Raw genomic sequence first — 69733 nt, forward strand, 5'->3', positions numbered from 1 at the left:
GTCTCTCTAATTTGTTTCAGAAACAACTGAAGTCAACTCAAGGTAGAGGGAAAAACTATGGCAAATAGAAAAAGGCACGTGCTTCAGGACGGGAGACCTCCATGGGGTTTTGTCCCGACCTTCCTGCAGGGTGGGGTAAGGACTAAGTGCTAGTTGATACGATGCGCTCAGAGAACCCGTGGCATATTTCATGTCCATGTTGCTACTGTCGAGGGAGATCGTGCTACACAGTTTGAGTGAAAGTCCAAGAAAGGCTCTTCCTCAAAACCTGCGGAAGCCCGGCCAGAGTTACAGTAACTCCCCGAGCTCAGTGCATTGCCTGGCCTCCTGCAGGGGCTCCCCCCGCCATCCTCCCTCTTCTCCCAGCACTTCCAGGCGGGATACCGCGCATCCCTCTGCTCTTTGCGGAAATGCTTCCACCCTTCCAGCCCTGGCAAACCCGATCTCTCGGTACTTATACATGTATATACATCGATGCAACAAGTTGCTCCGGGGACTGTCGGGCATTGTGGGAGCTGTAGTTCGCCGCTCGCAGCACTACAAGTCCCAGCCTTCCGGCGGAGGAGAAGGAGGAGGAGGCGGAGGCGGAGGAGGAGAGGGAGCCGGCACGGCCCAGGCCTGCAGCCCGTGAGGAAAAGCCCCCCGGGGGCGGGCCGCGCCGGCATGCGGCTCCCCGGCCGGCTCGCCCTGCTCCGCAGCACGCCCCTGGCTGCCCGGCCGCCGGGGAGGGTCCGAACGGGGCGGGCGGCGGCGCGGCGCGGCTTCTCCCGCGGGCGGCTCGGCGGCACCATGGCAGAGGAGGCCAAGAAACGGGCCGCCTTCGCCGCCGTGGACAAGCACGTCCAGGTGAGGCAGCCCGGGGTGCTGCGGGGCGCGGGGGGCTCTGAGCCCAGGTGCGCGGAGCGGCCGCGGGGTGCGCGGAGCCTCCGGGAGCACGGACGGACCCGGAGTGCGCGGAGGGGCTCCGGGGTGCAGGGACGCCCCAAAGCGCAGAGAAGCTCCGGGTGCAGGGACGCCCCAAAGCACAGAGAAGCTCCGGGGTGCAGGGACCTCCCAAAGCGTAGAGCGGCTGCAGGGTGCTGGGGTCCCCCAATGCATGCAGTGGACATGGAGTGCACGGAGCATCCAAGTGCACGGAGCGGCTCCGGGGTGCCGGGACAGGCTCTGGGGTGCCGGGAAACCCCAGTACACGGGAGCGGCTCCGGGGTGCCGGGACAGGCTCTGGGGTGCCGGGAAACCCCAGTACACGGAAGCGGCTCCGGGGTGCCGGGACCCCCCAGTACACGGAGCGGCCATGGGGTGCACGGAGCTTCCCAGCGCATGGAGCGGCTCTGGAGTGCACGGAAGCTCCAGTACCCAGAGAGATCCCGGAGTGCAGGGACAGGCTCGTGGGGTGCCCGGACCCTCCAGTGCACGAGGGGCCACGGGGTGCGTGGAATTCCCCAGTGTACGGACGGAGCTCGGGGTGCAGAGACCCCCTAATCCCCGGACGGAACTTGGGGTGCACGGAGCAACTCTGGGGTGCAGAGACCCCCTAATGCACGGAGCAGACACACGGTGCGCGGAGTCTCCAGAGGCACGGACGGGTCCCGGGCTGCGTGGAGCGGCTCCGGGCGCACGGACGGGCTCTGGGGTGCTGGGACTCTGAGTGCACGAGGTAGCCGTGAGTTGCACGGAGTCCCCCGGTGCACGGACGACCCTGGTGTGCACGGAGCGACTCCGGGGTGTCGGGATTCCACAAAGCACAGAGCGACCTGGGGTTGCAGGGACGCCCTAATTTAGGGGAGCGGCCACGGTGTGCACGGAGCCTCCCGGGGCACGGACGGAGCTCGGGGTGCGCGGAGCGGCTCTGGGTGCAGGGACAGGCTCTGGGGTGCCGGGACCCCCCCAGTGCACAGAGCGGCCACAGGGTGCACGGATTTTTCCAGTTCATGGAGCGGCTTTGGATTGCAGGGACAGGCTCTGGGGTGCCGGGACCCCCCAGTACACGGAGTGGCAGTGAAGTACACGGAGCTTCCCAGGGCATGGACAGGATCCGGGAAGCACGGATCCTCCAGCACACAGAGTGGCTCTGGGGTGCCGGGACTCCCCAAAGCACGAAGCGGCCACGGGGTGTGCAGAGTCCCCCGGTGCATGGACGGACCCTGGGATGCACGGAGCGATTCTGGGGTGCAGCGACACCTTAAAGCACAGAGCGGCCGCGGACTCTCCCAGGGCACGGATGGACCCTGCGGTTCATAGAGCAGCTCCGGGTGCAGGGACAGGATTTGGGATGCTGGGAACCTGCAATGCACAGAGGGGCCATGGGATACACGGAATCCCGGGGTACATGGACGGACCCTGGGGTGCACGGAGCAACTCTAAAGTGCCGGGACCCCACAAAACACAGCGGCCAAGGGGTGCACGGAGCCTTCCAGTGCACAGACAGACCCAGGGGTGTGTGAGGCAGCTCCAGGTGCAGGGACAGGCTGTGGGGTGCCAGGACTCCCAAGTGCATGGAATGGCCATGGGTTGTATGGAACTTTCCAGGGCGTGATGGGCTTCAGGTGGCACAGACTTCTGCAGTGCATGGAGCAGCCCCGAGGTTCATGGCTGCAGTGGGGGGCACTGAGAATACACCCTCCACTCGGAGCACAGACAGTTCTGGGTGCAAAGAGGGACCCTGGGTGCACAGATGGGTCCTGCTGAGCCTCTTTCTCCTTCACTTTGGACTTCACTCCTTTAGCTGGGGAGAAGGAAGAAAACTGCTTTTCCTTCCCCAGTGTGTGCCTCCCTGGCAGCAGCTCCATGCCTCGTCCAGCTCAGCACTGTGTACGCCGAATCTGGGGTAATGTCTTGCACCTCCAAACTTCCACTGTGCACCCTGCTGTGAGCTGGGCTGTGGTGGGAGTTCAGGCTAATGCCATGTCTTGCTCCTTTCTCCAAGTCCGGGATGTGCTGCTGCTGCACCCTATTTCTGACCACCCAAGCAAGGAACAACAGCCCCTGACCAGGGGTTCTGTCTTGTCCTCTGCAGGGGGGGAAATGCAGCCAGGGGCTTGAATCAACCCTTTCAGTGTCAGATAGGGCTGGAGCTGCTTGAAGTTTGGCACAGCCTGATCACAAGCATTTGGAAGAGCAACGGTTACAGTCACGCAGGGGTTTATCGCAGTGTTTGCTGTGCCAGCCCTTTCGCAACAGCAGTGGTGAAATCGGGGTGAGAAGTTGCTGTTAAGAAAGTAGATATTAGCAGTTAGGGGAGAAAAAAAAATCCCTTTCCCTTCCTGCTCCCCCCTTGCTGGGTTAGTGTTTTGATGTTCGGTTGCTGATGGCTTCCCTTATGTCCCATGAAAGTTTGGCTTGTTTTGCAGCCCCTTTCCTAGCAGCAGTCTGTACCTGCCTGAGACCCACCCCCTGCCTGGCCACCACGACCAAAAGTCTGTGAGATGGGGGAGCCTGGGGGCTCTGGCAGTTCCATAAAAATCCCCTTTCTTACCCAAGGCAAGCCCAAAATTGTGCATTGAGGGTTTGTGGGAGGAAGGACTTGTCTCACAAGGTGTGGAGCCAAGACACCACTGTTGCTGTGAGTTACCATAACTGGCTGCTCCTTTGATTTGGGGTAAAATCAGTACTTTTGGACTTTTATAGTGAAATAGCTGGCTTTTATGCTATTTTGTGGCCAGGCAAACTTAGGATAATGTTTCTGGCTGTGTCCCAGCTGACTAAAGTTCAATGTCCAGCTTGTGATGCTGTTTAAATAAATTAGGCAGTGTCTGGGGTATTATGCTCGTGCAAGTTGGCTTCAAGGAACAAGAAGCAGCTCAGAGTCACTGCCCAAGAGCTGAATGGTCTCAGCTGTCAGTTTGTACTGTCGGAGGGCAGCTGCTGTTTGTAATGGATACGTTCTTGTTTGCTCGTTAGAGCTCTCAGGAGGAAGGAGGGTTATCTCTAAAAGCAAAGCTAAGGCTTCCCTTGCACAGCAGGGATGTGTGGGAGACACCGCTGGCTTCAGGGGTTGGTTCTGCTGGACAAATCGCTTTTGCTTAACTCTGCCATAAATCCATGGCACTGGGGGCTTGGGACTGGTACTGGGTGAGGCTCCTCGCTTGGCGTCCTCCTTCACACCCACCCCTGCCTGTGCCAGCACAGGAGCTCCTTGTGTGGCAGATGCACACCTACAGGTGGGAGGGGGGATTAGGAGAGGAGAACTTGTTTCTCCCTTTTTTTTTTTTCTTTTTTTTTTTTTTATTTAAAGCTAGATTGGTGTGTTTACCCACAGCACTTGTCCCCAGGCAGCTGCAGAAGCAGAGTTCCCCAGTCCTGGAGTGGACACTGAGGTGACCAACCTCAGAGGCCATGCACTGTGGGGCTGTGACAGCTTGGGGCAGCGGGGCTGGCACAGGGCTTGGGGTTTTAGAGCTGTAAGCTGCTTGGGAAGAGCTGGCTTTGCGTTTATACAACACCTCTGAAGGTGGGCCCTGTGAGTGTCTCTGTTAGCAATGAAAATACAGGTGGGAGCGCTATGTCCTGCTGCCCCAGAGAGGACTGAGCAAACTTTGGGCTTTGCTCTGTATTTATCTACTACTTTTAGCTGGAGCTCTTTGCTCTGTAACCTTGTAAACTTAGGTTGGACTGGCCAGTCGCTGTGTGCTGCTGATACTGCTCCATGTGTGCTGCCATGTTGGCTTCTGTAATGCTGGGCAGTGTCTTTAGGCCCTTGGGTTGGCTGAGAAAGTGCTGTGGTCACTGCCCACTTCACCCATACGTGGGTCCTCAGCTGTGCTGTTGCTCAGTGCCTTGGTTTTGTTTGGTGGGCTTTTGGTAAACAACCTGAAACGTAATTTTTTTTGTATGAGGTGCCGCTCCTCAGTGCTCTGCTTCTTACCAGTGTTCGCCCTGCCCCTGTTTTTAAAAGTGGATGTTTTATGGTTGGTTTTGCCCCTGGTCTGGCTGGGGTTGGAGCTGAGGAGGGAGAGGTGGGAGCCATGGTAAGGCAGGCGCTGTGACAACACCAGTTTAGACTGACTTAAAGTGCTACTTCACCTCTAATCACTGATAAATGGATGGGCTGGGACCCTTGTGAGCTCTTTCTGCTTCATTATAATGAAGTGGCTGATGCTGAGGCTTTCCCCATCCCTTTAGGGTACCCAACTGCTCCAAGAAAGTGTCCCACCCTACAGAAATGAGGGCAAAGAGATGAAACTGCCTCTTCCCGGGTTGAAACAAGTCTTTTGGGAACACTGGTACTGCCCATGTCCTGCCAGCCTCTGCACAGCTTTGCTTGCCCCTTCCTTGGCTGGCCTTGCCTGGCTCTGCCTGCTGGGTGGGTGACACTGAGAAACCTCAGGAGCTGTTGGGTTTCTGCTGGCCACGTTGCAGGTGTGCAGCAGTGACCTGTTGGTCTCCCCAGCTTTTGCAGAGTCACCGTGGTTAGTGAGGGCTGGGATGTAAGCTGAGCCTCTGGTTTTGGAGAACTTCTGTTTTCTTTAAGCTTTTAACCTGCAGAAGCAAGAGAAATGACTAATCCCAGCGGAGTGTGACATGTCTTCAGCTGCACCTTTCCAGGTGAACTTGCATGACAGCAAGATTTTAGCTGGTTGAAGTGCTGCAGGTGTGGCTTTTTCCACAGCTGCTGAACTCTGGATTTGCTGCACATGAGGAAAGAGCTCCAGATCTGTCTAATATCCAAGAGATAATGCACAAAAGCTCTGTGCCTGCATCTCTGGTTGTCTTCAAGTCTTCCTCATCTGAAGTCTCTGTGGTGATACTGGGCCTCTTTAAGTCAATTTAAGCTTTGGATCCCATCCAAAGAAAATGAAGTACACTGAAAATGGGGAGTGCAGAAGGCTGCAGGTCACTTACAGGGGGTGGGAAACTGAGTTGATGATAAACAGAGACTGACATGGCAGAGAAGATGTCTTGCAGAAGTAACACAAGTGCACCCATCCACCCCCAGCCTGCAGCACCTTTTAGGAGTGTATCTGTGTTATGGGTGACAGGGCAGTCATCCTTCTTAAGCCAGACAATATGCAAAGAAAGGTCAGGATGGAGCTGTGGTTAAAATTTCATCCTCTTCAGCACATGCTGTCAGGCTCACCCACCTTCCAAGTTTTGCTGGACTCTCCTATAGGCAGTTTTACACTCTGTTTTGGAAAACATTTTTTATTATTCACAGGAACAGCTGCTGTGCTCTCTGCTTTGGCTGCTGGTGCATCTGTGCTGTTTACTAACGATATGGTTGGCAGCAAACCCAGCCTTTTACTGTGTGGCTTCCTTGGGAGATTTTATCTTGAGGCTGTTTCCCCTTCTTCCTCTGTGGTATTGTCTGAAATTCACAGCTTTCCGGCAGGAGAGCTTTCATGGAATGCCAGCAACCACCAGTGAGTGTGTTTGGAACACCCTGAGATCGGACCGTGCTGGTAATTAGCAAGCACATGTCCCTTAATGAGAGGGAGAGTTGATTAAAATCCCTTGGCTGCACACCATGGCCATGCCCTCGCTGGCACAGTGTGTTCCCTTCCTTGCCTGTGGAGTGCTGAGATTTTGTGTCCACGTGCATCCCTGGACAAGGCTCCTCTTGCATGTGTTTATAATGCCAATTTTACTGGGGAAAGTGGACAATCTGGAGGCTCCAGTAACAGCATTGCTCTGTCTCTCTTTGATTTGCAGAACAATCAAGTTCTTGGGATCGGAAGCGGATCTACGATTGTACATGCGGTGCAACGATTAGGTACGGTCCTAATCCCCTTCCTGTCCCTTCCACCACAAAAAGTCCCTTTTTCCATCTGCCCCAACTACTTAAAAAGCACCCTACATCACCTGCATGCTGACTTAAAGCTGATGCCTCAGGTCTATTCACTGACTGCTATGTCCTGTTTGAAGCTGAAGGTTAAAACTGGGTGTTGGGCTCCAAACTTATTGCCTGAGAGTCCTGAGGAGGTAATGATTTGCCACCTGTTCTCCCCACACAGCCAGGAAAAGCACTCCACTGGCACCCACCACAAACTGGAGCTGAGCTCCTTGGTCTGGTTCCAGCTTTGCCCAGCTCTGCCCAGTGCTGACTTGCTGTGTGGCTCGGGGCCATGCAGCTGCTCTGCTTCCTTTAACCCGTTTGCCTGTGGCTCCTTTTGCTCCACACATCCACGTGATTCACACTGAGGGCCCTGCTGAGGTGTAATGAAAATGAGGAATGTGAAATCCTGCTGGATTTTATTTATGTACCCCACAGCCAGGTTTACCTGCTCGCTCCAGGTGCAGGGGTTTGCTCAGGGTGTGATTGAGAAAATTTCAGCAAAATATTCGAGTGAGGCAAATGCGGTCTTGCAAAGTGAGTGTGAGGGTAATTATTGTCACGCCTCATTACGGAGGGTGCAGAAGTTTAAAGTTCCTTTGCAGGGCACTCTCAGCTCTAGATCTGTGTGTGGAGGTGCTGAACTTTGAATGTCCTTGCATGCAGAGCAGAGCAGCTGTGGGGGCCATGGTAGGTTGGGAGTGCAGGATCAGCCCTGTTGTCCTTGGGGGCCTTGCTTGGATACAGAGGAGGAATCACAGAATCATTAAGGTTGGAAAAGACCTCCAGGATCCTCAAATCCGATGCAGCACCATCATGTTCACCACCAAACCACACCCCAAGTGCTACATCTGCACTTCCAGGTATGAAGATTCCACCACTTCCCTGGGCAGCACAGTTCAGTGTGTCCTGCCTGGGTGGCTCTGCCTGTCTGGGGAGTCCCCTGGTGACCTCTAGCTCCCTCAGGCAAAGCTGTCCTGCAGCCCAGAGCAGGCTGAGTTCTGATCACAGCCCAGCCCTTCACTGTGCAGGGACATGGCAGGGCTGGGGCTGCCCCTTGGCACCCATCTGGCCCCACACTGTGTGTGTGATGCACTTCATTGTCTGGGAGCTGCTGTTCAGCCTTCTGGGCTTGGCTCAGTACTGCAACCACTCCCTCCTTGAGCACAGAATCAGTCTCTAAATAAATGGCTATTGTATTTGAAGAGGAGTGGCTGTTCCAGGCTGCAAATTCTGGCTTTTCATGTCTCCTGACTGCTTTAGAACTGGGATGTGGCTTGTAACAACATCCAGCCTCATGGATTGCATGTTCCATCCTTCCAGCAGCAGCGCTACCTTGCAGCATGTAGCTCGTGTGCTTGCTCTGGTGCAGGAGCTCTTGCTGACTCTTGGGCTGTTGGCTTGTGCCTGAGTATTGTAATTACTAAAATAACATTTTGTCCATAATGATACCTTAGTAATAGATCTTAGTCATTTGAGGTTAGCCTGGGGGAGGAAATATTTCCTTCCATTTAATGGAATACTGTACTTTATTAGTCCTTTCCCTGCCATATATTTAAATGTTCTATAATAAATTAATGTGATGTCCCCAGGGCAACAAACCAGCAAACCTTTCAGACAGCTGCTGGAGCTCTGTGTTTACATGGAGAGCAGCAAAATCCTGTCTAATGGAGTGAGAGAGGGGATGGGGCCGATTTCCCAGGTGAGGATTTGCTGATGGGCTCCTCTGCTGCTGGAGACGTAAAGGTTAATGGCTCATGGTGGCTTGGGCTGGGCCAGAGTGGGTGTTTAAACATTTCTGACTGTTGAAACTGAGCCTCAGCCTATGGAGAGTGACACCTGTTTGCATTTCGAGCGTGACTGAGTTATTTGCAAGCCAAGCAAGTAATTGCAGTGAATCAGAGGGGCTGCTCTGAACTGAGGTTTTTTTAAAGTGAAAGTTGCTGTGTTTTTACCTTGTGCAATGAACAAACCACGGCTTCTGCTTTTTTCCTGCAGCTGAGCGAGTTAAGGAGGAGAACCTGGCAATTGTCTGCATCCCTACATCCTTTCAGGTAAGTGCTTTCCTCCTTTGCTTCCTGCCAGTCCAGACACTCCTGCAGGGGATCTTCCCTGGGCTGTGGGAGGCCACCTTGCCTCTCTGTGGTTCACAGTGGTGTGAATTAACCAAAACCACCAGTGAAAGCAGACGTGGTGCAGCCCTGCAGATAGACCTCACAAAGAAGGTGATGGTGCTGTGTTAGCCTTACCTGAGCTCAGGGCTGGGAAGTATATTTTGAGCCAGTGTGGTAAGGCTGGTTGTGTCAGGGTTGGTGCGGGGCTTTCTCTGGATCCCAGTTGTGGGAAAATGCTGCTTAGTGGTGAACCAGACTCGTAGTGCAAAGCTCACTGGAGACACTTTGTCTCCTTGGAGTCTGTATCAGCCCTGACAGCTGTAAAGAATAATAGCAAGCTCTTGTGTTTTCAGAGGGAACTTCAAGTGCATCAGCTGGATTTGATAAGAAATTGCAGAAGAGAAATTGGCTTAACCTCTTGTTTGCTGTGCAGCCTTTGAAGGAATTGGTTCATACCAAGCTAGATGCTGAGGGGGCTGGAGGGAGAGGGAGAACCTGGCTTGGTGGTGGAATACAGAGCTGCTGGGGAAGCTTCTGAGCATCTCCCATGCCTTTGGCAATTGGCTTTGGTCTCTTTGCCTCTGTTCCCTCCCTCTGGGCAGGGAGAGGTGACGTGATGGGGATCACCTGAGGGTTTTTCAAGGCTGGGTGGCAATACTGAATTGGGCATGTGTCCTTCTCATGGTCCTGGTGTGGACCTGGGGACTGTACTTTTGTCACCACCTTGTCACCATGAGGACAGTCAGGCAGCATGGCAGGTGGGGCAGAGCCTGTCCTGTGAGGTTTTCAGGGACTGGGTGGGTAAAGCCCTGAGCAACCTTGGAGCTGACCCTGCTTTGACCTGGAGGTTGGATAGAGATCAACCTGAATTATCCTAAAATCTTAGGAAAACTTAACATCCTCTTGCTCTGCAGTTGTTTAAGTGTGGGGGTGACAGGGCTCTCTCTTCCTAGCTGTTGCAAACAGCCAGTGGCCAGCTGGGGTACAATGCAAGGTGCTGCAAAGGCCAGAAAGTGAAAAAAGATAAAAAATTAACCTATATCAGTACTTCCATTGCTTATATAGACTGTGGTGAGAGTCTGTCTTTGATCTAAAGTCTAAAATGATTCCCATCCTGAAATGCCATGTCCCCTTTGAATCTAGGAGAAGTGCTCTGAGTTCAGTCATTAGTTCTTAAAGAAAATATTGATGAAGCTCTTGTAGTGAGCATGGGCTGGAGCCTGTCCTGCCTTGAAATGTTGTCATAGTTCATTTAACATCACCGAGTTTCTTACCAGTAAAACAAAAAGGTTGCTGTTAAAGAGAAGAGAGAGATCATACACTTGCAGGAGCCAAAATTCCCAACACAGGGCTGCCTTGTATCTTTTGCAGTCTCTTAGACCTCAACCAGTTCTGAGTGGCGTGTTCCCGGGCCAGCAAAACAGCATTTTATTTTCACTATGCACAGGTGTAGATGGCTGCCTGAGGTCACTGGCAAGGAAGAGTTGGTTTCAGTGGGCTTTTATACTCCTCCCTTCCCTGTTGTCAGGTCATTAATCCAACACCATGAGTAAAGCTAGATCAGGGTAAGTATCTGTCCCCTGGCGTTTGCGTTGTCTCTTTTCACCAGGCCGTGTGCTGAGAGTCCCACGGAGTGGGACTGTTCCTGCCAAGTGCTGTGCAGTTACCACCACTTTTCCCTCAGTTATGGGAGATCTGCTTTTGGTTCCCACTGCTCCCATTGCCTTGCAAGCAGAGCCTGGAGAGAGCCAAGCCACCTTGTTGCCACACCACTGACTCTAAGCCTGTTCAGGGTCTGGCCTGCATGTGCAGCACAGTGTTTCTCAATGCTTTCCATTTCCCAGATCCCTGAAATCGCCTTACGTGGGCACCATGTGATGAATGCCAACCCACTGATTTTTATTCCTTACATTTTGTGGGTCCTTAGGGCCCCACAGCCCATGGGTGTTAAAACTGCATGCTATGAAATGCCATGATAAACTATTCAAGTCATATCTCATTGCCAGGAGTGCCACCTGCTAATTCTAATGTTTCTGGGCTGCCAATACCTGTGGCTGATGCACTGTGTTAGTGTTAGTGGGTAGAATTCAGGGGAATCAGCTGATCCAGGCTATTGCACTGGGGTTTCTTGGTCTAGCTGCAGCCTGGTAGCAAGTTTGGACTCGAGCAGAGTCTGTGCAAGGAGGGAGTATCGCTTGAATAATGATTTGTAACATAGAAAATTCAACCAGTTAGAGATTCTGCAGATGACACCAAGCTGGGTGGGAGTGTTGATCTGCTGGAGGGCAGGAAGGCTCTGCAGGGGATCTGGACAGGCTGGATGGATGGACCAAGGCCAGTGGTTCTGAGGTTCAACAAGGACAAGTGCTGGGTCTGCACTTTGGGCACAACAGCCTCCTGCAGAGCTCCAGGCTGTGGGCTGAGTGGCTGAAAAGTGGCCAAGCAGAAAAGGACCTGGGGGTGCTGATCAATAGTGGCTGAACATGAGCCAAGCAAGATGTGCCCAGGTGGGCAAGGCCATCGGCCCCTGCCTGTGTCAGCAATAGTGTGGCTGCAGGACCAGGGCAGTGATTGTCCCCCTGTGCTGGGCACTGGTGAGGTCACACCTTGAGTGCTGTGTCCAGTTCTGGGCCCCTCAGGACAAGAAAGCCACTGAGGGGCTGGAGTGTGTCCAGAGAAGGGAGCAGAGCTGGGGAAGGGTCTGGAGCACAGGTGTGATGAGGAGCTGGGGGGGCTCAGCCTGGAGGAGAGGAGGCTCAGGGGGAACCTTATTGCTCTCTACAACTCCCTGACAGGAGGGTGCAGCCACGTGGGGGTTGGTCTCTTCTTCCAAGCAGCAAATAACAGGACAAGAGGAAATGGCCCCAAGTTGTGCCAGGAGAGGTTTAGATTGGATATTAAGGAAACTGAGAAGGTGGTCGAGCACTGAACAGGCTGCCCAGGGCAGTGGTGGAGTCACCATCCCTGCAGGGATGTAAAAGACATGTGTCACTTGGGGACCTGGTGGCCTGGGCAGTGCTGGGTTAATGGCTGGACTTCATGTTACTAAATCTGCCTAGACGATTCTGTGACTCCCTGTTTAAGCTGAGGGACTGAGCCAAGGGCAGCTCTGGGTGCCCTGTGTTGCGTTACCACTAGAGGGAAACACACGGCCACTGCAGGAAACGTAGATCGGAGCCACCAAGTAGCTGTTTCAGCAGCTTCCCACACTTTTCCCACGAGTTATGCTTCTGTTTGTTTATTTTTTAGCTTACTTCCAATATGAAAAATATTTTCTTTGTTAGTTCCACATTGCTGTGGTGTAAATGTTTAATTTTCTTGGTCCCATTTTTCAACTGAAGGAGATAAGAAGGGCTGGATGGGTGTGAGGGAGAATGATGTCCAAGCTGAAACAACGTAGGATTTAAAATTCCATATCTGCTTGATGCACGTGATTCCCACCAAGCTGATGAGGCCTCCTGCTATTTAGTATGGAGAGACCCAAACCCAGGAGTCCTGTTGCACCGTCTGAGCATTTTAGTTTAAATCAGCAGCAGGATTTCCTTTTGATTAAACTGCTCTGCTCTGGAAACATCAATTTCTCCTTGCTGTGTGTTCCCACTGCAGCCTCTCCACCAGCTCAGAGTGGAGCAGTGGAGCTCTCCCAGGGAGGCTCCGTCCTTGCTGCAGCTAGAGAGTGACACCATGAGTCTGTTTTCCTTTCCTGCCACTGGTAACTGGTGTTTGTTGTCTTCTTGGTGCACAGGCCCGTCAGCTGATCCTGCAGAACGGCTTAACACTGAGTGACTTGGACCGAAATCCAGAGGTAAGTGGGACCATGGAGCTGAGACCTCACCTGACCTTCGTCTCAGCTGGTCATTCAGAAAGTGTCCAGGCTCCTTTGTCCTCCCCTGAGGCTGAGTTTGGGCAGCCACACTGCAGAACAGGAGTGAGAATTTGAGTTAGGACAACAGGAAATGGCCTCAAGTTTTGCTACAGGAGGTTTAGATCGGATATTAGGAAAAATCTCTTCACTGAAAGGTTGGTCAAGTACTGGAGCAGGCTGCCCAGGGCAGTGGTGGAATCAGCATCCCTGGAAGTGTTCAAAAAACATGTAGATGTGATGCTTAGGGACATGGTTTAGTGGGGACCTGGCAGGGTTTGTTGAGTGGTTGGACTCAATGATCTTAGAGGCCTTTTCTAACCTTAATGATTCTATGATTTTAACAGGTTTAGTTTATTTTTCCCCCAAGTTCTCTCCTAGTTCTTGTCCTTTTAGATGGCAAGAAGGCTGCTTGGTTTTGTTGCCTCCAGGTGCTTGGCATCTCTTCCAAGATGAGGCCTGAGGCAGGGATATTGCTGAACTGTCAAAGATTTTTCCTAGGAAAACCCTGCACGCTGGTCCTTAAATGACACCAGAGGATAAAGGAGATGTGCCTTTCAGGCCAGCAGTTGGTTTGGGTTTCTCTTCCTCCTGCTTTCACATGCCTGTGGTTTTTAGAGGGGCTTGGGTGGTCTCAGGGTATCCTTGGGTGGCCCATCAGACACTCTGCTCAGGCTGGCACCAAGGTGCTCCCTGCTCTGGTGACATTTGTGACTGCTGCTTGGGACCCACCACCCCTGGAGCTGCACCAGGAGCAGGGCCTGGATGCTGCACAGGAGGGGTTTCCACACCAATTTTCTCCTCTTCCCACAGCTTGATGTTGCCATCGATGGAGCAGATGAGGTGGACTCTGACCTCAACCTTATCAAAGGTGGCGGGTGAGCCTTGCTGTCCATCTGTCTGTCTGTCCCAGAGCTGGTGGTGGGGGCTCTGAGCATCCTTGTGTGGCTGTGGGTGTCTCTGGGGTGGGCTGGAGAGGATCCTGTGCAGGGCTGTGTGTGCACCCACAAGGGGAGATGGCTCCTGGCCAAGGCTGCCAGGGACAAGGGGCACAAAGTGAGGGGTGAGGATAAGGAGGATAAGGTGTGGGGCAATGCCAGCACCAAAACCAGCAAGAACATGATGGAGAGGACTGGACTTCAAGGCCATTAGGCACAGTGGGGAGCAGTCTGATGTTTTCTGTGTTGTCTTTATTTTTTCCCCCTTGCAGTGGCTGCTTGACACAGGAGAAGATAGTTGCAGGATTTGCAAAGTGCTTCATTGTTATTGCTGATTACAGGTGAAGATATTACTGTTCATTATACCTTTTTCCTCCATGGGAGGTTTCAGATGGTGCTGTGTTAGGCCATTATTGTCATTCCAGTGGTTAGAGGAGAGCAGGAATGGGTGGAAATGAGCCTGGCTCCCAGTACTCCAGCAATTCAATTTATCTTTTTTGCTTAATTTTTAACTCAGCAGGCCTGCTTGGGAGTCAGCAGAGCTTGTGGGGCAGTGGCAGTTCTGCTCTTTGAGCTCAGTGAGTGTCAGCATGGGATAAATTTTCCAGCCATGGGGCTGTGGAAAAAACAACTCTTGTTCTGCTTGTCCAAAACATGTCAAAACAGGGCTTGTGACTGGATAGAGCATCGTGTATGGCTCTTGCTGCAATGGGCACACATGGACTGACCCTGTGTCCTCCTGAGCCTTGTGCCTGAGGGGTTTTCAAAGGGCCTGGGGTGACGTCAGTGGTGTCAGCAGTGTAATGTCCAACACTAATCCCACCTCAAACTGTGCCCTCAGGAAAAAATCTGACAACCTTGGGGAGCAGTGGAAGAAGGGGGTTCCCATCGAGGTCATCCCCATGGCTTATGTCCCTGTCACCAGAGCCCTGACCAAAAAATTCGGCGGTGTCGTGGAGCTGCGGATGGCTGTTAACAAAGCAGTGAGTGTCCCTGGCAGCCCTGCTTCCCCTGAGGAGCCGTCTGAACGTGGGCAAAGGGAGCACCAGAGGTCTGGCCCTTCATCTAGTGAAATCTGGGCTTTCACTCCCATGAGTGGCATCTTGTGTAACTCCTCCTTACTACAGTTACTCAGTTGGGTATTTAGGGGTTCAGGCTGCTGCTCATTGAAAGCCTCTCTGGCCATGACCCCTGAAGAAACATCCCGGAGCAGGGAGCAGAGGGATTGCCAGCCTGGGTCTGACCTGCTGCTCTTGGGGCTGTTGGGGGGCTGCGGGGCAGTCTGTGCTGCCAAACAGGGCCCGAGGTAGGGATGATGGTTTCACTGACAGGTTTATTGTGGGGACTGCCCCAATTTACTTGAAGGATGACTCTAAACCACTGCAGCAGGGACAGCTGGTCCCAGTGAGGGCTGTGACAATCCCTGGCTGGGATCAGGAGACATGGGGCTTATGTCATGACAACTGGGTTTGCTTCCAGGGCCCTGTGGTGACAGACAATGGGAACTTCATCCTGGACTGGAAGTTTGACAAGGTTCATGAGTGGCGTGAAGTGAACAGCGCTATAAAAATGATACCAGGTGATGTCTGTGATTTTTTAAAAACCACAAAAGCTGGCTAAGGCTTGGTGTGTGACAAGTAACCTGGACTGTGGCAGCTCTCCTCTAGATATGAGGAAATGTAGTGTGTGTGTATTTGCTCTCCTCCTGCAGGTCCCTACATTTGTTTCTACTCAAAAGATAAGTCAGCTCAATTGGTACAACTGTGCCCATGTGGCTTTTTCATATGGTGGTGAAAACCTGGGGTGATCCTGGTTGATGTTGACACTGCTTCCCATTAGACACAACAGTCCTGTCCTCTTCCTTACTCTCCTTGTGCTCATTTATAGAGTGACTTTTAGTGGAAACACTGGTGGAGGGAGGGTTTGCACTGTGCTGTGGTATTTTCCAGAAGGTGCTTACAGCCCTGCATTCCATTCCCATTGGGAGGCCCTCCACGTTCACCTTGCTGTGAGGATAAAGTACCCAAGCTCTTGCTGGGCTCGAGTAGCAGTGCTGAGTGCTCTGTTTGCAAACAAAGCAGCCTCTCTGCAAGGACACTGCTGAATGAGTTAGGACGCCTGCCTTGCATGAGACCTGCTGCCCAGGCCAGAGCTGCCTCTGGACCATCCAGGTCTGCCCAGGGTCACTGGATCTCTCTGAACTTCAGGGAAGCAGCATCTGGATGTCTCTCTGGTTGTCTTGGCAAAGCCTGCCCCTGGAGTCCATAACACAGCTGCCTTCACTGACTGCTCATGTGTTGCCAGAACATGCAGGAACAGGTTGGGATCTTGTTGCACAAACCCCAGTGTCCCCACAAAGCAGCCATATATTGTCCTGGCTCCACAACTGAAACACCAGACCAGGCAGAGGCTGGGTGAAGAGTCACCAGTAACTTCTAGTTGTTTCTGGTCAGTGGTTTTGCTTCCCTCCGTAGTTCTTATCACAGAATCACAGAATTGTTGGGGTTGCAAGGGATCTCTGGTGACCACTGCTGGTCTGGGCTGCCCCTGGTGCAGTGCTCCATATCCTAATCCACTTGCTGCCCTTGGCTGTACAAATGTCTCTATTATTGGAGCTGCTTCTGTGCAAGAGGCAGACAGTGCCTGGTTACTCTGCACAGCAGGAACTTCTTCCCTGCATTGTTTTTGGTTTAGAAAGGAATGGTAAATGATGGGACCTGTTCCATCCTGTGGGCGTGGTCCCAGCACTGTTTGCTGCTCAGAAATGGATCTGCTAAGGGAAGAAGAGCTTCTTCCCCACCCAGAAGTGGATGAGCCTAAATGTGAGGCTGTTAAAGCCTAAATGCAGTACCAGTAGAAGGGTTTTGGCCACCTTGTGCTTGTGGTAGCCCTTGTCCTCCATTTCTATCCGCCTTCCTGGCCTCTGGCTGTGTCTCAGTGATCACTGTGAAGTTAGGAGCACCCCATAATTAAATGCAGCCAAAAGTACATATGCAAAAGGGCTACAAATTGCAGAGGCAGTACCAGAGCTGCTGAATCTTAACATTTGAACAAGTGTTATCCAGGTGATCTCTTACAGGATAGTCTTTTAGATGAGTTTAAAGGCAAAGGAAGTAGTCCCTAATCCTGTGGGTGTCTGTAGCTTCCTCCTGCTCCCATGGGTCATCAGATGGTAGAAAATGCTTTTCTCATGATTGTGTTGGTGCAATAGTGGTGGCTGGGGCAGCATGAACGTCGCGGGAGCTTTGGGAGTTGTTTCTCAGTCTCTGGAGAGTTTTTGCTGGGAGTGGCTGCATGGCAAAGACTTCCCAGAAGCTCCGAGTTTGGCTGATACAGGTTGGACACTTCTCCAAACCTCTGATGGAGGCACTGGTGGTTTTTATTGAGCAAAACCACAGGCAGAGCAGAGGACACGAGCGCAGGGGTGGCTCTGGCAGTAACCAGTGACCTCTCGTTCCGCAGGCGTGGTGGAGACGGGGCTGTTCGTCGACATGGCTGAGGTGGTGTATTTTGGGATGGAGGACGGCTCCGTCAGCGTGCGGGAGAAGCAGCCCTGCTGACAGGGCCCTGCCACGGGGACTCAGCTGTTGTGATGGTGCCAACCTGACGTTTTGCCTTAAGGAGCAGCGGCTGTCGCAGGAGACCCGCGGGAAAGCCCATCTGAATCCGCTGACGTGATACTGAATGTCTTTTTTTAAAAAAACAAAAAACAAAAACAAACAAATGAACAAACAAACAAAAAAAAATAGATTCTATTTCTATATATATATTTTTACTTTACAGGAATGTTGTCTTTTTTTAATGAGTCGTTTCAATGAATTGCTTTAACGTTTTTATTTTGTTTTCTAAGAAATACTTACCAAAAACAGTACTCCCTGGTTTTGTGTTTGGAAGGTTTTTTTCTTTTTCTTGAAGAGAACTTGAACCCTTCTGGTTGCTCATAGTGCTTAACGATGGAGGTCAGAAATACAATCCTAATGCATCATTCCTAACTGTCCTGGCTGGGAGGGTGATATATGTCACAGGAGCACATCCAGTTGGGACCTGCTGATGCCTTATTTGGAACCTTTTTGGTTCAGTATTTTATGCCTTTTATTTTTCTATACCACTGTTTTTTAATAGTTCAGGATGTCTGGTTGTCCTCTGTGCACATGACAATTCTCTGAGCCTAGGGTGGTCTCTACATCCCCCTCTCTGGGACACTAATAAGGGCCTTTTCTGGGCTTCTGTATGGAGGAGACATTAATCCTTTGAGCCAAACTCTGCTCTCAGTTAATTCAGTACCTCTGATTAAAGTCTATCCTGTAGCTGGAGATGTTTGGGACTTTGTCCTTGTAGACCAAGAGCAGAACTGGGTGCTTGATGAAGTTTACAGGAGCATATTTTAGCAGCTTAGGGCAGTATGGAATAGTGTTCAGTGGCAAATGATCTGATTTGGAATGAAGGTTAATTATCGCCCCTCACGGCTGGTTGATTTGTGGAAGGATAGAGCAGAACGCACAGGAAAATGGAGTCTTCCTGCCTAAATTTTTCACGTGTAGCAGGAGAGAGACACTCGTTTAACATCTCATTTTTGGTGTATAGGTGCTTTGCATGGTTCTGATGTTGAAATGCAAGCCCTCTCCTTGTGTTTTAGACACTGAAATAAAGAGCTGTTATACCAGACTTGGTGGTAATTTTGTTCTCAAAGTAACTTATTTTGTGGATAATGGGGCAGATCATGGTCAGACCAACTTCTGCTAATTTCCCTCTTGCAAAAATCCCTCACTCAGGCCAAATCCACCTTTCTGCATTTGATTTCTTTTTGCTTATTTAAAATTAACCAGATTGTCTGGTCAACACTTATCTGCAGTGCTTTCCTCAACAGACACTGTCTTCAATTTGCACGTCTAAAACCTGTGCATCTAAATCCAGCTCTTGTACTGAGCAAACCGCCAGCAGCTTGCTGGAAACACTGGGATTTCTTTTCCCGCAAGCCTGGTGTTGCAGAAGCCATTTGCAAAGCCCTAGCCCTGGCCAGGGGCTGTTTTCAGATGCTTTTGGGCTCCTAATGTAATCCTGGATAAACAGAGAGCAATCAAGCACAGCTTTGTGCCCAAGTGCCTTCTCACTCAGCGTGCTGCTGGAAATGAGATTAGCGGGAGCGAGTGCTTCTGTTGACTCTCCTCTGTCTGAAATCAAACAGCTCCTTCTCAAAAAGCCAATAAACCCATTACTGCACCATTACTTTCTGGCCCTGGACCAGCTGTGATCTCATTCAGCTCTGTGCTTAGCAGGGGCTCCTTAGGTCTAAGCCTGAAGATGGGCAGGTCTGATTCCGGAGCTGCTCTGGGTACTTGGGCTGCAGGTTGATCTCATGGGAGCTTTTGCAGCAGATTCCCCTGCTGGGGTGGGACTTTGAGTGGGTCTTGGGCACAGTGTGCACTGTACCACACAGCTGGAATTAAAATGTCTGTGTGGAATTAAAATCCCTGAAATGCTGGAGAAAATGTGGTGTCTGAACCCTTGTGCAAGCTCCCCCAGCTCACATTTGCTGAGCCAGTAGACGGGGTTTGACTTAAGGGGCTCCTAGGAATGGTCATGTCCTTTCCCTTGGAGGCTGCCAGGCTCCCTCATCTGTCATGACCACCCTCATCTTCATCTGCCAGCACGTTCAGGTGTGGTGCAGGGAGTCCATCCCCTCCTGGGGTGGCTTTGTGCCCTGGCCCTGCCCTGCCACCAACACTGCCTGCTTACACTGATGCTCAGCTGCCTTGTCACGAGCTTGTTTGAAGAAAGTGAAGTGTACAGGCAGCAGGGGTATTTCTAATCCCTGGTCCTTGCTTTTCTAGGCTATCACCATTATTACATGTATTTTTGGAGAGGTAACAGTTTATAGATGATCATGCCATGGTAGATCTCCAGCTGAGGGCAGGCATTGCAGCTCCCTGTCACTTCCTGGGGTAGAAGCAGCTCCCAAGAGCTCCTGGGCTTGTTTGTTGAACTTGATTTTACCACCTTGGCTGGTTTCACTGTTCAAAGGGCTCTTTAAAGATCCTTTGGAAGCCTTTAGAGAGGGGGCTGCCAGGTCTATTCCATGCTTCTCCCTTCCACCTTGGGAAGAAAAGCGGGGATATATTTTTAGAAATGGCATTGGGAAAAAAATGCTATCAAAAGCAGGTGGAAGGAGGTGTCCTTTTACACCCAAGGCAGGCTGGTTGTGGCTATTTAGGGTGCATTCCTGCAGTGGGTTCTGTTACCTGCTGTGGTCCAGCCCCACCACGTTGCCTTTCAGGTTGTGCAGAGTGGGTAATGCACAGAGATTTACCATTAGCACTGAATTATGGATTAACTTGGCCCTGGAGGAAACAAACGTTTCATGAAGGAGCAACAGCAGCGCTAAAATTAATGAGCAACAGAGGTAATAAAACACTAGTCCCATTCAGAAAAAAAAAAAAGCAATATAAATATAGTAAGAGAGTGCATCAGATTCAATTTAATTAACCTGTGGTTAATAGGTTAAATAATTAAGATGAATTAATTAAACTAACTAGAAAGAAATTGTGTTTTGTTAAACCAACTCACCTTGTTCCATGTTATATAGAAAATATTGCTATCTGTCAAGTTATTATAGTCAGTGTAGGATGGGATTTATGTTCTGACATAATTACTGATCTGAGAAATGTGACATAAAAAGAGGTGAAAATAATTAAGCAGGCAGCATAGAAGATGTGTGCTCTGGGTATTAAACCAAACTATTACAGCTAAAGTGATGAGGAAAAAATCAGCATAGCACCACCAGTGATAAAAATTAGCTGTGAGGAATATTAGTAAGCTGTAATATGTATTAATATCTTTTAAACATAAAGCCAGATTAATTTTTTATCTGTGTGGATTTAACAAAAAATTGTGTAATGACAGTGTCTTTGGTCCAGCTGCACCAGGAATGGAGGAAAAGGAAAGATGTCCTAATTTTCAAAGTGATTTTTCAAATTTATCCAGCCTTTTGAATCCTCAAAAAATGTCTTTGCAGTTTTATTTCACTCAGTACATCAGCAGAAAGGTGATGCATTTCAGACTGAAGATGAACTTAAAGACCTAAAACTGCCAGGTTTTTGTACCGAGAACTTGTGAAGTTTATTCATTTCCCCTTCCAGTAACTTTAACAGGAGTTTTATCATCCCTGTAACTCCATAACTCTGGTAGCTGAGACCAGGGGGTTTTTTTTCAGCGCATGAGACTTTTTCAGTTTGTATTTTTACACCTACCAATACAAACACCTCTTACACTTCCTTAATGACACTTCTAGTCTTGTGAAAATCATGTCAGATCATTGAGAGTAAATGTAGTGAGCAAAACAGTAAAGGAGCAGTGGCTTGGTTTGACTACAGGAAATTACATAAACTATTTTTTTAGTGAAAAGAGGAGACTTTGTACGAGAATGTGTGAGTGAAAGATAAAACCATCAATCATGCTGGAAAGCAAAATGCTTCTGCTGATTTATGTTGTTTCTGGAAGTCAGTAACAGAAAGATGAAATTCAGCAGAAGAACAAAAGCGGCTATTGAGCCAAATACCTCAGATCTGTAAACCTCCCAAGATTCAATATTCAATATTCAAGTTCACTCAGGGATATTGAATTAGAAATATTTTTTATCACACTAAATTCAAAGTTCATCTCATGCCATACTGTTAAAAATACATGCACATGAATTTGATCATGCAAAAAAAGGCCCAAAGAAGCTGAAGTGCCTGCTAACTGGAATGATCTTTTTTATTGTGCACCAAACTCTAAATTCCCTCGTGGTGGTCTTTCAGTGCAGGATTAATTAAAGAAAATACTACATCAAGTATCCTTTCTACTTATAAATGTCTCACAGGTTTGTGTAATCTCTTACTGAAGCTATTGCTAGAATTCCTTATAGATCAAAACCTCTAATTAAACATTAATTCCCTTAAAATATTTTCAAAGCCTTAATTTCAGTAACTTGCAAGTTATTTGCCTGCCACAGCACACTGTCTTCTTGTAATCAGTATTTAATAACCTGTACAGTTTAATCCCAATGTAATGTATTTGGCAATGGCAAATGAAATTGAAAAACCCTGCTGTAAATCTAGATGGTACACTGGGATGCTTTTATTACTATCTTAATTTATTGCTGGAAAGGAAAAGACAGTCCTGCCTTCCTTTAACCCTTAAAAGAGTATTAGAAGAGGAGATTAGCATTCTTTCCTTTACTTTTATACAAAACTTAGTGAGAGCTGGACCACATCAGTGAAGAGTCAAATGCGTAAGTACAGCTCATAAGTAATGTGCCAAAATCTTGTCTAATTGAAGAGCAAGCAGATAGTCCCAGTTTCTGTTTACTGAGATGGCTTTCAGGGTCTGATCTGCTGTATATGAGCACCTTGGGAAAACTCAGCCTCTTTGCCACAGACCACCACTGTTCTGACAGAGTATTTGCAGGTTTCTCTGCAGGTCAGCTGTGAGCTGTGGTTTATCATTTATGAAATGTTTCTTTCATCCTTATTTGAGAGCTGAAGCAACACCTGCTGACCCTGGCTGGGGCTTTGGGGCTGTGCTGAGTGTTTTTGCTCGGGCTCTATGTTTTTCCTGTGGATTTGCTGCCGTGACTAGCCCTGGCTATCAACAGCCTTTTCCAGCCTCCTTCCAGAGGCTCCCCAGTAGCCCAAGGCCGTTACTGCTCCCTCATCTGATCTTTGGAAGCTGCTCAAGGAGTTGCTTTGCCGTAACTCATATCTCTGATGCCCACAAATAACCAATGACCTTAATTTCCAGTACCTGGGATGCTCTGCCTCATCAACACCATTGCCTCAGCACCAGCGAGTGATAAAAAGAGCTTTTTGTCACTTTCAAAGCAAGTCAGCAAGAAACTTTTAGCAGATTGAACACCCTCAGCAGTAGAATCATTAGAAAAATCTTTTCTGCTCACTGGGTTGTACAGCTGGAGGTAACAGCAAGGTTTTGCCACATGTGTCACTCACAATCACATCAAAACTACTCAGAGGTTCAGTATTTTTTAATCCATCCTGCCTGGGCAATTTCTTGCCTTTTCTGCTTTTCAACTAAATCAGTTTTGGGTCCTGTATAAAAGATAAAAATGTAGGATATTTTTTTCCTGAAAATCAGATGGACATGTTTTTAAGCTCCCAGGCAGGCAGCCGCAGTTCCGTGTTCCCTCTTCACAGCTGAGGCTGGCCTGTGTCGAGTTGAGAGGAGGAAAACCCATCTGGTTACATAGCTGGGATTTTTTCCCCTGGAGTAAATCTAATACCTGAGCCTTAAAAATAATGGGTGTTCTAGAGACAGTGAACAGAAAGTAAAGTTGGTAACCTCTCCCATGTGCCAGGTCAGCAGGGAATATTTCATCCAGGCTCGTTTTCTTTATCTGAAAGTGACATTTCTTCACTTCAAATGCTCAGAATTCTGGACACCAGTCAGAGGACATTGTTCATTGGCATCGTGGGACCCAGCCAGGACATGGCACATAGGAGTTATTCTTTAAGGACCCTCAGGACACCCTTGACCCAACCTCCCTTATCCTTGTGGGACAATTCCACTGGCCAGATGTTAATTGGGAACACCCCACAGCTGGAAAAGACAGGTCCAGGAGGTTCCCAAGATACCTGGATGACAACTTCTTGGCAGAGGGCCTCGGGGAGCTGATGTGGACAGGCGCTCTCTGTGTTCTGCTGCTTGTTCCCAGAGAGGCTCTTGTGGGTAAGGTGGTGATTGGTGGCTGTCTTGACCACAAGGGCATGAAACCATTGATTTTCAAATCTCTGGTGCTGCTGGCACCCGTCTGGCTCCCGAGGTGGACCACTGAGCACGGCTGGAAAATCAGCATCTTTTATTGGCATGTCCTCCCACAGGAAAGCTGTTGGTTGCTTTGAGTCTCTGGGCAGTAACAAGGGACAATGACGATTCTCCAGAGCTCTTTGCAAGTATAAAAATATATATTGACAACAACTGAGCTGATCTGAATTAGAGTCTGGCAGCGGGTGCTAATCATCCAGCTGCACCTCCATGCAGGAGCACCAGAGCAGGGTGCACAGAGCCCACAGAGCCCGCCTGGGGCTGGAGGGCTGCCTGTGGGCACCCTGCGCATCACTGAGGGTCTGGGCTGCCAGCTGGGCCTGTGAGGAACAGGGAGAGCAGCAGGGGCTGTCCCGGGCAGGGCTCTGTGCCCCTGCTGCTGGCACCTGCTCATCCGAGGCAGAAGGACTTGCTGCCTTTGCCTCCTCCTGGAGAGGGTCCTGAAGGAGCTCTGGGTACTGGGGGTTGACCCAGATAGTTCGGATGGTGATGCGTCCCCAGTTTTCATGCAACGATGCTTTGTCGCTGTTGTTTTCCCCTTGGGACAGCTTCTGGAGTCTGTTGACTTCACCTTGGGAAAGCTCTTGTTCCATGGAGTTTTGCCCTTGGCCCAGGTGATGGGGACTGCAGACTTTCCTCTCCTCCTCCTCGTTGGCCTGGGCCCCCTCCCCGGACTCTGGTGCTGCCAGCACTGACTGCTGCCCGCTGAGGGTCTGGGCTGCCTCCTGGGGGGGTGAGGGGCCTGGGGGAGAGCAGGGGCTCTGCAGGGCTGGGATGTGGCTCTCTGCCCCTGCTGAGGGCACCTGCTCGCCAGATGCTTCTGCCTTTGCCTCTTGCGCCTCAGGAGAAGCATCTGGGCAGGGCTTCTCGTTCTGTGACGGCCTGTCATCCTCCTGCAGCTGCTTGAGGTCCATCTGTGGGACAGAGGAGGCATGGGGTGGAGGGGGCTGTCTTGGCATAGGTTAAGCCCAGCCTTGTCCCATCACCAGCCTCTCTTTCTTGCCACATCCCTCATCCTTTGCCTCCTCAGGCTCATCAGCCCCTGGGTGGGCAAGGATTTGGGATTCACCTTCTCCCCCTTGGGTGTCTCTGTCATGTTCTCCTGCAGAGGTTCTCAGGTAGCTGCTGCCTCCTGAGAGAGGTGCTCTTGGGCAGTGGTACCCCAGGCCTCCGTGCCCCAAAAACCCCCCCAGAGGTCACAGTGGCCTCTGGGCACAGTGCAGCCCCTGTGTCACAAGGAGCCCGGGAATGTGCCTCTGTCACAAAGGGACACCCCAGCACTCCCAACAACCATGGACCCACCTGGGACTGGCTGTGCCCAGCACAGGACAGCCCCTGGCTGGTCCATCCCACCCCTCCCACACAGCCCTGGTGCCCACAGCCCCACAGAGACCCTCGCTCTGGACTTCTGGATCCCTCTGGATCAGGAATGACTTGGCCTTGGGCCTTTATTTCTCTCCCAGCCTTGATGGGGGCATCTCACATGGGGGGGATCATTTCTACAGGTGTTCTGTGTTTTAACTCAGCTCCTACACTCGGCTGCCTAAAACTGGTGCAGTCACTAAGTGCTTAATATGAGCTCTTGTAGCTTATTTCAATCATCCAGGTAGGGAACATCTTGGTTATAAAGGGAAAAATAAGCTTTGTTTGGTCAATGAATGCTTAGAAAACTCAAACATTTCTGAATTAAATAATACTCAGAATTCCAAACTGACTATTTACTAAAAGAATCCTGATGCCTTTCTAGTCTTCATTTGACTCATTTAAGAGAAATAGGTATGATAAAACCAATGTGAGAGAGAGAATCCACATGCTGCTGTTACTCTGTGGTGGATGGCTGCCTTCCCCAAGAAAAATTCAGTGAGAAATTCGTGCCCTAAGGCCTGTATTTACTGCTTGAGGAGTAAGTGGGGTATTTCAGGGATATCATTATTTATAGGATCAATATTGCTACTTAGCCAGATGGCTGGCCAAGCACGGTCAAATACTGTCTGCTATAATTTGTTTATTTGTCAATTGATCCATCTCTGCACCCATCTTGCTGATCAAACAGTTGGATAGAGCAGGACCAGGAACCACTTATTCCTAGTTTTCCCACATCAGTAGTAGGATTTGTCTCATGTAACTTCCCACTCAAAAGCTACATGAGCTTGGACAAGCCTGGAGCCCTATGGAAACAGCCAAATGGATTCACCCCATCTATTTTAGGCAGGACCCCTCACCTCCTGGGAGTGCCTACCCCAGAAAAAGGCAACCCACATCCCCTCCTGCCTACAAGTCTCAACACCAGAGAACTATAAAAACACTTAGCATGAAGTGTTGCACTGCTTAAGCAGAAAATGCAATTCTAGGAGGGATGTGTAGAAGTGGAAAGGATGGCTACAAAATTTTCCTGAATTCAGAATATTCAATGGAGGATGCAGAGAGATTTTTTCAGATCTACTCCAGTACACAGAGTACCTCATGTTGGCTCAAGCTGTTGCTTACTTGCTAGGAAAACGTGATCTAGTAAAAGGCTTCCACTGATCAGAGGGTGCCAACCCACGGTGAGGGTTCCTCACCTCCACACCAAGCAGGAACAGCTCCCGTGAGGTGGGTGGAGCTGATGAACCAGAAATCACTGTCAACTGCAGATGGATTCACAGATGGAGAGGAAAGCTGTTTCAAAAGTTTGAGTGAAATGCAGTTTTAAAAATCAAGGTGTTTCACAGAAAGATCCCTGACGTGACACATTCACTGGGTTGTTCTATGCCGAGGTGTGAGCGCGGGAGGATATGGAGATTCATGTGCTGAAAAATTCCATGGAACCTGTGTGGGAGCGGGAGATGCTTTCTGGGAACCAGCCAGGTCACTGCAGAAACACAGCAGGTGATTTTTGAAGAGTGAGACGAAGCCAACACACTCAAATTTGTATTGTTTGTGTTTGTCCCATCAGAGGGACAGTGAAAGTGGCTGTGCTGGGGATGGGGCTGCTTGCCAGACAGCCAATCACCCCCTAGATCCAGTATCAGCCCTGTCCTTGTCTTCATCACCCACAAAGCTCTGATTTAACACACTCAGGTGCCAGCAGCCAGGTTGCTACAGAGAATTTCTGGGTCATCACAAAACCTGACCAGCCATGGCACTGTTTGTTTTGCAATACTGTTCCAAGAAGACAAAAGAGATGAGGGCTCTCAGTTTTCACCTGGCAATAGTAGTTGTCACCCCTGCTGATGAACAGATGTTTTGAAACCATCCTGTTTTTCTGGAAACAGGCAAGGACTCTCCGGACAAACATATGCAATGCCTGGGAAGGCCAGTCCAAGCAGTCAAGGCAAAACACACAAGGAACCTTTGGTGTCTTGAGGATGCTCACCTGGGGCATCTCTGATACAGCTCCAAGCCCTGAGGATGGGCTGGTCCAATTGGCACAGCTTGGGAAGTTCACTAAAGGGAGGAAGCCTCCCTGGGTCTCACAGGGCGCTTCCCAGGCTGACATGGGGCAGAGGAGGGGCTGTATCTATAGCTACAATTATTAATGCTTTCATCTAGGATTTGTTAGATTCATTTAGAGAAAGCTGGGCTACGTAGTTAGGATAGGAGGGGGAAAAGTATTTCCCTTCCCCCTTTCCTTCCCTCTTTCCAGGCAAATTATGGGCCAGGTTTCCTTTCCCTCCAGTCATGAAGGGTGTTGGTACCAGGCTTGGGTGAGCTGTGATTTGGTATTATCTCGAAAGAAAGCACCACTGAGTCCAACAGAGATGCTCATTTAGCAAAGCCTGTCAGCTTGAGCAGACTCATTGGCCTCAGTTGGTTTTAGGCTGCATCTGAAGTCAGACAGACAAAGCATTGCTTTAAAGTGCGGAAGAGGAATTTGACTAAAGCCACTGTAATAAATAATCTTGTGATGGGCAAGTCATGCAAATTAGGTGAATGTAGACAGGGTGGGAACCCTCTGCCCAAGCCTGAGGCAGTTCAGACACCTTTGTTCCACTCTGGGTTCCTGTTCACAGTGGAGAGATGTGGGTCACCTACTCCCCCATGATCCATGGTGTCCTAAGCCATGGTCCACCCCCTCCTCTGGGGTCCACCCCCTCCTCTGCAGCCCACCCCAATGTGCAGGAAGCACAGCCAGAATCAGCCATTTAAAAATTCACCTTTCAAATATTTCTTGTCCTGCACAAGTAATTCCAATCAAAATCACATTTTGTCACACACAGGTGTATGACGTGTGCTGCTTCGCTGTGGCTTCCTTCAGGACCTGGGCTTGTCTCATTCTAAACCTGTGAATAATCCCAGTGAATTTAAACACTGCAAATATTTCAGTTTGAGGGTAAATGTGCCTGGGTGTTTCAGTGGAGTGTGAGAACAGACAGCTAACACTCCTCTGTGGTACCCACTGAAGTGGTGTAACCAAGCAGAAGCCCCACTGAGCCGAAAAATGCCCCTTGCTCAGGAAAAGCAGGCTCCTGCCTCTGCTTCCAATGCCCTACGATGGGACATCTCCCAGAGAGGTGGAAGCACCTCCAGTGGGTTTCCTCTGGTACCCACTGCAGGTCTGATTCAAAGCTCACTCAAGGTAAAAGTGCCATTTATTTTCTGTGGGATTTTAAATTTGTTTTCCCATTAAATGCACTCAACTTTTAGAAAAGGACAGTTGGGATATGAATTAATTTAGCTGAAGTTCCTGGACTTTCCCATTTTGTGTCCATTTTAGGGATGAAGTTAAACCATGTTCTTCACAGAATCACAGACTATCCTGAGTTGGAAGGGACTCACAAGGACCATCGAGTCCAACTCCTGGCCCTGCACAGCACCATCCCCCAGAGTCACACCCTGTGCCTGAGAGCATTGTCCAAACACCCCTTGAGCTCTGTCAGGCTGGTGCTGTGACCACTGCCCTGGGGAGCCTTTTCAGTGCTCAGCCACCCTCTGGGGGAGGACCTTTTTTCTATTATCCAACCTAAACCTTCCCTGACACAACTTCAGGCCATTCCCTCAGGTCCTGTTCCGGGGCACAGAGCAGAGATCAGTGTCTGCCCTTTCTCTTCCCCTCACAAAGAAGTTGTTTCACAATTCAGCACAGTGAGAACATCCCCACCAAGATGTTCACTGCTTTTTGTAAGGTGCTGTTGTTCTGACAATCACTTTTGCTTTCTTTTTCTTTGTACATTTTTATTTGTTTTAGTTTGCTCTTTTTTTATTTTATATTTTTTCATCTTCAGGGAATGCTGTAACAGCAATTTCACAGGAATTCAGTTTTGGTTTTGTTTGCAATAATTTTTGTCACTGGAGTGAGAAAGGAATCCACAGGAGCAATTACTGGTCATGAAAGAGTGAATAAATGAATGAATGATCTTCAGCTTTGCTATTATTTTCACACAATGACAGCACAGGCTGGTGCACTGACTACAGTGTGTTTAGGGCAGGGAGAGAAACTCTCTAAAAGCCCATGGGAGATAATTAGTTTGAACCTCCCTCCGAAAATGGTGTATTTCTCTTTTGTGGTGACCTCAGTGCCAAGTCCTGAGGAGGAGCAGGTTCCTGTGGATGGCACCAGCGGAGACAGAAATCGGATTGCCTTGGGAACAGAGGAAGAATATTCTTCCCTGACCTTCACATGGGCTGAAGCAACTGAAGCACCTTCCAATCATTTGCCTCTCTGCCACGAGCTGCTAAAATAGGGCAGAGATACAGCCAGCCCCTGTGGCAGTTTGGCATCTAAAATTAGCTCCTTCAACAGAAAACACCTCGAGTTTGGCCTAATTAAGTTCAGTTGATGTTATTGCTATTTCTTCACTGTTTCAGCAGGAGGAGGTGGGTGGGTGCTTGTGTGTTCCAGGACCACCAAGCATCAGTAACCACAGTGTTAACACAAATTCCATATGCTATAACTAGGGAAAGTGCAAGAAAGTCACTTCCAGCACCAAATTATCAGAATAAAAGCAAAAATAATATCCTGTAGTCACTTTGTTTTCCTGCCTTCAGCACAGTTGTTTGTGTCCCACATCAAACTTCTTCTCCACAGTTTTTTGCTGTAGTTTCAAAGGGTCAGGATGGTCCTGCACATGAATTTCCTTCATATTGAGCAAAGTGCAGAGGTTTTGTTGTGCCCAAACCCAGGGGATTTGAGAAACACATGACTTTTTTTCCCCAAGAAAGGTGTGTCCTAAAGCACCCTGCACTTCCTGAGGACAATATCTTGGTTTTGCTTAATTGTCTTTGTATTTTGCTCCTCAGTTAAACCTGCAAAAGCCCTTCTTCAGCCAAGGCCGTTGAGGAACGAGCAGTCAAACAGTGAAGCAGTTGTGACATCTAGTGGTGTTTGTGGCTGTTACAGTGCACGGAAAAATCACGGAATCGTGGAATGGTTTGGGTTGGAAGGGACCTTAGGGACCATCCTGTTCTAACCCCTGCCATGGGCAGCGACACCTTCCACTAGACCAGGCTGGTCAGAGCCTTGTACTTGAACAATTCCAAGGATGGGGCAGCCACAGCTTCTCTGGCCAATGAAAAATACATACTAAATAGTACTAAAAATGTAGGAATAAGTATACTTAGTCGAAGCTGACTGTGTGCTTTTAAGGATAAATAGCCAGAGGGATCTCACAGAGCTGACAAGGTCTCGAGTGCTGCCGTTGCAGTGCCTTCACTGCTGCTGCTCCAACTTTACCTGCAAGGTTGTGAAATGAGGATTAGCCCCCGTAGATTTAGTTTAGACATTTGTATGCATTTTGTAGACATTCAAGAACTAGTCCTGAAGCAAAGGATTTCAGTAGAACATTAACTTGGTCCTGCAGAACTTTGCACACTGACATTGCTGCGTCAGCAAGATTTCTGCAAAATGAAAAACCTCAAATAAAACACTTTAGAAAGACTCTGGGTACTTTTATTGTTGTCAGTTACTTTTGCAAGGACAAAGCTGGCTTCAGGTTAACAACAAATTTAAGCAAAATTCTTTTTTTCTTTAGGTGAAAGACAAATCCTGCCATGGCATAAACCTATATTCATATTTTATTCTGGGGTTGTTAAGCCTCCAGGGAAATGGTGGACTCCAGAGAACTTCTACTCTTCATCAATCCCACAGTGCCTGAAAAAAATTTTAGTGCAAATAATTCCAACAGATGTGTTTGTGAAGCTGCTGTGGCCACCTCTGGGATTTCCAGACTGCAGATGACCTGTCTGACCACTGAAAATTAGCTGATGGCATCCAATAAAAGGGAGTAAAAAGCTGTAATTTGTCAACTCAGCATTTCTTAAGGCTCTGACATATATTCCTACAGGACCGGGCTCTGAGAAACCTGGTCTAGGTTGTCCCTGCTCATGACAGGGAAGTTAGGCTAGAGGACCTTTAAATGTTCCAACCCAAAGCATTCTGTGGCTCTATGATGCAGAATTCAGCAAGAGCTGCAACAGAGCTTTGCTTTGTGCTTTTGTGCGTGTGTCCCCAGGGGAGGCGGGCGAACATCACTGGAACTAAGGGAATAGCCCCAGGAGACTGCTAGAGGGAGAAGTTTGTCACCTGGGGCTAAAAAGCCACCATTTCCTGCTCCAGGACCACAGAGCCCAGCCCTGCCCAGTGGTCCTGCAGTGGCCTGACCAACCTTCCCATGAAGTAGCTGATGACAAGGACGGGGGAGCAGAACAAAAGGGAAGTATCTGGATTTGCTGCTCTCCATGAAGGTGAAGGTGCTTGTTCCATGTGTTTGTGACTTCTGGGGACACCAGACCAGACCTGATCTGTTGTAGGCTGTGCTAGATTTAGCCAGGTTGAGACCTTCCTCTTCGTGTGGCTTTTGGGTGCTCCCATTCCTTACCTCTCTCTTGTTTCCTGATGGTGATTTTCAGAATTATGGCTTTCTTAAACCCCAGAGAATTAAAAAAATATCATTGCTCCATGCCTAATTATGCACAATCTCATGAACCAAAGCATTTCAGGGATGCTGAGGTCAAAAGGAAGGTGCCTATTTCCACTGCTGCAGTTCTGGCCCTTAGACGTCAGGGTTTTATCAGCTTTCAGCTTAACTCCTGCTGAGATGTACCCCACGATCCTGAAACCTTAAAAACCAACCTGGCCTCCAGGGAAGGAGACTTGAGTTTATTTATCACACAGGGATTCATTGGCATTCAGTGGAGCCTCTTTCAAGGCAAAGAATTAGGGTTGGTCTTTAAGGTCCCTTCAACCCAAACCATTCCATGACGCTGTGAAAGAATTAACAGCCCAACTCAATTCCTTACAGCAGGGGGCGAGCCAGGACCAGAGGCTTTTCTGGCATATGCATTTCAAGGAACTTGCATCCCATTTTGCTCCTGCTTCTTCCGGGATGGCAGAGACTCAGCAGGATCCTGTATTCTGCTCCAACACCAGGAAAACCCCATACATGGTCTCTGAGGGCAGAATTTGTCCCAGTCTGCTGTTTCCCCTTTGTGAACCCTCCCATCTTCAGGTCTGCTCCACTCCTCATGACCAGCAGTGCAACCTGATGATCTGGAAGAGCAGGTCTGCAGGACATGAGCTTTCCCAGGACTGTGGGGCAGCCCCAGGACTGACACCTGTGTTTTTAATAAACCAGATCGCTGTGCTTGGCTGCCCTGCCTCCAGGAGGGAGAAAGGCAGTGGGAGGTGTATGGCTGCAGCCCAGTGAACTGCTACAAAAACCCATCAAATGTCAAGCTTTTCTCTAAGACCTGGAGCTGCTGAAGCATTTCTGGCAAAATTTACTGAATAAAATGAGTAAGCTCCAATAAGCCCCTGATATGTGACAGAGACAGACTTGCTTCAAATCCCACAGCAAAGGAAAAGCCCACACTATTTAGGTGAAGATGACCACAGGTCTTCAGCAGCATCTTCCTTCCAGGAGAAATCCAAGCTATGAGGGACCTGAAAGGATCATTTTGGGACTGGCAGGCTGCGGGTACCATTTCAGTGTCCATCCTTGGGACTTCCAACTAAACCGCTTCCGATGTTGATGTTGTGACCACGGTGCCAAGCTGAAATCTGATCTCCTGTTTGTGAAGCACTGCAGAAATGTCAGCCTCTTTAGAAATACCAAACCACAGCACAGCTTAGGGGACAAGGGGTAGTGTTCCTGTGCTTCTTTATTTTCATTTGGCATTATTAATACTGAAAAAAAACCCCTAAAATAACTATACTAATAGCAATACCACAGGATTTTTCAGGAAGGAAGTTTGCAGGATTTTTCAGAAGCAAAATACAGAATTTCTTTGCTGAAAGCAGAATGGGGATTGCACAGAAAAAGAGCAAGCTGGATGCTCCTTTTCTTGCTCCACCTACACCCTCCCTGCCACAACTCTCCAGTGGTTCTTATCTGCTCTCTGGAGTTACGCAAGTCCCAGCAAGTCCACTTCTAACTAATTCCTTAGCAGATGCTATCAGCCATAGCTCTGTTACTGAAAAACCATAGGCTGTAGGTTAAAAATAAAGCAGGTTAAAGCACAAGTGTGGCTAATCCCTCCAGAGGGAATCCTCAGCTCTGATTTTTTCTGTGCTCTTTACAAAGGAAAGGAGAGCAGTAGTCCAGATCCTCCTGGTGACTTTCCCCAGGGCTGAGATGCAGGGATTATTTTTACTTACAACCTATAAATTAAAGTACAGAAACCCACAAACTAGTCTGTTTTTAGAAGGGTCAGCTTCTCTTAGCTGCTGGAAGCTGGATAGAGGTGAGGCCAGGGTTTAGCTTCACGCTTGGGTCCCTGCTTTGACTCCAGGCAGATGATGGGGAGTGACCAATTTGTTTACAATTCCTTAAGTTCCAGTAATAGGAGGGGATGATGCCACTACAACTAACAAGACTCACAAGGATTTCAAGCTGCTGGGTTGTTTTATTGAGGGTAAGATTGGGAGACAGCAATCAAACATCAGCTGATGCCAGAAACATAGGTCCAGAGTCATCACTGAGGTGACTAAGGGCTAAACCAGCTCAAGAACTCATCCCTGGTTTAGCAATTTCCTAAATACAGGCTTTCCCTCCAAGGATGGCCTTCCTGCTAAACCCTCCCTATTGGAACCTGCATTTGTCACAGGGATGTCTTTTAGCTCTGGGAGCACCAGGAGACAAACCTGTTTCAGGTTCTGAATGGGAAATCCGGGGTATATTTTATGCTGTTAAATACCTGCCCACAAAGTCCATTTTGTGGCTGTACCAACCGTGCAGTTTGTACAGCTGCCAGGCTGAACACAACCCCAAGTTTTTTAATATGTCTGAGTTTATCATATGGATTGTGTGAATCCTGCCATAGAATCACAGAATGGTTGGGGTTGGAAGGGACATTAAAACCATCAAGTTCCAGCCCCCTATATTACTGCAGGCCTGGGCCCTAGGGTATATCACTGTGTCCCGCAGCCATAGGGAGGAGGAGGAGAGAAGATCCAGCAGGCAGGAATTGTGCAGCAAGATTGATTTATTTAATTATTTTACAAACTCTTTCATAGACTTTTTTCTTCATAGTCTAATTGGACAAAGGATTGGCCACCCCTTGGGGGTGATTGGCTAAAATCCTAAAACATCCATTGTCAAAATATTTTTCTACTGTACCATAAACAAGACTTTTCAAGGTTGCAGGTGGCTTGGTTGTTTACATAACTTTGCTACCTCTTCTGTGAGAGAGAAAAGTCTCTCACGGACTTAGAAAATAGCAAGAAAATCCTTGCTAGCAGCATTTTTGTATCTACACCCCTGCCACAGACAGGGACACCTCCCACTAGACCAGGCTACTCAGAGCCCCATCAAGTCTGGTCTCAAACACTTCCAGGGATGGGGAATTCAGTTTTTCTGGGCAACAAGATTATCCTGAAGGATTTCTAGCTGGTGGGAAGCTCACCACAATGATTTGTGTTTCTCTTAAAATGACCCTTATAAAAATGCATTAGGGACTGACCCCACCTTTGGGCTTGCTAAAATGGTTGAACATTATTGTTCTTAGATTAAATCCCCAAATCTTTCTTAATCCTTTGGCTACCCCACTAGAACTGGGTCTGACCTGAGCTTTGTAAGGCAGCCCCTGTCACTGCTACCTGAGTGTTGCTAATTGCTGCATTGTTTCTCCCTGGGTTGAATGGTTTCTTTCTAGGCAGTTGATTCAATCAGCAAAATTAATGTTGGTGGGAGAGAGTGTTCTCTGACAGGAACCCAACCACTGCGTTAAAACAATTGAAAATAGGTTTATTTTTCCTCAATTCCATGTATGTCTGGCCAATTAGATATTGTCAGCTTGTTTCCATACCCTGAAACTTCAACAGATAGAGTGATGATGCTTTGCATCAATTAGTTACAGAGTCAAAAGACTCTATACACAATAAGGTTTTTGAATGCAAAGGACTGAAGAGATGTTTCTGCTAATGGTGTTTAAAAAAACCCAAACCACCAACCCCAACCCTCATCTTACATGATCCTATTAAAAACATTAAAAAAGCAAAATGTTTCTGTATTCAGAATGACAATGCATTGGCATCTAACTCAAATTCTGTAATCCCCACAAGAGTCTTAGTGAAAGCCTCAAGGAAAAATTGATTTGGAAATGGATCCAGGTAAAAATCTTCTAGTAGTGAAGGGGTTCCTTATAAAATCAATGTGTGTGTGTCCTCCTAAAGGGATCATATATACCCCATAAGAAGCTGAACATTTGGATGCTTCATTTATTACAGCCTCAGTTTTAGGGACACAATTGATTAATCAGGAAGAAATCAGAGTATGACTTTGCATGTTTATTTTTGTTCTGAAGCAATACTTTATCTCTTCTCGACCCACTTCCACAGTCCTCCCTCCCTCATCTATGCCCATAAATACACAAATATTTGTACTGGTTATATTTACAGGACATGTTTCTGGAGGCAGTTGATGGCACAGGTTGAACCAGATAACCCACTGTGGTCCCTCCCAACCTGACCCATCCTGTGATTCTGTGAGGTGATGGAGTCACAGAACCACAGAATAAGCTGAATTGGAAGAGACCCACAAGGACCATCGAGTCCAGCTCCTGGCCCTGCACAGCACCATCCCCCAGAGTCACACCATGGGCCTGAGAGCATTGTCCAAACCCTTCCTGAGCTCTCTCAGGCTGGTGCTGTGACCACTGTCCTGGGGAGCCTGTTCCAGTGCCCAACCACCCTCTGGGGAAGAACCTTCTTCTAATATCGAACCTAAACCCCCCCTGACACAACTTCAGGCCATTCCCTCAGGTCCTGTCACTGTCACCACAGAGCAGAGATCAGTGTCTGCCCCTCCTCTTCCCCTCATGGGAAGTTGTAACTGCAATGGGGTCTCCCCTCAGTCTCCTCCTGGTTGAACAGACCAAGTGCCCTCAGCCACTCCTCACACGGCTTCTCCTCAAGGCCCTTTGATGTGTGGAAAACTCAAAAGTTGCAAAGTAGGTATGTTTTAATCAGCTGAGGCCCATGGGGCATGTTTCCTCCAAAGGCATGCGCGCCTTCAGTGGTGCTTGGCTTAGTATTTGTCCAGTTATAAACTACATATCCATCAGAGTACACAACACACCTATACATATCCATTGCCTGTCCCTGCTTTATATTACAATTAGCTCTAAAGTCATTAACATATCAGTGCGCTTGTGCAGTGCTGCCTGGTGGTCACGGGCCAGGGCCCCTGGGATAAAGTAAAGGTCTTCCTCAGATGAAGTAAGTAGTCTTCCTTGGGTTGGACTTTTTACCTCGCCTTCTTGCGCAGACTCCTTGTGTTCCTGGCCCAAGTCCAAACCTCAAAGCTGGCTTAGGCTGGTTTCAGGGTCTGAAAGCAGGATTTTTGGTCACGGTTACTTCCCCTTATCAATGGTCCTGCATCCTCCCCTTATACTCCCTTACATCCTCCCCTTTTGCGTGGCAAGCACAATGAGTGTTGAGCAAGCCATACACATTGTTCAGCAAGCAGCTGCAAAACTTAGCAATGCTAGCAATACCGCGGTCAGTAGTTAACTCTTAAAATTCTAAGTCCCCTCTGTTGGGCAACCATCTTTGTTGCCCTCCTTTGGGCACTCTCTAATGGTTCCATGTCTTTCTTATATTGTGGGGCCCAAAGCTGCCCCCAGCACTCGAGGTGAGGCTGCCCCAGCCCAGAGCAGAGCAGGACAATCCCTCCCTTGCCCGGCTGGCAATTCCTGATGTCCCCCAGGACAGGGATGTCCCTCCTGGCTGCCAGGGCGCTGCTGACTCAGATCCAACTTTCCATCGACCAGGACCCCCAGGTCTCTTTCCATGGCCCTGCTCTCCAGCCTCTCATTCCCCAGTCTCTCTGTACATCCAGGGTTGCCCCATGCCAGGTGCAGAACCCGTCACTTTCCCCTGTTGAACTTCACATGGTTGGTGATTGCCCAGCCCTCCCATTTGTGGAGGTCTCTCTGCAGGGCCTCCCTGCCTTTGAGAGAGTCAACAGCTCCTCGCAGTCACCGTCCCTGGAGGTGTCTGAGGACGGACTGGACGCGCCCGTGGCGGTGCCTTGGGCTCGGTGATCTCGGAGCTCTCCCCCACCCTCATGGCTCCCGTGCCTACAGCACCCAGAAGGCCCCGCGGAGCCGCTTCCGCCGCTGGGGCGGGCCGAGCTCGGGGCCGCCGCCGCCGTCATTGCGGACGGGACCATGTCTCGCTGCAGCCCCGCCGCCGCCCGCCTGCTCGGCCGCTTCCTCCGCCGTGAGTACCGGGATGAGCCCTCCCGGCCCCGCCGCGGGGGCCGCGGGCAGCGCCGGGGCCCGGCCGGGCCGGGCAGGGCAGGGGCCGGCAAGGTCACGGCGGAGCGGGGCCGGGCGCGCTCGGCCCGCGGGCACCGGGGGCGGACACGGGGTGTGCCCGGGGGTCCCGCGCTGCTCCCGGCGCTGCTCCGGGCCCTCGCTGGGCGTTCGGAGCGGCCGGGATCGCCCCGCTCGGGGCAGGGGCACGCCTGGCTCCCAGGGAGGTGTTTGTAAACGTAATGGGAAGTTCTCCCGTGGAGGGTGGGCGGCCGCAGGTGTGGGGACATGGAAAGGTTGTTCTCGGCGCTGTAGCCCCGGAAAGACTCCAAAGGGCAAGGGCCGGAATGGGCCCCTAGAGTTGGGGCTGGTCACTGCGAGAGCTGGAGGCCTCTGGAGGCCCCTGAGTTATCCTGTGGTTTCAGCACCGCGTGGTAAAGTTCTTTTTGTTACCAAGAATAAGGTTACAGGCCTCCCTTTGAGGACAATACAAGCGGTCCGAGACTAGTACTTCAGCTCGAAGCATTTAATATGTGTTGTTTTGAACATCATAATAAAAAATAAAGTGCTTTCCCTCCTCCCCCCCCCTTTTTTTTTTTTTCGTTCCATTGTGGGTTTTTTTGGTGCAGTTAGTGCTCCATCCTCTTGAAGAGGAGACTTGTAGATAGTAGAAGGGTAGTGGCTTCGAAGTGAAAGAGTGTAAGTTTAGATTGGATATTAAGAAGAAATTCTTTACAGTGAGGAAACTGGAACAGGTTTCCCAGAGAAGCTGTGGCTGCCCAGTCTCTGGAAGTGCTTAAGGCCAGGTTGATGTTCCAGGCTTGGAGCAACCTGGTCTAGCAGAAGGTGTCCCTGCCCATGGCAGGGGCTTGGAACAGGAAGGTCTGTAATGTCCTTCCCAACCCAAACGATTCTGTGGTTGTGTGAGATCAGTGTGGCTATGCCAGGCACAAGAGCAGTTTCTTGGAATCTAAACAGAGGAGTTCGTGCATGAATTTGGTTCTTGCGGCTGAAAATGAATGAACAAACTTAAACCTACCTCATTTCACTGCACACGAAGTGGTTTTGTCCCAGTGGGATGGTGACTTGCAGGTCTGGTAACATGATCTCACAACCAGAGGCCGGTCTGAGTAGTTCCTGTGGCACACCTGCTGTCCAGGTGGGTATCTGTTCCTGCCTCTTGTTCTCCATGAGCAGGACCAGAAAACTATTTATGCTGTTAATTTCTGCCACTTCAGCTTTTTGAATTGGCTCCCCTGGGCCAAATGAGAATTGGTTCTGATGGAGGGGAGCAGATGGGAATGTAGCACCTTCCAATTTAGTTTAATTTATACTCCCAGCAAAGCTACTCTTGGGTGCAGTTTTATGTGTTAAAACTCTACATTGTTCCCTTTACAAATAGCAGCAAGAGATTTAGGGTACAGTTCTTAAAATTTTGAGTGGTAGAGGGGAGGAAAAGATCTAAGTGGATCAAGATGTGTCTTTTTACAGCTGTTCATTAAATCTTTTACAGAAACTCCTGCAAGATGAATTAGTCCTTCACTGGAAGTCTTTGGTTTGATACTCTTTTACCCCTTAAAGACTGCTGAAACCTTAAATTCGGACTTTGTACATACATTTTCACTACCAATTAACATCTGCTTCTCTCAGTGATTTGAAATCATGAGTTTCCGGTGTGTTCTGTTGCGAAAGAGATGCAAACTCTGTTTTTGTTGGTGCATTGCTGAAGGAGACATGCAGGGTGTGTGTCCCTAAGGTTGAGATCAGGAAGCTGTGGAAATGGAGTATGAAATATGTCAATGAATGGTAAGTGCTGCTCAGAGGTCAGCTCAGAGCACTGCTGGTGTGTGGACAGAGTCGGGAGAGACCTGTGCTTGTCCATACCCCGCCTTGAAGAGTTTTTGTAGGTGTCTAAACTGATTGGAGAGTCAGGATTAGGGATTCCATGTCCTGGGTGTGTTAGAAGGCTTTGGAGAGCTCTTAGATTAAAAGATTACAGTAATTATGTGAGTAACCCTGGCAAAGGATTGCTGCAGAAATAACAATCCAAACTGAAGAATTCCTTAATTGTTTTTATGTCAACAGTGTGGAGGGAGGGAAGTTCACAAACCTTTACCTGCTCACATTCTTGGTGGAGGATACCTAGGGGAAAGCAGCTTGTTTGCTTACAAGAAAGAGATGATTTATGCTGAGGAGACACTTTTTGATTAGGGAAAAAAGATGTGTTGAAAGGACTGAAAATTTTCTGAATGTCATTTCCTACTAGTCCTAGATTGGTTTTAATGAGATGGATGTAGTGTAGGCACTGCATCTGCCCTTTGCAGCTTGATTCATGTACTTGATTCCTTAACCCCTATTTCATGGTCACAGGTTGGGAATTTGGCAAGGGAAGGGTGAGAGAAGAGAGCCTGGGGGCTGCTAAACAGGAATCCTTGGAGTGCATAATCCTCTTAAACAAATGAGTAAGGTGTTTTGAGCAATCCCTCAACAGCATGAAGACCTCTTTGTCAATAAGGAGCATCGTCTGCTAATGTAACTGGTAACTTCAGGGGTGAATTCTGGGGATGGGTTTATGCTCCTCTGTGCTATCAGGAGCTCCCCAGAACTGTTCCTGTTGTGTCCTCCTCAGGCCTTGCATTTGTTGGCAGAGGAAGGAGAAAGGAGATGGTCATAAAAATGTAAATTAAACATGTAGAAAATACTGAAAGGAATTCTCAGGAGCAAGCTGAAGGTCCATAACTGATGGAAGACAAATGGGGGTGGGGTTGGGATATATGTGTGGAAAAAAAGACACAGCATTTTAAGTAGCACTCCTTCTACCTTGGTCCTTCCCTGAGTTTCCCCTGCAGTGGCCTCAGTTTTCCCCACTTATGTTGGAGCTCCTATGATTTCTAAGGCTTTCTTCTTTCCTTACATAGGTTATATAAAATAAAAGGAGGATCTTCCTTCATCTCCAAGTTCTGTGGCTATTTCATGGAGCAGTAGAGGAAGAATTTCAGTCTTCTGGCAATGTAGGTGTCAGCTCAGGTCCTTGTGGAGAGGAATCTGTTGTTTCACCTTGCTTTTATACTGGGCTTGTTTTATGAGCAGCCTCAGATGCTACCTCAGCTTCCAAATGTCCTTTATTTTGGTTTGGGGTAAATATGGGTAAGAAGGAGACACTTTGATTGGATTTGTGTCCATAGGAAATCTTACAATAGGTCCTGAAAATAACAAGTTTTGAGCTTCGTTATAGTTGGGATGAAGAAGAGATTCAGCCTTTAGTGTCTGTGCTGTCACCTTGTTTGCACAACCCAAATAAGGAAGGGCTTGGTCTAGATGACCTTTAAAGGTCCCTTCCAACCCAAACCATTCTATGATTCTATGAAATGTAGCTTGAGTTGCATTGTTTTAAATGAGATTTGTGCCAGTGAGGTGTTGCTGCTCAAGGAGTGCCTGAAAGCTCAGTGTAAACAGTATTTAAATTCCATATGTGCTTTAACATACCTTGTAAATGGATCAGTTTTCTTTTTAACATGTAAATTCCTGCTTGGACTCCCTGATAAATAATAGGGTACTTTTCTAGAAAGGCTTGTTAGCTGTAATACACAGGTGAGCTGTAAGTCCTGCTTGAGCCTACAGATTGTGAGTTTTGTTCCTAAGAGGTAAATGTGGTGGATTTTCCAGTTATTTGTACTGGAGTGAGCTCTACTCTTGGCTGGGGCCTTGTTGCCTGGAAATGCCAGAGTAACCACCAGTAGTGTGGTGTTGGAGTAACTCTGTCCCTTAGTTTCTAATAAGGTTTCTTGACTGTGAAACAGCTGGCATTCCATAGACAAGCTTTTACCCCATTGCTAAATTTAGATCTTGCTTTTCAAATCTCCCCTGAAACAGCAGGGATTGGGTACTTGAGCACTTTTCATAACTGCTTGGTTGTCCTGAACGATGGACCAAAGTAGACTCTTGCCCCATTACATGTCACTTTTCAGCTATACAGCAGTTGAAGTACTGGAAAACCAGAACAAATACATCCTGTTATTTGTATAACTTTATTTTTAAGCCAAAACTGAACAGGGGTGGGGCAGAAATGAATGGTCTGCCTGGGAAAGACTGTCCAGTCTCTTATTTTATTTATAATACACTTTCCTAAAGGTCTATTACAGGCCTCTGTTGGACATGGTAATGTTACCTTAGAACTCCGACTTGACTCTTCCCCTGTGCTTTTGGGAAGAGTTGGATTTGATAAGACTTGTCCTTATGCTCTAGGACTTCATCTGGAGCCTTCACTTTTGTAACTTGGCCTGTAATTTAGATGTGAGCATTGAAATAGCATCACCAATGGGTTTGGCTTTTGCTGGTTCACAGCTGAAGAGCAAATTTTTTTTTAAATTTTTTTTTTTCCTCCAGTCTTCATGAAGCAGCATGCATTTACACCCAAGCACCCAAATTTGTTCTAGTAAAATCGATTATCTGAACGGGTTTGGAAGTTGTAAAGCATGTCCTGGGTGGAAGCTGAGACTTTGCTTCTATTTCTGACTCATACCTGCTGTGAACTTGGGCATGCCATTTCCACTTTCCACCTGTTTCCTTCTCATCTTGTATCTGTCCTAACTAAATTGCCAGCTGCTTGCACCCAGGACTTGCTGTTTGTGCCACGTGGAGCAGAACCTCATCCTGACCCATGCCCCTGCTGGTAACTGGGGCAAACGTTCCTGCAGCAGGTGGGGCCAGGAACAGAAGTACAGAACTGTATTGAGCCACTTTAAAAACCCCTGCAACTCAGACTCATCCAGCCCAGAGACTGCAAGGTGATTTTTAGGATTTTTTTTTTCCATAAATCACTTCAAAAATGTATTGCTCTCCAGACATTTGCCCATGCTAAGCTGCCTGTCTCTGGAGACAGCAAATGGCTCAAATTTATAGCCAGGCATTTTGAACCAGCTGTATTTTCTCTGAAGTAGGGCCATACAATAATGTAAGAAGCACATATGGTTTTCAAGGGTAAATCCATACAAAGCTTAAATTCTAAGCTGCCTTTTAGATATCAGTGCCTAAATTTTTTTTTTGATAATTTAGAAAATGCTCAAGAGCTTTTTATCCTTGAAAAATATATTTATACAGTCTCCTGAAAATGGAGAATTGACAAGCTTTTAAAAACACTTTTGTGCAATGTTACAAATACCTGAAAGTAGATCTGGAATGAACAGTTGAACTGGGAGTGGAGAATTGCTGTAAGGTGTAGAGAAATGTGACTATTTGTCACTTTGTTCACAACAAAGAGACTGTGGAGTCTCCCTCACTGGAGACAGTCAGGAACCATCTGGACACAGTCCTGTGCAATGTGCTGGAGGATGACCCTGCTTGAGTAGTGAGGTTGGATCAGATGACCCACTGTGATCCCTTCCAACTTGATCCATTCTGTGGCTTTTTAAAAAAATTTTTTTCAAAGTACTGAAATTGCAGAGTGACAGATATGTGGCTAGCAAGCATCTCTCTCTCTTACTTTGCAGGTGGATTTGTCAGTGGTTTGGCACAAACTCTGTAAAACTTAGATCTGAATCAGTTTAGTGTTGCCTGTTTGTTCTTTCCCTTTGCAGGCCCATTTTCAGATAGTCATTCCCATACTTCTGGAAGCCTGGAGTGTTCTCCCCAAGGCATTGCTGGTGGTAAGGACTGTAACAACTCCTTCCCAAGGGGGATCATACTCTGCTGTGCTCAGGGTTGGGTTTCACCCAGGCACATCTCCTGACTGTGAGGGATTGCTTGAGTGGCTGGGCTCAGGTATATCGATTCCCTGCTCTCCTAACCAGCATTCCAGCTGTTCCTGTACTTGTTTTGCCTCTCCTTTGCTGGAAGCAGGCTGCTCTTCACCAGATGTGCCTTGCAGTTGATGCAGGTGCAGGGCCTTGTAGCCCTGCCTAGGAAGGCCAAGTTCTCAGCCAAGAGGAACAGAAAGAACATTCTGTGCTGTGTTCTGTAGCTGTGGCTCGTCATTCCCCTCCCACAGCCAGCCTGGTAGCCCCGTTCATTAAATCTCATCTTAGGCATATTTTCATAAAATGGTTTGGGTTGGGTTGTAAGGTGACCTTAAAGATCATCTCATTCCACCCACGTAGTCTGGCATGGGCATGGGCAGGGACACCTTCCACTAGACCAGGTTGCTCCAAGCCCCGTCCAGCCTGGGCTTGAACACTTCCAGGGACAGGGCAGCCACAGCTTCTCTGGGCAGCCTGTGCCAGGGCCTCATCACCCTCACAGTAAAGGTTTTTTCCTAGTATCTAATTCAAATGTGCTCTCTTTCACTTTGAAGCCATTCCCCCTTGTCCTGTGACTACATCCCCATGTCAATAGTTTTGCCCCATCTTTCCTCTAAGTTCCCTTCAGGTACTGAAGGGAATTAGGTCACCCCAAAGCCTTCTCTTTTCTAGGCTGAACAATGCCAATTCTCTCAGCCTTTCCTCATAGCAGAGGTATTCCATCCTTCTCATCAACTTTGTATCCTCCTCTGGACTCACTCCAGCAGCTCCATGTCCTTCCTGTGCTGGGACCCAGAGCTGGACACAGCTCTGCAGGTGGGATCTCACCTCAGCAGGGCAGAGGGGCAGAATCCCCTTCCTCAACCTGCCCACCCTGCTTTGGATACAGCCCAGGATACAATTGGCTTTTGTATGGCTTTTTCTAAGGATTTCACATGGATTTTCTCTGTTACTGCTTTGTATTTCCTGGTGTGATGAGTTCTGCAACTGTATTTGTTGTGATTTAGGTTAAAACCCTGCAGGTCACTGAGCCAAAGTGCACTTTGGCTGCTTTCCTTACAAGTTCGCTTCATCCTAGTCTGTACCTTTCTCTATGGAGTTTTACTTCGTGTCCGTGTGAAGCTGAGGATTTGCTGCAGCTCCTTAGAGAACAGCAGAAGGTGGCTGGAGTTAAATCCTGGGTTTGCCAGCACTTTCTAAGAACAGAGTAAGGACTTTAGATTTAGCAATAGCACTGATGTGTGTAGGCTGCTTCTGGCGTGGTTTGGTTTTTCTGTTCACTCCTTTGAGTACAACTGAAGCATAAAAGCAGTGTATCACTAAACTTTAGTTGGCAAAAGAGAACCGTGTAGCCCTGTGATGGAAATGTGTAGTACGTGGATCTGTATGTACATGGATTTTTTGCACTCTCTTACTAACCCTAAGAAATTGTGTTATTATAAGAATTTAATAATGCATCTTAAATTCTGTGCATTATGCTAAAAATATTTCTTTCCTTCTTTCTCCTTAAAAGCTTTAGCTTCTTCCTAAAAAGAGAAAAAGAAAAAATTCTTCTTTTCTTGTTCAGACATGCCCAAGTATGTATATGGAACAGTCTGGGGACCATGATTCAGGATCTGTTATTTTGATTTCAGCTTCACTGTTTCCCTCCTTAAGTCTTAGCTGCTAAAGTTCTAAAAGAGCTAAAGGGGTGTGTAGTAACATATTGGTGTGTATGTTGGGGATTCTGTATTAGGGTTGTGCCTTCCCAGGGTCACTCTATGTATAAATTAAGGTTTTTATGTCAAACATGTGCAGGGAGTAAATCGGTTCTGATCCCCTCAAAACTTTGGTGTTTAAAAAACCATATGGCAATAAATGTAGGTATGCACCCTATTTATACCAGAAGCCTTCTCCCTCTTCCTCCTCTCAAGCTTTCTTCTGTGGTAACATTCTGTGCATTTGCTGTCAGCATTCCTTTCCTTTCAGCACAGATGCAGTCATTCTCCTTGGCTTTTTGTTGCCAGCACTCACTGTGCTCTTTTTCTACAATTATGTTGTGTTGTTTTCTCCTTTCAGCACCAGAGTTGTGAGAACTAAATTGAAAATCACTCTAGTGGAGTATCTGGAGAGCTGGGTTTCCTCATGAGCCCAAATGTGTGTCCAGCAGTGATGCCATAGCTATGAATCTTTTGGAAAAAGATCTCTTGCTGTCTGTCTTACTTGACATTAGGTTTTTCTTGGGCTGAGGGACCCTCAAGCTCCTCAGTATCTCTCGTTGTCTGGTCTGGACTGTGCTCTGTTCACAGGAGGTATGACATAGTACCAGTGATGTAACAGCCTTTGGATATTGGGATTTTAGTTCTGCTTTGTCACTTTGCAGAATTTCTGAGAAGATAAAAACGTGTTCATTTGCAAATGAAAGCAGTGCTTAAGAAGTTGTTTCTGTCTTTGTTGGGAGGAATCCTTGTATCAAGTACTCAATGTGAGAAACCTCCCCTAATTTCTAGTAAACTGAGTAATCACTGTAATAGGGTGAGCTACAGGTGTTTAATGTCTTAGAATGACAGGCACTGAATGAGGCTTCAGGGCTGCTTTTGAAAACATGAGCTGCTCATGATTTCTTGATATAAGCACTGATTGATATGCACTTACTTGGTAGGACATTTTTTGACTCAAGTCTACCAAAGGAGGGGATTAATGGTTTCTGCTCTCTTCTCTTCTCTCTCCAGTTCAACAGAATGGAGTCCGACACTGCTCCTACACAGCATCCAGGAAAAACCTGTATGTTAACAAAAACACAAAGGTTATCTGTCAGGGTTTTACAGGCAAACAGGTATGTTTGTAAATAATTTCTTCTATCACCCTTTCAGTTCAGAAAGCTAACTGCCCAAAAAACATAATAATACATAAAATGGATTATATACTGCCTTTGTCTGTGTTGATAGGAAGCTGGACTTCTTTCACCATCAGGAAGGTCCCTTCAGCAGTGTAGTTTACATTCTTTGGCCCAAATACTTGTGCACAAGCTTGAAAGTTGGTTTTGAGTCATCTCTGTTATTGTGCTTTTCATTTTTGTTTTTCATCTTGTATACAGCTGAAAGGGTTTCTTTGTGAAAGGCTATTTGCAAAAAAACTGCAAAAACCTGACCATTTTAGAAGTGCTTCTTTCACAGATGCATTTCAATATCAATGTCTGAGAATTAAATTTCTGTTTTTATTTCAGGATATTTAATAATTTTCTCAGATTCACTTTTACATATTTGGAGGCAGAGAAGGCTGCTTTTGTAAAACTACCAGCTAGTCATGGATGAGCATGCTAATTTCTTCCATTTCACTGTAGTGTTTGTCATCTGCCAGACTTGATGTGGAAAAGAAACTGTGTCTGCTGTGTCTGCAGGTGTATTAGCAGCACACAACAAAATATCCTTTAGCATGCAACCACAGTGCTCTGATTAAAAAAAACCAAAACAGAGCATATTAGCATATTCCAAATGCATTTAAAACATGTGGATGCACTCTTCAAAATATCTGATTATATATGTGTAGTGAAAACTTCCCTTCTTATTGTAAATTTCAGTGACATAAATTGCCTTCAGAGTTGCAGATAACATCAAACTTTTTGGTTAATTTTATTTGCTATTACATGCTTTCTAACTTTACGTATTTTCTCTCTCCTAGGGCACCTTTCACAGCCAGCAGGCATTGGACTATGGCACCAATCTAGTTGGAGGAATTTCTCCAGGGAAAGGGGGAAAAACTCATCTAGGTCTGCCTGTGTTTAATTCTGTGAAGGAGGTAATTTGCAGCAGTGACTGGAGGGCACAGAGTTTAAACCTGCTGAAGGGCTCCTTATTTCATTGCTCACACTGGAGAGACAAATATTTGAGCTGTGGATGTCACTGGGCAAAGAGTGAAATAGAGGCTTTGTAAAAGAGGGAGCATTCACGGTGGTCAGGCACAAGTTTGGCTTCCACTGTGAAGGTCACAGAGTCTGGGTACACTTGCTTTATGAAGGCAGCTAGTTTCTGATTGATTCTAGTGTGGATGATGAATTTTTAGCAAACTGTTATGTAAGAGTATTTATGATGGTGATCATGGGGCAGAGCCTTTCCAGACAATGGTCAGTTCTCAGTTCCCTGGTTGTGTCCCATCTTCAGGGAATTGAAGACTTGCTTAGGTAGTAGTAAATTAATACATATCCTTAATTCATGCCTGAGAGTGGATGTATTTTAAGTGGCTTCTTGTCAAACGTTCTCTTCAGCCCCACTAAACACACGGTGCGTTTTTTGTTGTGTCTGTTGCAGGCCAAAGAACAAACGGGTGCTTCAGCCACTGTCATCTACGTCCCTCCCCCCTTTGCTGCTGCTGCTATCAACGAGGCCATCGATGCAGAGATGCCCCTGGTGGTGTGCATCACTGAGGGTATCCCCCAGCAGGACATGGTGCGGGTCAAACACAGGCTGCTGCGGCAGAGCAAGACCCGGCTGGTGGGCCCCAACTGCCCCGGAGTCATCAATGTAAGTGACCTTTGGCTTTGATCCAAGGCTGAACTGTTCCTAGTGGTGGTTTGAATGTTCCATCTGACTTCTCCCACTCTTTCCTTAGCCTGGAGAATGTAAAATTGGTATCATGCCTGGTCACATTCACAAGAAGGGAAGAATTGGTGAGTTTTTGCATATTTATGCGTCATCTAAAACACAGTTTTGGTGCTCTAGTGTTCTTCCTCATGAGGCAAGGCACATCCTGCCCTGAATAGAGTTGATAGCACTGTGGGACAGCTTGTCTGTCCTCAGTTTATACATGAATTTTGGCATTATCAATCCTGAAGGCCAAAATCAGGAAGTCTTCCATAATGGGCACAGGGTACTGGTGGTAGAGGCAAAGCAGTTGGGAGTTTCATTGACGTGGTATCCTTAAAGGAGGGTCCTGAGGAAAACTCCCATTTTTCTTGGGATTTGAGAGCACTAAGCTCTCCAACACTATTCCTTCCAATTGCTTGGCTGCTTAGGACTGGGATCCTACACTTACAGTGATCTCCGCATTACAGCAGAGAGGAGAGACTACAGGCAAGTTTATAACATGCTAATTTAGACAACTATGAAACTATCCCAAGTGGAAGTGACAAATATACCCATTTCTGAGGCAGTGTGGTTAAGGGCAGGAAGGCAGTGACTTGTTCATAATCAATGTCAGTCACACCCCCTGTGTGTAAAGAGTTACACACCCTGTTACATGCAAGTCTCTTGTCCTGACTTCTGTCAGCTCCTTGTTGTAAACTATAGAAATAATGCAGTTCAGGAGCTTTAGAGAAAATTCTTCCAAAATATGCATTTGTACTTAAGTAGAGCTTCAGAAATACTGTTGCAGACAGCACATGCTGCTGTTGCCTGTCTGCAAGGCAACCAGTTTCACTTGAGCACAGTAGTACCCTTTGCAACACTACCATTTTTTTGGATGGAAAGTGTGTTTATTGTGGGAAAGCCAGTTCAGTGCTGTTGAACTACAGGGACTCAGTGCTGTTTTTCTAGCATGAGGAGCCATCTCTGCTATGTAACCACTTCTGACCTGAGAACAGACTGCACCTTGGGAATGCTGGAAGATGTGTTAACACTCATGTTCAGCCTCCAGCTTTCACAAGTACCTGTAAACTTGGAATTGAAAAATCACATGGCTGCAATTATGCCTTTATAAAAACCACTGAGACATTACTCTATGACTGTAAAAGGTAACATCAACCAGTGTTGCCCTGAGCTCCCTTCTGAATCAAAGTTCTGTTCTGATTTTCCAAATATATACAAGAAACGTGTTGCAGTCACAAGTTATTAGAATCTGAGTGCAAGGCACACCGAGTGCAAAAGAATATTTAAAATCTTGAATCCAGTAGCTCTGCCGTTGCTGGAAATGTTTTCAATGGTGATCCAAGGATCAAGGAATAAAAATATAGCTTTGCTACCCTCCCAGTTTCATCTAACACTGTGACCTTTGGTGATGTCCTCTCCAGCCTTCCATTACTGTGAGGAGTCCAAGAATCATCTGAATATACTGTGATGCAAGGTATAAAAATAGCCACAGTCTTTGGACTTTCATCTGTAGCTTCTCTGAGGCAATCTGATCTTAATGGTAAACAGGAAGGCTTTTTCAAGCATAGCAAGAAGAAAACTTGTGCTAGAACACATCTGAGCTGGCCAGCAGTATAAATAGTTGATAAAACTAAGGTTGTTAGTCTGGTGGTGTATTTTCTCCTCTGTTCATGCAATGTATGCACTATATTCATTGTTAGATGGCTTGAAGTAGATGGAAGATAATGTCTGTTTCTCCTCAAAACTTTTCCTTTTGTAGTGTTAACAGAAGTCTTGACTTGAAAAAATGAGCAAAAACCCATGCAAATATTTTGCCCCTGCTCTAAGCTCTGTGCTACCTTCCATCCTGAATTTAGAACTGGGATTGTGGTCTCTTGTGATATTGTAATGTAAATGCCAGATGTGTTCTGTAGAGCAGCAACAAATACCTTAATAGTGATAACTTGCATTTGTGCAGCATTTTTCTGTTCTGGAAGATCTCTCGTGTGCCTGGCCATACTGGGGATGTGATTAATACAGAAGTCTTTGGTTAACTGTTGAGCTGCAACTCTGTTTCAAGTTCAGTGCATCAGCTACTCACATACAAGATAAGAAGTATGTTCTATTTGCTTTTCAGTTTTCTTTCCTGGTAAGGCTTTAGCATGACAAAAATACTGAGTTCCTGGGCAGCTTTAGTCCATTGGCAGTTAAGTGTCAAAAGGTGACAACCAAGAAATAGTACAGAAAGAATCTTACAGAGTGTTTTGGCAAGGACAGCTGGAAAACCTGGAATCTCATGTTGTGTATTGAGGTGATTTTCATTAGTGGAAGAACAGCTGCCTCTAGTTATGTGCTGTGTTAGTGGTAAGTTTATCTTCTTTTCTTTCCTCAAGGTATTGTGTCAAGATCTGGAACGCTGACATACGAAGCTGTTCATCAAACAACACAAGTTGGGTTGGGGCAGTCTTTTTGCATTGGTAGGTTCCATGAGAAACAGACTAATGTGCTTTTTCTTTACAAGCATAAATCCAAAATAATTCCTTTTTGCAAGTGTAGAATTTGCTGAATGGCAGTTGTGTTGAGAAATGGGATCCCTATGTGCTGTGAAGAGTATAGCCCTTCTCTGTTATCATTTCCACATAAGGTTAATAAAAGCCTTAAAACCAGCTTTGAACAGAGAACTGCCAGCAAATACGATGTCAATTCGGAAACAGATTGTCCCAGTAAGTTTAGTATTATAAAGGATTAGGGCATTCTTAGGTATTTAGTTGGGTGTGTTAAGCAAATTAAATTTCCTGACAGCACAATTCCAGAGCTGGGGTCTTGGTCCTGCTGTGTTCATAACATTTTGTTTATGGTTTGAAAGGTGAACATTCAGATATCAAAGCTTTCTGTAAATTGTGGGCGAGGTATTTGGAGCAGGAATTTGACACACTATGACTTGGGTAGAGCCTTCAGAGCTTCCTGTCTTATGAGCCTTTGGGAATACTCCTCATGCTGAAATTTACTTTTAAACTTCTATTGTAAATGCAGTATCTTTATCTTGAGTTACTCTTTATTTGTGGTTTTAATTTTTTTTCAGGGATTGGAGGTGATCCCTTCAATGGAACTAATTTTATTGACTGCCTCGATGTCTTCCTGAAGGATCCTCATACTGAGGGGATCATATTGATTGGAGAGATTGGAGGAAATGCTGAAGAAGATGCGGCAGCATTTTTGAAAGAAAATAATTCCGTAAGTCTTAAAACACTTTGCTTCCAGACACCTTCATAGTTAGCTGGCTTTTGTTGCTGCATCAAGACTGAAAGCTCAGTTCAGTCTCTAATCACTATTTACAAAAACCCCAAACAGTCATGGGTTTTTTAAAGAAAAAGAGTTGAAATTAAGAGTGGTGTCGAGGTTGGACTCAATGATCTTAGAGGTCTTTCCAACAATATTCTATGGTTCTGTGAACTAGAGAGCAGTGTCAACTTAAGAATTTCATTCCTGTAACAATATTTGTAGTGACTTTTTTTTTTTTTGGTAGTATGCATGGGTCTGTAGAGAGATTTAAAATTTCTGTTTGCTTCTGGTTTATGATGATTATTGGGAGAGGAAGTATTCCACACTCCTTTGAGCTGTCTGAGCTGTTTAATAACTTTGCCTGGTGAGTTGATATTTAAATAAAAATACAAAATGAACAATCTGCCACCTGCAACTGCTTTTTCTCTCACCCTCCTCCACATAACACGTTTCTCTCTTCCCAGGGCCCCAATGCCAAGCCAGTGGTGTCCTTCATAGCCGGCCTGACGGCTCCTCCGGGCCGGCGGATGGGCCACGCTGGAGCCATCATTGCTGGGGGGAAGGGGGGAGCCAAGGAGAAGATCGCAGCCCTTCAGAGTGCAGGGGTTGTGGTCAGCATGTCCCCTGCTCAGCTGGGCAGCACCATCTACAAGGTTGGTTCCTCAGGCATTGGCTCATCCAGAGCAAGAAGCCACTTCTGGGGGAATACGAGTTGGGAGTACTTCTCTTACCCAGATACTCTCTTGCTCTGAGCTTGCTTAAACATAAGAACTCTCTTGGCTGGACAAGCTGAAATTAGTACATAAAAGATATGTGCATGCATTAATACTGTTTTATAGAAAAGTAAATGTAACAAAATAGAGAAGAGATTACATTCTGCTTTCAAGCGTAGCAACTTGTTGAAATTGTTTTCTGGATGCAAAGAGCCTGAATTAATTTAAAATATGAGAACATTATTTCTAAGTAGGGTATTTGAGGAAGGAGAGCCTTGGCATATAATTCAGAGTTATGGTTGAATATATACAGCTGAAAAACTGACGTGTGGAATGGGATTATTTGCATTTTACTTAATTCATATCCAAAAAAAGGGATTGCTTCATAGCTAGAGGAGATGCATAATTCAGCTCTGTTAGGTATTTTTTGTTTCCTGTGGTGACTGTATAGTACGGCATCTCCACAGGTTGCTGTGGGATTCTTCCCTTCTCCTATTGTGCTTTTTCTTTACTGAGATGAAAATTTTTATTTTATTGCTCCCTTGGCTTGAGTTGTTTACTGTAAGGATTCTACTGCAGTTCTGATGCAGAATTGATGTTTTTCAAGCCCATTATGTTGTGTCTGGGAGCAAATGGTTCCCTGACAGCACTGCAGTCTGGCAGTGACTGCAATCTGGCTTTCCAGAGCTGGCTTGTTAATGTGAGGTGGGAGAATGCTTATATTCCTTTCCCCTAGCTTGCACACTTCACGCATTTTATATTTTAATTTTTAATACCGATTTCTAATTCTTAACATCAGATTTCCAAAGATAAATACGAAGTAATTTGAAATAGAAGAGTAATAGAAACATTTTCTGTTTTCCCCACTGGTAACATCTGTGTGCTCTTTGCAGGAGTTTGAGAAAAGGAAATTGCTGTGAGAGAAGACACGTTGGAATACTGTCTCCAAAACACCAGTGCAGCACCCGGCCTCCGCTTACCTTTTGTCTGCTAATCTTCAGTTGCCCCAATGACTTGACATTGGTCAATGAATTTGACTCGGAAGCCATAAACCTCCTGGCTAAACCTGTTTTGATGTCTCCTTGTTTCAGACGTTGTCACCCCGTTGTAAATCACAGCAAATTAATAAATCTACTACTAAATCTGACCCATCTTTTGAATTCCTGAAGCAGAGGCGTTTCTTCGGTCATCATAAACAAAATCTTTTGTAACTTAAGCACTGCCCCCTTTTCAGGTAAAGTTGCTTGTAGAGCTGCTTTTAAGGATCAAGGCATTGACTTTATGCACATACCACACTTTGCTTTATTTTTAAGAAGTCCGGTCCTGCTCGTTCGTTGCTGGCCAGTACCTTTGAACAACAGGCCAAAGTTTCCGTCCATTAAACCAAAGCTGCTGGATCTGAAGGGATTGGTGTTGATCCACGTAGCTGGATATGCCTGTGGTCCAGACTTTCTCTTCAAGGCTGTTGAGCCATGCACAGTGCAGTCCTCTACTGGCAAGGAATTCTGTTTGTTGTGTATAGAGATGGAACTGTTATTGATAAAAATTAATATAATTTCACATGCAAACTATATATTCAAAATTGTCTGTAGCTATGAAGATGATTTGGTCTTTAGCTTATATTACCTTAATTTCCACTTTTATCTTAACTAGCGTTGCACTGCTTGTGTTCTGAAATCCAAGTAACAATGAGACATAGTGGAGGAGAATTATTCTCTGGAAAAGAACATAATAAGATAACTTTCTTGTTAACCACTCCCAGCACTGTAATGGAAACCCCCTTTTTTTTACTGTGGATATAGCCCAAGTATTGTGCCTATAAATGTTGCAAGTTTTATCAGGATGGACTAAACCCCAAATTGCTTTATATAGAGGACTGAAAGTTCATGTAACCTGGCAGTTGTTTAAAGCTAACCTTGTGTTCCATAAAGGTGCTGTTACGAAAACTCGTGTCGTTATTTATTTAAAACTGTTCTTAATGTCCTCATCAAATAAATCCCTGTGGAATTTCTCTTCCTGAGGCAAGCAGGTGTGTCAGTACTGACATTTGCAGCTCCTAGAGCTAAGCCCTGATGAAGTGCATAAGGGACAGGTCACACCTCTGCACACTGAAGGTGTATTAATGCACCTGATGTATGGTCTGGCATCAGCCAGGTGTTCCAGGCCTTGGGACACAGAGACCAGGTGCTGCATTGTTCACCTTGGAATGATTTACTGAAATGAACCTGACACCTTGTCACTGGACAGCTGAAAGCAGGATTGAGCAGTGAATCATTTGATAAAGCCTGTGACAACAGATAAGAGCTTTTTTTACTAGATCTGCTCAGTTTGCTGGTGGTGCCTGTTTTAATCTGGAGCAAAAAAGACTGACGGGTGCCCTTTAGAGAAATAGTGCTACATTGTCTCAGTCTGGCCAAGAGTGCAATTCCTCAGCAGTGAGTGTCACGGAATTGCAGCCAGTCTCCTTATGAGCCTGATGATCAGAGTAACTCATGGTAGTGCTGTGCTGGTGCCCTTTGGGATGTGCAGTGCTCTGTGATGAACTGCCTGGATTTCATCCCTGTAACACATGCTCTTCCAGGACAGTTGAGGTGAAGGGAGTTTCCTGCTAGGGTTTGCTCCTTGGAAGCTCTTTTAGAGGCACCAGCTATTTTAGAAGACAGCTATAAACTCCACTGATTGCTGCACCCTTAGAAAGTGTTTCCTTCTATCTTGAAATCTGAGGATGGGTTTAACAATTCACCCTGGTCTAAGGTTTGCAGCAGAGTCCAGTGCTGCTCCTCAGCAGCTGCCTGGATCTGCTCCAGCCTGGACACCTGGAACTGATGTCACCTCAGGATGGGGAGGAGAGGGACCCTGACCTTGTCTGATAGAAAGGGTTGGACTGCACAATTTCACAGTTTTGCTGCCTAAAAATGTGCACTTGACAAGTATCAGCTAATTAATGACAGCGTCTCTTTGGAAAACATTCACATCTGTTTAGTACCATATGTTCTTGTGGATAAATATTTTGAGTAATCTGATCTGGAAAATTGTTTATTTACTTCTTTTAAAAGAAGGCAAAACTTAAATTAGTGTTGAACTTTTAAGCTGTTGCTACTTTATAACCTACTAGTTAACCTAGATAACTATAACCTGATATAACACAGGCAGTTTTTATGTGCAAGAGAAATGCTGCCAGTGTTGCTGTTCCCATAACATTTTACAAAATGTTCTTTTTTGTGTTTTTTGATCTACACTTGACAATGGCATCAATCTGTAAATCAGTCTCACTTTTGAGACATGAATTCTGGAAGTTCATTTTGGTCAGGGAAATTTATTGCCATGCTGATTTTCTTCAACAAAGGGAGAAGGATGTAGACCCCCTTAGGCATTTTTTTCTCTTACTGAACAATATTTGGTTTTGGATGATCCCTAATACTTCCTAATGATTGGATCCCCTGGTAGCAGCCAGGTGTCAGTGCAAATTGGGCCAGAAAATGCTAGAAAGAGACACATTTCGAGGGGTTTCAAGAAGAACCTCTGATTTCTGTGCTGTTGAGTTGAAAGCAGTGGCAACTTGTGATGCCCAAAGAACAGTGTCTTAATTTTGTTGAAACTGGAATTAAATCTTGTGCACTAACATAATCATTTGCTCAGTTTACCATCACCTTCACCTTACCTTTGCTGCTGCCTGGTCAGGATTAGATGACAGCTTTTCCTTAGAAAGGCTGTCTGATACCATGGGCCTGCAGGGGATTTTGGAAGGTGGCAGAAGGAGCTGAAGGAGCTGTGCTGCTGTGGATACCTGGCAGCAGCACATCCTGGGTGTTTTGCACAGTGGGCTGTTTCTCCTGGAGCATCTGTACAGGGCTGGGAGTGCTGACCCAGCCTCTAGCTTTGGGATGACTGCAAATAGCTGGTGAAGAGGGAAGAGTCCAGGTTTGATGTTTTCCAAAGAAATTTTAACACCAAAACAAAAAAACCAAAGTCTTGGACATCAACTTGCAGCACTCCAGTAGCAAATAAATGGGGTTTGTGCTACTGGCCATATTGTTATATAACTGTTTTTCCTGAGTTATTTAATAAGGGGTTAAAACTATACTTGTCTATCAGAGATTATATCCTAGCACAGGGTGGTGCAGTTGGTCTGTAATTAAGGCTACAGGCAAGAGCATATTTGGGAATTGCTGTTGGATTTGCATCCAACCTTGTGCAGCCCAAGGCTCTGAGGACCCTTCACAGAGGGCTGATAGAGGTGAATGGTGGGGATAAGGTGTTTCACAATGTAGGGTGAATAATGCACAGCCCTGAAATTATCTGCCTCTTCCTCCTTTCCTGCCCGGGCTGTTTGATGAAACACAGAGCCCTGTGGCTGAATGTGTGATGGAGGTGATTCTATGATACAGGAATTAAAACCTGTTAGGTACCATTTTTAGCAAGAGGTTACTTTGGGATGTCCCCTCTCCTTGTAGCTCTGTGAGTTTGGTTTAGTGTTTAATTGACCTGAAACCAATTTTGGCAATTTTGGAAAATTTCATGACTCAGAAATGCTGAAACACTTCCAATTTTCTAAAGGAATTTGTCAGCTTGTCCCATTTGAACTTGAGGTGCAAACATGATATTTTCCTAGAAGTGGAAATTTGAGAGTTTTGCTCAAGTTAAGAACCACAGGGAACTTGCTCAGAATTGCACCAGGGTTGTGTTTTGTTTGCTTGTTTCTCTGTTTGTTTCTTTGTTTTGTGTGAGTGGTGTGTTTGTTTTTGTTTGTTTTGTGGACTTTTTTCTTTGTTTTGGTTTGGGGTTTTTTGGTGGGGTTTTCTCTTGGTGGTTCCAGGTCCCCCCCATATTTGTTGGACTTGCTGACCATCCATAGCTCACTCACAGTACTCAGACCCAGGCAATTTGCTGCCACTCAGAGCATCCAAAAACCTTCATTAAATCTGATTTGCTTTCTGCAGCAGTTATGTGATCTCGAAAGAAAAGGCAAGAGATGGCTCTCTGTTTACACAAACCACATAAATTTATAGGGCTGGGAGTAAACCCGTGTTTCTGTGCTATAATGGGTAACCACACAGAGCAGTGTTTGTGCTGGAAGTAGGAGCAGTATCCTGTAACGATGTCTGTGCTGTGCAGATACATAATTGAGGGTCTCTTAAAACCTGTTTTATTGCGCAAAAAAGACAGCACAGCAAATTTATAGTTTCCAGCACATCTGTAATGTTATGAGATAGCTGCTTTAAAAACCCCACCAGCCTCCAAGCCTGTTCCTTTCCATTTGCTGTTCTGCTCTCTAGGTGGCAGGTTTTGACTCCAAAACATGGGTTTGGTTCCTGCTCTGAACTCGGGCTCAAAGTGTGCCAGAGAAATAGAAGATGGAAACAAACCACTGCTGCTTTATTCTTTCTGGGTGTTAGATTGATTTATGATTGTATCCTTTTATGTGAGTTGGAGAGAGGTGTTATAGAACCTGCCTGGTTTCCTCACGGTGTGCTCGTGATGTTGACATTTCTTCTTGTTTTTCATGGTGGAGTGTGTTGTCTGAACTGTGTGGGTTTGGCAGTCAAATAGGGCCTGCCTTAGAGAAATACCTGTCTTCATTTTGAAGCAGGCAAGAAATGGCTTAGACTGTTTCTTCAAGGGTTTAACAACTTTGCCCTTTTTTTCTTTTATCCAGTTGTTTGCTCCTTGGAAGAGAAGCATCCTCCATGCTGCTGTGCCCACCAGGCTCTGTAACCTGCAGGGCAATGGGTCAGCTGTGCCATCAGGGCTGGGGCCAGTCCTGCTCCCCTCAGTGCCAGCCGGGCACGAGACCAGTTTGGTTTAGTGGAACCCACCCAGTCTCATGGGAGGTGTCCCTGCCCATGGCAGGGGGGCTGGAACTGGATGATCTTCTGAGGTGCTTTCCAACCCAAACCATTCTGTGATTCCACGATTCAAGATCTTAAGTGCCAGCCCTTGCATGGAAGAGGCTGCCAGGGCTCTTGTGGGCCCGGAGCTGTGTCTGGGAGCAGCTGCTCTGTGTGTGGAGCCAGATGTGTGCATACAGCCACAGGTAAAAGTATCTCTGAAGGATTTGTGCCTTGCTCAAGGTCACCCTCTCCTTCCTTGGTCTGCTTTCAGACTGCAAGTCTGATTACTGACTGGAGCCCTGGGTGCAAGGAGGAGAAAGCAACAGGCAGGAGATTTAGCCTCCAATCATTCCAGTAATTTAACTGGGTGTATTTTATTTATCTTTGTGTAGACAACTGTTATGTTTGTTCAAGACAGGCACTAAATTTTTTTCTTCCCCAGAGTATAGATGACTTGGATGTAAATCCAGCCAAAGCTCACAGATGCCAGCCTAGACTGGGGCTCAGCCCTGTCCTGAAATATGGAATCTGGGGAAAGATCCATATCCATATCCCAACGTTTAGACACATGGTGGAATCCAGTGCTTGGACAACCCATAAGAAACAGGGCAAGGGCAGCAGAACCTCTGAAATAGTCATATTTCAGTAGTCAATAGTTTGATCACTGACCTCCCCTGGTTAGAGCAGAAACTTAGACACCCACACCTGAATGGAGACAGCTACACCTGCAGGACAGCTTGGCTGGCTCTACCTGGAGCTGCAAGCTCCCTCCTCTTGGCCAACTGACCAAAGTCATGTTGGAAGTCGTTGCTACCCCCGCACTTCAAAAAGTCACCTGAGCTTTCCTTTCAATTTTAAATCAGTGCCATTTTACTCAGTATGCGCCGTGTCATCCTCATTTCTGATGCATTGAAACACAGCAGCAAATCTGTATTTTTCAATTTGTCCTATTTATGGTAAAGCCCATTTCTGTTGCAAAAACACAGTTAATAATTTATTTAATGTGTCTTTTATAAAGCACTTGAGAACGCCGAGATCTGATTTTGTACAGGGAATGAAATCATACAGCATTAATCCACTCTTTCGTGCAATGATGGAAAACAATATAATTAGAAGCCATTCTTTCAGCCTGGAAATTGTAATTGGATTGTGAATTTTATAGCACCGGCCTTCAAAGAATAAACAAGAATTAGTCAACTAAAGAAAATATGCTCAGCTTGTTTCGAGCAGGGGCTCTCTTCTGTGGTTAACTTTAGGGGTTATTGTTGTTTGTTCATTTTTTTATTCCTGCTGGCATATAAGGCATCCTTAGAAGTTTCTAACACGGATTTTTTTCCCTAGGGAAACCTGCTGTGGTGTTAGTCACTCAGCCTGAAGTCCTCCTGTCCTCTTTTCTTTCTACCCTGAAGTTTGCTTGGAGCACCTCTGGGTGCTCCTATGGATCAGATTCTGAGATTTGGTGGGGAAGGCAGTGTACCCTAAATGGGGGTGATACAACAGTGGCAAAAATGAAAGAAAATCCTCAAACCCCATAAAATGGGGGTGTTGGTGAGTGCCAGAGGCAGAAGAGAGCTGGCAGCAGGGGAATGGTGGAGGGGTGGGATCTTTTTTGTATTTTCTGCTCAACCATTTAACCTGCATTGAAGCACAGAAAAGAAATTGCTTGTCAAGGCATTTATTAGCTCTGCTTATGATAAATGGTAGAAATTATCTTGTGTGAGGAACTTAATGAGGACTGGGTAGAAAACAGGCTTCTCCTCCAGTGGGAATCACAGAATCATTATGATTGGAAAAGGCCTCCAAGACCATCAATTCCATGTGTTAACCCAGCCCTGCCGGGTCCCCACCAAACCATGTCCCTAAGCATCACCTCTACATGGCTTTTGAACACTTCCAGGGATGGTGATTCCACCAGTGCCCTGCACAGCCTGTTTTAATACCTGACCACCCTTTCTGTGAAGACATTTTCCTAATTTCCAACCTATTTGGAGCTTCCTTCTAGCCCTGCCAGCCCAAGAGTGAGGGTGGTGGCTGGACCTGCAAAGCTGTGGAGGTACCTCAGGGCATGTCCTGCACAATGTTTTGTGTCCCAGCAGCCTGTGGACGTGGGTGTTCTTCCTTGAGGAACTCCACCCTCCTCTTCTCTCCTTAACCTTGTCTCTAGTTTCCCAGATGGAAAGCTGTTTCCAGCTCTCTCCAGACAAGTAAACACCACATTGTCAGCTTACACAGTAAGGGCCCCTTTGAATTTTTTGTCTGACAGTGAAAAGTGAGGTTTTGGTAAACACTGCATATTCTTATGGAGATGTTGTTACCTTTGGTTTATGGTTAAATAAACCCAGTAACAACACAGTCTCTTGAAAATGCTCGTGTCCATAAATTTGAGATCCTCCATTCTCCCCCCAGCCCATGAGGCTTTGCACTTGTCCTCACTACATCACTGTCCCACAGACAGGGCTGGGGACCCTCCTGTGACAGCTTTATGGCTGATGCCTGAAGAACGAGCTGTTACTCCTTGCAAATTGTTTTCTAGATTGCCACCAAAGTATACATCATTGTGTCATGGGATGGCAACTATATTAAATCTGGTTAGATAGTTAGGGTGGGTTGCTGTCATAAATCAGCCCCTGCCTGCCTGCCTGCCTTGTTGTGGTGGAAATACAATCAATAGTTGTTGCAGCAGTTTATGGAGTTAAAAACATTTCTTTTTGCAAAACAAATTTTTAATACTTCTCCAATTCATTAACATCCTGTCTATTTACTGCTTTGAAAAAAACCCCAAACACATCATCCTCTCGGAGTCTGCATTGTCACTTCAATAATGCATCCGTAGGAACACTTGGAAGTCGTTATAAAGGGGAATTATTTCATCATGATAAAAAAAGAAGGATGAGAACAGCTCAGCTGAAAAGATTGCGTTGTCAGTTCTGATTTAATGTGTGAATAATGCTCGCAGGATGGGGAGAACATCTTCTGCTGGATAGATTGTTTCTATGTTGTTAGAGTCGGAGTGTTGGGATTTACAGCTTCAAACTATGTTTCTTTTTTTTTCAGAGGATAGTTGTAATGAGCTGGGGTTTGTTTAAGTCCCCTTGACTCTAAGGATCTCCTGCATGCCAGTCATGCAGAAGCTTGAAGATGGTTTGGATTAGAGGAACTCAGCTGAAAGTTTAGACCAAAAGCCCTGCTGCCAACTCTCAAGTTCTTGTTGAGTGCCTTGTAATTTAATTCTGCTCCATAAGGGCCCAGCTCCAGAGGCTGGAATCCAGAAGTGTCCCTGTGAGGCTGCCAGCTGTTAGAAATGAACTCTCTCACACAGCACATTGCAGTGGCTGTGTCTCCATTTGAAGGGGCACTTCGGGAGCTTGTACTCCAAGGGTGGGGAGAAGAGCCTGAAAACCTGACCTACCTGCAATCTGAGAGCTCAGAAAATGAAATGAGGGGAACTCTGCATCCTCTGGAGATGTACAGCCATAAAGGCCTTCTGAACAGTTCCCTTTTCAAAGGCATAAGCAAGGGAAAAGTTCTTTAGAGGGTTTAAGAGCTGGCATTTTGAGGACCCTTCTGCCTTGCAGCAGGTTCCCATCTTCGAAGCTGTTAAGCAACGTGGCCAAAGCTTCCAGGGAGGATCTGAACAAGGAAGAAGTGGAAAAGTTACATTCCTGACCACACCTCTGCAATCCATGTTAGTGAGCTGCCTCAGGTCTGGGGGTTACAAGGTGGCAAGAGATGGTTTCCAGGTGGTTCATAGAACCAGAGAATGGTTTGGATTGGAAGGGACCTTAAAGATCAGCCGGATCTTCAAGTCTCATCCAAGGGCTGGATGAGAACTTGAAGTCACCTGGTCTAGTGGAAGGTGTCCCTGCCCATGGCAGGAAGGTTGGAATGAGATGATCTTTAAGGTCTCTTCCAGCCCAAACCGTTCCATGACTCTGTGATAAAGCACCCTGTTCCCATGTGGCTGGAGAAATAGCCAGCACTGAGTATCCAAAGAATTCAGGGTTGTGGAGATTTTTCAAGGGCTGCACTCTTCCCAGGGAGACTGTTTGATGTCACTAAACGAACCAGGTGATTAAAGAGAGAGTGACAGTAGCAGCTTGCTGGCATTCCATTTGGGAATATTTCTATCATATTCAGTTGCTTGCTTTATGTGTGTCTTTTCCTGACTGGGGAAGTAAAATCCAGCCTTAAGACCCCCAGGTATCTCAGTTCTGAAGGTGTTTGCAATGCTTCTGCATTTATGGGCAAAGTGGTCATGGCAAAGAAGTATTTGGTGCAGAACACTGGCTAAAATGCTTTTATCTGTGTGTTCAGGAGGTCACACTCAGTGGCCATGATGGTTCCTCCTGGCTTTCAACACCTACACACATCGTTTTTATCCTGCAGACCTGGTTAGATCATCCCAGGGGTTGCTCCTAATGTGTGCTTGGTTTGGTGTGTGCCTGCAAAACATGCAAAATAGTGATTTGCACCATGGGTTACTGTTCTGCAAGGCTTTGAGCAAAGCCTTTGAACACTTTACCTCAGGGAAATTCAAGCTAAGTACACAAGCCAGGTGGCAGGAGGTGAGTGGCTGGGGGATCACAGGATAATTCAAGTGGGGAAGGGACCTCAGGAGGCCTCTGGCTCAGTCTCCTGCTCAAAGCAGGGTCAGCAACGAGGTCACTGCAGCAAACCCAGGCAGGCAGCAGCATCTTGTTTCAGAAATTTGTTATTTGAACATGAAGCTGCTTTTTACTCTGTCTCCCCACTGTGATCCCACACTTCAGTTTCCTGTTTGCAGGCTGATTCTGTAGCACTCCCAGCAGTCTGAGTATTTTAAGGTCTTTGTCTACATGGACACTTGAATTATTTACTTTGGCAGGGCTTGGTTTCTTTACTCATTGCCTGGTCTAGAGGTGGGGTGACCCATCTTCAAGCTGTGTCAAAGGGAAAGGAGAGGAAATCCTACTGCTCTTGCCCATCATGGTTAATATGCAAGTTGTAGCTCTGCTTCACAATCAGTTTTACTTGCCAGACTCTCTGAAGGTGGCAAAATATGTCCAGTGAATTTCTTGGCTTCTCTTTCATTTATCTACACACCTCAGGAAGACATAAGTGATCCATTAAAAGGCTTCAGACTGGTTTGGCATTAAGATTTAAGATGGGGCAAAGAAGACAAAGCAGTGTGATGTGGAAGGTAGCACGAACCACAGCTTCACAGCATTGAAGGGTCCTTCACTCCTAGAATATCCTTAGTTGGAAGGGGCCCACAGGGATCATCAAGTCCATGAGCAGCAATCCCACACTCCATCTTCCTGGGATCCCTCATCACCTTTGCTGGTGCAACTCTTTCAGCATTTTCTGTAAACAACCTGCACTTTTTGAGCCATAATTATAATTCTGAGAGGAAAAGCAAGGGAATGAGGGAGACAAAGAAGCAGAAGATCTGCTGCATTCTCTTTCCTTTTAGTTATATCCTTATTTTCCCTCCTTTTCTCCCCCTCCGTCCATGTGTTCCCGGCAGTGCCTGCAGGAGATCATTCATTTGAATGGGAGCAAGTGGTACTTGGAGGTAATTGTGAAGGATTACAACCGTGATCATGGCAAAAGAGCTGAGGTGTTAAATTCAAAACTGCTTCATTTGTGGAGCCAGGTGCTGATCCATGGGGCTCCCTGCTCCAGATAGAACCATTCCTGCTTCCCACATGGAGTGATGGACTTTGCAGCATCAGCTACCATGCACGGGAAAAGCCTCTATTGGTACTTTTGGCAGCTCTGTGAAAAACCTCAGCAATAAGAAGAGCTCAGGGAAGGAATATTAAAAGAATCAGCCCCACAAAAAAACTTTTGCTGAAAGAAATGCATACAAATGATGCTGTAAGAGGTGAGTCTGTCACTTAGGCTTTCCTAGCCACACTAGAGCAAGGAGCCTCCTAATGAAACACATTTTAAAGTGATGAAAGCAAACACCTCAGGACAAATAGAGGAGCACCTGGAAAGAAATCAGCCAGGAGATTTTCTTGAGAAAAGCACAGTGAATTAAAAGAACTGATACTTTTACCAAAAGTATAGTCATCACATGGGAAGGGGACATCAGGAGGGCTGGTAGAGTTGCCTGGGTTCAGGGACAGCTGGTGGGGAAGCAGCCAGATGCAAAGGTTGACACAGGTGAGACCAAGAATACTTTTTTAGCAGGCTTGGAGCCAGTGGTGGTTTTAACACCTTGTTGTTTAATGAAACTGAACCACCTCCAGCTGAGCCCTGCCTGAGAGGCAGATGAACCTTTGGCATCTGAAGCTTCGGCCTATCCTGGGAAGAACTCTTTCCTTCTGTGAGCAGCAGTGTGGGAGTGCCAGCTGTGCAGGTTACCAACCTTCATCCTTGGAGCTGTTAGGGCTGGCTCTGATTTGGCAGCCCCTGTAGAACAGATATTCCCCTGAATTCCCCTGCAGAGACACTGATGTAACCCAGCTCTGATTCAGCTCACACAAAGTTAAGGCCACTTTGTACTTTTCTAACTAAACATCAGGCAGAAGTTCCAGATAGTTCAGGAAAGGCTGATACTGCCCAGTGCAAGAGAAAATTTTGTCCTTAAGGACAAATATGTGTTATGGACAGTGCAGCAAGAGTATGAAAATATTCCTTCCTGCTTTCCCTATTACTGTGAGTGCTCCTACCGGGATGCTTGCTCTCTCCTTGGAGAAAAATGGTATTTGGTTTGAGGACTGGCCTTCCCCTGCCATCCAGTCTGCTCTGAGCCAAGCACCTTCTAGAAAATAATTCCCTGAGTTGGTAAGTTTATTAATAAATCAAAGTCTACAAGGCTGATTCAATCTGGGGTTCCTTGCACCATCTATTCTGCACCTGGACATCCAGTTTGAGAAGTAAGCTTGGTGGGAAGGGAGGTGCAAAGTAGTTCTACAAACAGAATGATTTTCTCTCATTCTGGAGCTCTGGAGCTTTTGAAAAGCTCCATGAGAGCAATTCCTTATACAACTCCTAATAAAGGAACTCCTTATACAACCCTAACCTGACACTCTTTCCACTTGTGTATTTTGCTGTTTCCCTTAAGATTTTCTTGTATTTCCATTCCCTTGACCCTGTTTTATTTTTCTCTCAAGGCTCTGCCATGTGCATTCGTCCTGCTGACATGGTAAGTTTTTCCTTCTCCACTGAGAAATGACTCATTATTACAGTGGGGGTCCCAGCTCTTCCCCAACTGTGTACAGATGCCCTTTGAATCGAGCTTTGAATGAGCTTCATGAATAATAATACAAAAATAACCCAGTGATGTGATTTGACTTTGGCTCTTGCAAACCTATAAACCATCTTCAGCACAACTGGTTAAAAAAGTCCACCGTGGAGATGAGTTTGCCAAGCCAGAAATAGGCTCTGTGCAACCTCTTTACAAGACTCAAACCCTGGCAAGTGGGGAAAGTAGGTCATTTTTGTGACATGTGGAGACTTGGGCATGGCATCCGTCGCTCTGAGAGCTGGGAGACATCCATATCAGCGCCGTGAAGGTGCCAGAGTCCAGATGGCTCGTGCCCAGCAGGGGAGGGCAGAGCTCGGAGGCAGAGGGTGTTGATGGATATGGAGCAGGCTGGGTTTGGGCTGCAGACATCTTCCAGCTCAGTGTGGCACAGGGGCAGGGCAGGCCTGCACGAGAAGCAAATGTCTGGAGCACTGCTGCCCTATGGATGGATGGATGGCTTGGATTTGTGGTCTGTTTTCCATTCAGGAGGTGGGTGCAGGTGGATGGGGGTGGCTGGCTGGGCAGTCCCCTGGGGTAACCACGCCCAGGGCTGTGCTGCCTCTTTGGGCTGGATCATGGGGCACCGATGGGAAGAGAGACCCAGCAGCCCTGGCTCTGCCTCTAGTCCATGGCCTTGCTCACAGCTCATGGACAGAGGAGTGCGAAGGCTCAGCCCATGAGGATGGGGAGATGAAGTGGATGAATTTGCCCCACAGGATCTGCTCTGTGCAGTGCAGTTATGTGCCTTTAAGTGCAGCTCTTTTGTAAGCAACACTTCAGTCTCAGTGGATGCGTTCTCACGGATGCTTTGGGGTTAATTTTTCCTCTTCTTCTTCCACCTGCCATTCATCAATGACTGCCAGACAACGAACCAGTCTTTTAAAAAAATTTTTATTTTTTAATTTGCCTTTCTGGTTCTCTCCTTTCAACCATTAAGCTTTTTTGTTGGTGGTGTTTATTTCTTTGTGGGTTTCTTTTGAGGGAGAGGGGAAATGCTTCTTTTCATGAGTTGTACTTCATGAGAACAGTCAGTTCATAGATCCCTTTTTTTTTGGTTGCCATGTCAAGTGTGTAACTTCTATAATTCCAGTAGTATCCTTCAGGCTGGAAGCTCAAGCAGGATGTGCATCTGAATGGGCAGTTTTAGCCCTGTTGGCTTCACCTGTGCCAGTCTTTCAGCTGCACCTGCATCTGATTTTGAAGGAGCTCTGATTTGCTGGTGAACTGATTTGAGTCTGAGTCCTCAGCAGTTACTCCACCACCCACTGACATCTCCCAAATATCCTCTCCATCCCCTAGCAGCCCCTCTCTGAAATGCTACATTGGCCTTACAAGGACTGAGGGAAGAGAAGAAAGAGTTCTCCCTGACAGTTAAAGGTATTTATTTTTCTCCTCTTTTTTTTTTTTTTTTTTTTGGTGTTTAGTGGCCATTTGCTCTGCTAGTGACGAACAATGTAAATAGCAGAGCCATTTAAAAAGTGGGTGAGCCCCTGCTTGCTCTGGAGCTGGTTGTTGTTGCTTTGGCAGCATCTTTGGGAGCTGAATCTACAGCTGGTCTGGCACTACTGGAGCCTGTTACTGCAAAAGTTGATTTTTTTGGTCCTAAAATGCTTGTTCTTAGGAACTTTACTGGCTGTGCATGTGTGGAACACGACAGTAAAATTTGCTGGGCAAACAAGGCTTTAACCATCATCTCTGCAGATTCAAGGATTATGTATAGTCCTTTCCTTCATGGCCTGGTGAACACAGCAGAGTTTGATAGAGACCAGATATATTATGACGAATACAGCTGTACAATAATGGGCTGGTTGCATCTCTGCCAATGTCATAGATCAAATATGGTTCAGCATTTCCATGTTTTGACTAAACTGAGATCCTGAAATATTGTGTCTGCTAATTGTGATTTAAAAGCTTGAACTCAGTGGAAACCTGGAAGCTGACTGTGATTAATTGTCATATTTTAGTGCCATTGATGTTATGGACCATAAAATTTGTTTCAACAAAATGCCAGTAAAAGCAAAAGTTAAATGTATTAAAAGACAGGAATGGTAAAATGGTCTGGGCAGAACACCAAGCTTGGGACTGGCATTTTTTTTTCCTTACTCTGCTGCTGAGTAACTATAATAAATTTCCTAAGTTGGGTTTTTTTTTTTGTTTTGTTTTTTTTTTTCCTTTTTGCTTCATTTACACCCAGCTCAGGAAAGGGACTGTCGCTTCGAACCCGTCTGTGTGGTGGCTTGAGAAATGGGGCTGTAAATCCTGCAGGGTGTCTGCGTGTTCCTGGAGTAAACTCATGGTAATTCAGTCTCCCCACAAGCATGTGTGAAATGTGCTTCTGTCCCAGAGCACACAGCCACTGAGCTGGGAGGAAAGCCAGCTGAGGAAGGTCATGGATGAAACTGGGAGGGTGACCTGGGAGCCAGGCAAGATGGTGATGGGACTGGTCACTGTCTGAAGCACTACTGGCACAGGGGGACCATTCCTAGGCAGGGACACCTCTCCCAAGTGCTGAATGGTGGTGACCAGTGCTTTTCTTGCACCTGACAACACAGGGACACCTGGCTGTTTCATGGTGAGCTCCATGCAGCCTTTGGGGGCCACAGACTCTGTCCATGGCTTCTCTCTGATATCTGATTTGGGTTGCCCAGCCTGACCTGCTGACAGCCAGACAGTAACCAGAGCCCCTTCCTGCTGCTTCTTCATGTATTAAACTCAAAATCACTTCCTTGGGACCCTGCATTTCATTCTTTCAAGACTTTTTCTTTCCTTGGCAGTGAGACCACCTTCTCCAAGTGTTTGCTCCCCTGCGGTGCTGCAGTTTGCTGCTCTATCATGTGATGGATCAGGTTAAACACAACCCCAGTTCTATGGTGTCTTTAGGTGGAAAGGGGGCTTAATTGACTTTTTCAGTTAAGAGTTCTTCAAAAAATAATTTGAAGAACTCGTTGATTTTACTGAATTTTGAGACTGCCTGTGGACTCCAGACCTCTTCAAAGACATCTCTCAGTATTATGTTTTAAAAGAGATTATTTCTAGTTGAAATCACTTATTTTGTTTGTCTAGTGATAAAAACAACAGAGACCAATATGGGAGATGGTTTGACCCGGGTTAATGTTCTGTGCTGTGATATTTGCTTGTGCTGAGCATGGAGATTACAGACACTGACTTTGCCCACCTGGGAGAGAGATGGGTCTGGCTTGGATTGAGGAGATATTGATCAAGAAAATCTCCCTGGAGGGTACAGAGACTTTAAAGGAGAGACCAGGTGCTACCTGAGATGTCCCAAATGCCCAAATTGGACAGAAGGGTGTGGAGTTCTGTAGGTCCTGTGTGACTTGTGCCAGCTCCAGGGGGCTCTCTCATGCCCCAGTGCATCCCAGATGGACCAAGGTACCAATTTGGGTTGTTAAATTGTGCCTGTGTGTGTCTCCATCTTTTGTACTCCAGATGGGGGGGAGTCTGCTTCACCTTTAACAGTCTGGTAAGTGGATAGACCCACAAAAATCTGTGTCCAGTGCTCACAAAATCAGCTTCTGTTTCATCTCAGCCAAGTCCTCTCTTCCCTACCAGAGCAGCTTTGAGAGGCTTTCAAGGCACTTGAGACAGACTCTCTCGCTATGTGCCCTTTTGAAAAAGGATTTAAATTCCTAATTTGAGTGTAATCTCATCCCTTTGGTGCTGGGCAGAAAGCTATTAAGTATGTCATAGACATATTTTAGCTGTAGGAAGTCCTTAGCATGAGATCTTAGACAGTTGGACTGCTTAAGCAATTCCTAAATGCCTCTATATTTCTACTGTTATTGTATCTTTCCCCTGTTGTGTTCACAGAAGATTTTTTAGGAGGAGATTGGCAATTAATTACAATAACAATAATGATGATTATTAGCTGTAATAAGGATAGTGATAGAACAGAGCTTACCATCCACATAAAACGCCACCAAACCTAGATGAATGAAATCACTACAGGAAATATATGAGTATTAAATTCATAAAGTAATTTCCTTCAGTGTTGTTATCACATCTTCTAGTGTAATCCAAGAAAATAGATGTTCACGTGGCAGCTATAAATATTCATCTGAGCCAGGAGATTTCGGTCCCTCATCTCCTGCTATTGGTTTTTCCACTGCCAGCAATTGTGTTGTGTTATTCCCCTCAAAGCCGAGCGTGAGAAGGCATCAGGTGCACAATAGCAAAGTTAGAGATAGCGCTGGCTGAAATTCAATTCACTCCTGTTGAATCCTGATGAACATTTCTTATCTCCAGAGCCACTCCTGTGGAGAAATGTTTTTATAATCTATTTGGCCATTATGAGGAATAAAAAGGGCTCGTGGGCATGTTCCATCCTGGAGTGAAGGATGTGGACATGTGCAGTGCCCTGCACGAAGTGCCCCAGATCCTGCTGGCTGGCTCTGAGCTCCTGAGTTAATGCAAACAGTATTATGTTCCCTAAAGGAGTTTTGTAGTTAGAAAGAGTTATATGGTAATAAGAGTTATATAGATGCAATACACCTGGGGTGCATAAAAATGCTCAAATTGCAACCCTTTCAAAGAAGTTATCATCCTTGGAAGTGGCTATAAACATGTGTGAGCAGGAACTGAGGGCTTAAAGGGGGAAAAAAAAGTCAGCTGAAGTTTTCCATTCCCTCTTCCCCTGCCCCTTCCTGTGAAATTCAAAGTTATATCAAAACCTATTGAAATAATTCAGAGCCCTGTATGATGGAGCAGTACCATCTTATGGGGTACCATAATCCTGGTAAGAAGCCATAACCACACAAATAACCCTTCTCTCTCTCAAAATAAATAATCATAGCAAAAAAAAAAAGAAAAATCTACAAATGCAGCTCTACACACAATATTTCATTTTTCTTTTAAAGAAATGTGTCGGGAACCCTACCCTGATGTTGCTTTAATTCATTTTATTACACAGCTATTTATTTTCTAACCCTCTGAGGGAAATAAAATAAAAGAACATGTACCTGTACTTTTATGTTAAAAAAGTTGGCTTCCATTCCACTTCTGCTTTCACTCTGCAACCTGTTCTTTGAAAGGCAAAGTAGATTCAAATATTTGCTTTATTTGAAATTTTCCTGCTGAAAAAGGATGTAAAGGTGACTGCTAAAAAAGATTTCATTGTAGAACGTAAATTCCTTTTGACAAAAACCTGTTTTCCAGCAGAAACAAATCAATGCATAATCCAGTCACCCTCACTTCACATAGCAGT

The 69733-nt window shown here is 46.6% G+C and overlaps 3 protein-coding genes and 1 long non-coding RNA gene across 4 annotated transcripts; 3 read left to right on the forward strand and 1 right to left on the reverse strand.

Moving 5' to 3' along the window:
- The first annotated feature begins 598 nt into the window (after positions 1-598).
- Positions 599-18348, forward strand: RPIA (ribose 5-phosphate isomerase A). Its single transcript, XM_039551150.1, has 9 exons — positions 599-846; positions 6649-6709; positions 8768-8823; positions 12629-12688; positions 13559-13623; positions 13956-14024; positions 14525-14666; positions 15163-15262; positions 17146-18348. The coding sequence occupies exons 1-9, from the start codon at positions 664-666 to the stop codon at positions 17241-17243; spliced, it is 834 nt and encodes a 277-aa protein (XP_039407084.1). The 5' UTR covers positions 599-663; the 3' UTR covers positions 17244-18348.
- A 5315-nt stretch (positions 18349-23663) lies between these two features.
- Positions 23664-24708, reverse strand: LOC109144898. The gene is made up of 2 exons (XM_019286960.3): positions 24569-24708; positions 23664-24413 (listed from the first exon to the last, which is right to left on the reverse strand). The coding sequence occupies exons 1-2, from the start codon at positions 24593-24595 to the stop codon at positions 23688-23690; spliced, it is 753 nt and encodes a 250-aa protein (XP_019142505.1). The 5' UTR covers positions 24596-24708; the 3' UTR covers positions 23664-23687.
- A 12322-nt stretch (positions 24709-37030) lies between these two features.
- SUCLG1 (succinate-CoA ligase GDP/ADP-forming subunit alpha) lies at positions 37031-53390 on the forward strand. Its single transcript, XM_039551189.1, has 9 exons — positions 37031-37138; positions 45620-45723; positions 46569-46685; positions 47195-47407; positions 47496-47553; positions 49843-49926; positions 50532-50683; positions 51196-51384; positions 52338-53390. The coding sequence occupies exons 1-9, from the start codon at positions 37087-37089 to the stop codon at positions 52362-52364; spliced, it is 996 nt and encodes a 331-aa protein (XP_039407123.1). The 5' UTR covers positions 37031-37086; the 3' UTR covers positions 52365-53390.
- Positions 37289-42865, forward strand: LOC120409922. Its single transcript, XR_005601795.1, has 3 exons — positions 37289-39712; positions 40092-40184; positions 42750-42865. It is a non-coding gene; the product is annotated as an uncharacterized LOC120409922 (long non-coding RNA).
- Positions 53391-69733: the final 16343 nt, after the last annotated feature.

This window comes from Corvus cornix, chromosome 4, assembly GCF_000738735.6.
Source record: "Corvus cornix cornix isolate S_Up_H32 chromosome 4, ASM73873v5, whole genome shotgun sequence".
In the NCBI taxonomy this organism is placed as follows: Eukaryota; Metazoa; Chordata; class Aves; order Passeriformes; family Corvidae; genus Corvus; species Corvus cornix.

Bases quoted from the DNA above. Each gene is read 5' to 3' on its own strand.
- RPIA (XM_039551150.1), top strand. From the start codon at position 664: ATGCGGCTCCCCGGCCGGCTCGCCCTGCTCCGCAGCACGCCCCTGGCT. The intron at 8,824-12,628 runs GTAAGTGCTTTC...CTTGGTGCACAG, and splicing joins GCATCCCTACATCCTTTCAG to GCCCGTCAGCTGATCCTGCA. The intron at 15,263-17,145 runs GTGATGTCTGTG...CTCGTTCCGCAG, and splicing joins CGCTATAAAAATGATACCAG to GCGTGGTGGAGACGGGGCTG.
- LOC109144898 (XM_019286960.3), bottom strand. From the start codon at position 24,595: ATGACAGAGACACCCAAGGGGGAGAAG. The intron at 24,414-24,568 runs GTGAATCCCAAA...TCTGTCCCACAG, and splicing joins AGACACCCAAGGGGGAGAAG to ATGGACCTCAAGCAGCTGCA.
- SUCLG1 (XM_039551189.1), top strand. From the start codon at position 37,087: ATGTCTCGCTGCAGCCCCGCCGCCGCCCGCCTGCTCGGCCGCTTCCTC. The intron at 37,139-45,619 runs GTGAGTACCGGG...TTCTCTCTCCAG, and splicing joins GCTCGGCCGCTTCCTCCGCC to TTCAACAGAATGGAGTCCGA. The intron at 51,385-52,337 runs GTTGGTTCCTCA...TGCTCTTTGCAG, and splicing joins TGGGCAGCACCATCTACAAG to GAGTTTGAGAAAAGGAAATT.